The 72,089-nt window shown below is 36.5% G+C and overlaps 1 pseudogene across 1 annotated transcript; it reads left to right on the forward strand.

Annotated features, from left to right (window-relative positions):
• The first annotated feature begins 39,964 nt into the window (after positions 1-39,964).
• Positions 39,965-44,967, forward strand: LOC308422870 (trimeric intracellular cation channel type B-like; annotated as a pseudogene). Its single transcript has 2 exons — positions 39,965-39,988; positions 43,992-44,967. The product of its transcript is annotated as a trimeric intracellular cation channel type B-like (transcript).
• Positions 44,968-72,089: the final 27,122 nt, after the last annotated feature.

A 72,089-nucleotide genomic window follows, 5' to 3' on the forward strand; every position in this document is an offset into this window, starting at 1 on the left:
TCCTGAATTATAAAATATCCATACATCCTGACTATTCACTGAATATAATATTCTTCAAGAAGAATCTAGCTTACTATCTTTGTAGGCTAAACACAATTAAAAGTTTAAAATAAAGTAATCTGTAATGGCACTTACCTTGAAGGTAGAGGCAGGTCTATCAGGAAATCAGGGATATCTTAATCCACATGCCTGGCCAATATGAGACACTGTTCGAAAAATAAATACAGATATTGGGGGAAGAACCATGGACAAAAGAAGAAAATTTTATACCATAAATTTAACACATAAATACACATGTGAATAGTTTGGTAAAAGTTAAGTAAATAATAGTTATATATATAGTGAAATGGTATATGAAAATGTAGGTTCATGAAATAAATTTTTATGTCTTTTCCATTCTGATCACTATACTATAGGCAGAAACTTATGAATATGGTTATGGAAAATCATATTTTTCATGATAACTTTCATACTCCAGTGAATAATTAGAAATACTAAAGAGATATTTCAGTGTTTAATTAATAAGATAAACTTAAATGATCTTAATTAGGCATAAGAAAAAAACCTCCTTTCTAAATTTTTATGCAGAATTCAGGGGCTTAAATAAAAACCGTAATGCCATGTAACACATGTGCTCAAAGCAACCTGATTTTTCATTGCTTTAGGCTGGAAAGTATAAGCCTACCATGACTCATGGGTGGTATTATACCAGCTTTCTTCACATTTACATAAGTAAAATCCTTCTTGGCCTTAAATTGGTCACAAAAATCAAAACTTCATTCATCACTACCTTCCAAGAAACTTGTTAATAAACTACTGTCTCAGTAAATGTTTTTTTTTTTTTTGATTGTCATCTGAAAAGCAGCACAGCAAGACCCTCTCTAGCATCTTCTCATTATAGCATTAAGGATCTCATCCATGACCTTCCATATAACTCAAGTGAATTTCTCAAGAGATATATGGGATTTCAAGACCCAAAACATACTCTCAGTATCAGAAAATAAAGCTTACCTTTCCTATGGAGGAGTCAAACAAGTTTTGAGGCAATATTTCTCCCACAAAAGCACATGATGATTTAGCAGAATATAATGTGTATGTCTCTGTGTGTATCTTCATTGATTAGGCTGTTTGAAGGCAAGTTAAGAGTAGTTAAAAGTTCATGTCATTTCAAACATAGTATTAACAAATGATAAGGGTCTCCGTCACTTTCAGTAATATGAAGGTTAGTCTTACATGTCAATTTGTCTGTTTTTAAAGCATTAGTTGCAGTATTTCTTTGGTGGTGTTTTTGGATCTGAATTGCATTTGCATATGTGAACTTGAAAACGTTGCTTGCCCTTTCTACTAATGATGGGCCCCATCCAAGCTACTGACTTCCTGAATAAAGCAAATAAGCTTGTGAATCACCCCACCCCAAATACACACTGACATCAGCTTCTCACATAGGAATTAATTTTTCTCAGGACTTCACCTGACATTGTTCTTACATCCTTCTCCATTGACTTTCCTGTCTCCAGCCTGTTAACCAGCCAGAAAGATTATTTCCATGGAGAGTCTCCCCTTACCTACCTATGCTCCCTAAACTAATGTTTTGATTCTCTGATGAATCAAAAGTAATACAAAAACAGAACATAATATATTGAGCTGATGTTTGTCAAGGCATATTCTGAATAATAAATTCAGATTATGAATTAAATAATGGATATAAAGCATCCCCAAAACTAGGGTAACATTGAACCAAATCATCTATCCCAGAAAAAGCATTTGCTGCCTTTCTGTGCTTTGTTACTTAAGTCATAAGTACCTTCTATAGATGACCAAGGGCTGTGTTTCAATAATCACTTTGAATTGAGAGATCACAGAGAATGAACTTCCAGTATGGAAGTGTTCAAGTTAAGGAAAAAATTAGGAAAACCAATTTTTTTTAAAAAAAGAATGGCTCGAAAGAGAAATCAGATGAAAAGAGGGCTTCAGAGACCCTTGCTCATTACATAGCTGCAGTCTTCAAATACTTGCATACATCTATATAATAAATACATGGAGTGGGTAACTTACATTAACACTATTTTAGTGTTATGGATTCAGAGAGAGAAGATCTTACTATGAGCTTAGCTGGTTTCAGATACTTCATCTTCCTGTTCTAAACCCTGGTATTACAAATATGTGCCAATAGACTTTTCTGCAGAGTGTCTTTGGTTTACTAATGAATTTGTTATGTCAAGCAGGGCATTTATTAGTGTCCACATAGCTGCCTCAATAATGAAAATGCCATTCTAGACTTCTAGACTTCACAGCCCTTACCCAACAATGTTGCACCATGTAATCAGAACAACTGGTCCCAAGCATGTTTGTCCATGTTTATTTCATAGAGTCTGTATATTTTCCTCAAGGGTCTATTTGAAGAGTTCTATTGTCAGGGTAGTATGTCCTATGTTATCTGGACTCCTCTGAAAGTATATTTCTCAGAATTCTCTTCCTTATATTTATTGACATTGCATTGAGGGAAAAAAATTAAAAAAGAATCAGTATGAGATTTGGCAGGTATATATGAGGGTAGCATTTTGTCACAACAGTGTGTTTCTATTTGTTGCCAATATGCTAATCCTCTTGTAGAAAGAGAGCAGCCAAACCTGAGTTGGATAATATATCCTGCTTGAAACTATCCAGGTGCTGAGCCAGGTGTGTGGATAATTCTCTGAAGCAGACTCAGAGTCACCTGAAGATTGCCCACAATGTGGAAGTTAAGGAAGAAATGTGTGAATTTCAGTTTGTTCCTTGTAATTCATTATATTCTCATAAGTTCTATCTAATAAGCATTTATTCTCCAATTGATGTTCACTGTTTTTCTGTGATTTGTAGCTATAGTTAATGCAGAGACTATATCCTTCTGACTAGATGCACAGGAAGTAGCCTTCAATAAGCATTTTCAGTGGCATCCATAAACTTGTCTGCTTAGTGACATGCTTCCCTGATTGAACCTAACCAGACACAAATATTTTCTCTCCACTCACTGATGGAATCATTGATGCTTTATTCCCCTCTAAACTTAGGAGTCTCTCAAAAAATAATTAAATTCTGTGTATATCTACAGACCCAACTTTTAAAATGTGTATGTCAACACAAATAAAAGACAAACACCAGGACAACTTGTGCATTGCTTACCAATGCGGATCCATTGTGAGAATGTATGTTTTTGTGATCTCATCCTTCTGCAATCATTTCAGGGTTTGCTTTCCCACCCTTAGAAAGAATGGGTCAATCATTCCTGTAAATACAATACAAGACATCTGACCGCAAAGCAACTGTGCCAGGTTGAACTTTACACTTATAACCTGGAGCAGCATGCTCTAAAGTCATGACTAAAAACTGCGTACTTGCTTACTGTACATACTTGTTTGTCTTCTGCTTTCAGGTGACTGCAAGCTTTTAGTTTGTTTGTTTGCTTGTTTTATACCAACACCCCTGCAAATATCAAAATGAACAATGCAGGACAACTCAACAATGACTTACCCTAATATATTCTTACACAATTCTATTACATACATACTCTGTGGTTTATTGAAATATACTTCAGATTACTACGTTGGGATCAAGGAAAAGTCCATAATTTTACTTTAAGCATATCTGAATAGCAAAAAATACAGTTTTTCATGAATAATAAAACTTTGGAATGATTAGGGACCTTACGCAGCATTTAGTTGAAACCTCTTTCTTAATTGAAGCAAAGGTAAGACAACCGCCTAAGATGACACCTGAAATAGCTTTACAACTCAGAATAAGGTGCAATCCAGATTAACTTATTTTGGCTTCATATTCCTTACTCCTGGCTTATTAATATGCATGTAAATAACATGCTAGACTCAACAGATTCAAAATTTACTAAGCTTCACATAATGATGATATCTTCAAACTACTGATGATATGATATTAAACTATAAATAAGACACATTACCTAATGTAAGGAAGGTTATAAAGCCAATGGAAACTTTCAGGGTCCAACCATTTTATCTTTGAGAGAGAGAAAGAGAAACAGGTAGGTTGTTCTGGCACATGATACTATGGTTTACAATTGAGATAGTCAACAAATGCCAACTTCAAGTGTCAGCCCTTTTCCACCTTGGCTGGAAAAGGACCTCTTGTTCAGTATGTATATGGCAGTTGGTTCAGCGCCTGGGATTCTAATAATCCACCTATTTCTGCCATGGGGGAGATGGGATGTGAGCATGTGATGCAGACTCCCATGTGGGGCAGACACATCAGCTTGGGTCTTCATACTTGCAAAGCATAACACATTTTACTATGTTAGCTACCTCCTATGCTCTATTTATACATTTTAAGATATAAGGTAGATTATAAAGAATGTGACCAGAATTATATATACATGTAATGTATGACAAATAAAGGGTAAATGACTAGTGTTATTTTTACAAAAGGGGTGGCATTGGCCACTACAAATATCACCAAAGTTTGAAGAGATGCTATTTGAATGAACATTTCTTTTCTCTAGCCAGGGAAGCAGGTAGGCTGACTACAGAGTTCCACCTTCCCTCCTCTCCTTAAAGTGATATTTTTAGGTCTCACTTTTGTTGCACTTTCACCTTTCTCCCTGCCCCCATCACCAGTGGATCACACAGACCCCAAACTTCCTATCCACTCATCTTAGTATCCCCAACCCAAAGCCAGCAGTCACTAATTAGGATCCTGGCCTGCAAGGCTGCCAGAGAAGCAAATAGGCCATGAAGAAGGTAGGCTATCTGCAAATCTTTACTTTGCCTACACATCCAATCACTAAAAGACATCCCCGGATCTGCAGCAGACTTCTGGTGCCCTCCTACTCTCTGCCCCCATTTACAGTGACCTAAGCAGATCTTAGAGAAACCACCCTGCTCTCCTCCCTCCTGAAAACCGCCTCAGCCTTTCCTCAGCCCATCCTGATTTCTAAGTGACAGCTCTCAATAGCTAGCTCTGGTGTTGATGCCAAGAAGTGCTTGCTAGCAGAAAGCAGATAGAGAGGTATCCTCAGGGACTCTTCCAGAGTCATACACATACAGCTGAGCATGCTTGCAGCTAACCATGGGAGTGAACATGGAGACTTCAATGAAGGAGCTAAAGAAAGGACTGAAGGAACTGAAAGGAGGTGCAACCTCATGGGATGAACAACATTAACCCTCCACAACTCTCAAGGACTAAAACACCAACCACTGAACACACATAGAGAGACCTATGGCTCCAGCTGTGTATGTAGCTGAAGATAGCAGTGTCTGGCATCAATATGAGAAGAGGCCTTTGGTCCAGGAAGGGCTCATTTTCCTAATGTAGGGGAATGCCAAGGCACTGAGGTGGAGGGTGATTAGGAGGGAGTGCACCTTCCTGAAGATATGTGGAGGAGGAAAGACCAGCACTTCAAATGTAAATATAGAGAGCATCTAATGAAAAAAAAAAAAAAAAAAAAAGAAAAAAATCATTTTAATATGAACCTCTAGGGACCAAGATTATGAGGATTACAGAATTTCCTCTTAGGCAAGACAACCAGTAACTAAATCTAAGATTCAGAGAGGGCTACAGAATCCAAAGAATAAAACATCTACTGAACAAAGACAAGACCACAGATCACACACAATTTCTTGCTCTCTCTTTAAATCTGAAGGCCCTTTAAATATATATTAAGGTTTCTAGTTTAGTGATTTATGGAATTTCAGAGGGTGTGGTTGAGTGAGACTCTGTTTCATGTGTCTTCTTCTAGGCCCTTTTTTTTTATATTTGTGTTGGTTTGTTTTGTCCTATTCTGATGTGATCATTTTGGCTTCATTTTATATATATATGTGTGTGTGTGTGTGTGTGTATGTATGTATGTATGTATGTATGTATGTATGTATATATATATATATATATATATATATATATATATATATATATATAGTATTTTATTATTTTTTAGAAGCCTTTTGTTTTCTAATGAGATACAGAAAGAGATTGAATCCAGATAGAAGTTGGGTGAAGAGAAACTGAGAGGAATAGATGAATGGGAAGCCATAATCAGGATATATTTTGTGAAAATTATTTTTAATATAAGGAAAATATTCTTGATAATTTTCAGAGAATACATAAAATAAATTGTCAAATTTATTTAAAGGGTGAACAGTATTTAGAAATCTTAGAAAACCTAGAGAATTTTGATGTTGAGTGAGTTATCTCATTTTTGTGAGCTTACAGGGATGTCCTGTCAATAAAGCACCAGTGATTTTGGTGACAGTCGACTTTTGTCAGGAATTTCTGTGGATAATGTTAGAATTCATGACCTTCACAATTCTACTTCTCTGTATTTGAGAGGGTATTGTTTGACTGACAACATTTCAGTAGTAAAGTAGCAAACCTCAAGCACTTGAGAGTTATATTTCTCTTGGTACCCATATGGAAGCTGCATTTAGTCTTTAATGTTTAATCCTAAAATACCAACAATGTTCTTAAAAACTTCTTTTTCCTAGAATGAGCTAAATTTACTCCCTATGACTACAGTTCTAGAATAAAATTCAAGCTGTCAGAATGGAGGTCAAAAATATTGAATTTAGCCATAGAATAGGGGAAAAAATCCCCTGGACAATCCACAATAAGAATGCTGTTGTTGACTTTGCTTAAGGAAAACCTCCTGCTGGATGGATGCTGGCTATAAGTCATGAAGATTGCTCCCTGGAGAATAGCATAGCCTTTCCACTAGTATCTGAATGGAATGGCATACCAAGGTGGGGGTCTTATCAAGGACAGCCCAGTGCACTGAAAAATGAGTATGGATTGTTTCAGAGAGACAGCTACCACAATAGGAGCAGAGTAGGTTTTTTCTTTTTTTTTTTTTTTTTTTTTTTTGTAAACCAGAAGTTGACATACAGAGTGTTGCTGAACTCAAATAACTTAAAGAAGGAGATGTAGAAAAAAAAGCACTTCATGGGAATTGACGCTGATGCCTTTTAAAGAAGCAAACTAAGTAATCCTGTTTGACTTCTTTTTAATTAAAAGTTGTTCTCCTTGAGATGTACAGCAAAACTGGCAGATTCACAGGGTGATGCTGGAACAAAAGGGTTTCTTCAGCTTGGAGGAGGCTGCTCCTGGCATTAGCCCAAGGCCTCTCCAGGAGGAAAATACAGGATTAAGTTAGAGAAACTAGAGTGTTTATTTGAAAAGGGGAAAAATGCTACAAACAGATGTGGTTAAGCAATTATAAGACTTAATGTAAGCAAGGAATTTTGCTGCTATTTAGGGAAGCTTCCCAAATGCATCAGTAAAATTCAATCCCTATGGAGGTCATTAAAATATAGTTGTCAAACTCTACCCCTGACTAAGAGTGTCAGAATATGCTATGCAGATAGGTTTGGAAATCTCTGATCTACAGTGTCATTCATCTGTCACCAGACTTTCTTCCTGTGCCTATAACTTCCATGTCTGACAGGTTCAATCCTAAGACTTTCCTCAATAATAAAATAGGACAGATAATAATAAACACTAATAGTCCTAAAACTACATCTTCCCATTTAATAATCATAACAGCCATTAATTCAAGCTATTCTTTTATTTGCAAATTGGAAAACAAACAAGATCAGAAACCATAGTTGAAAGGATACCATGAGAATTTGATCAGCTATGCCTTACTACCTCATGTTCATTCATTTTAGTGTCTAACAAAGGGAGAGGTTGAACCAACTTCATGAAATAGCAAGTATTCAATTTTTAAACTTATGAAACTTATGATTTATGTCATTTAATTTAGGGAGTTCACAGTCACAGAAGAAGACAAAGTACTGTGCAGGCATCACTGTGAGGAAATAAAGCTATATGAACATTGTATTTTATACATAAATCTTTTTCTTTCAGTGCACTGAGATTTGGTAGTGCTTGAAATAAAATATCTTTTTAAATTTTCTTAAGTAAGGAAGGGATATTTCAGCTTGGGTTACTTCGGGATGTCTCAGAAACCTGGCTCTGGTAAGAATAGGATCAAGGACATGCTAGGAAATACTTAAGCAAATGGTCACTCCTGGGTGCTGACACACAGGGTGTGGCGAACATGAAATCCTACTCTTGCTCCCATTGCTGTATTTGCTCAATTTTTTTCTGACTTAATACTTAATCATTTTATAGCCCTCTTCTTTCATCCAAAATTTTTTAATCCTCTAGTCTAACTATGAAAAGGGGTTAATTATAATCATAAGAAATAAGACAAAAGAGGCATGCCTTCTTCCACGGTTCATTTTATTAAAAGTTCAGAATCAAGCTCATACTGCTTTGGGGATAAAATGCAAAGCCTGAGTAGAGCAAAGCAAAGTGTGTGTGTTTGTGTGACCTCAACCTGAGGATGAGTATAGCATGACCCTTACCACAAACTCCACTGTTTTAAAAGTTTGTAAGATGAAACATGTTTCACTATCTAAAATTATCGATGAATTAAAAGAAAGCATGAATCATTAAGGACATAAATGAACAATATATGTTTTATAAAGGAGTCAATACTAGCATCTTCTCTGTAACCTGTATTTCTGTATAGATTAACAGAGAGGAGAAAGAGAAAGTTGTCTAGATAGGCAATCTCAAGACATTTACAAAACCTTGTGTGGCTCATAAGTAAATTCAGCAAAGTTGTATTCTAGGCCATGAAACAACTAACAACAAACTTGTCAAAGAAGCATAAGGAGTAAGCAGGTGGCCATTCAGTATAAAAACCTGTTGTATAGCTACTGTGATACAAAAATGTGCACAGAAACATAGGCAAGTAGTAAAAATGAATGAACACAGAGAGACCTTCACAGCAATACACTCAAATGCTGCTTTACAAATACACAACAATTTGGGGGAAAATATATCCATTTCAACAAAAGCTAATATGACACTGTAACATCCACCAGTGAATAAAAAGGAAACATCCATACTTTATTAAAAATTTAATCTCAATTATTTAAGATATTAAGCTTCAAATATTGAAAACTAGGAAAATTAGTAAATATGGAAAGAAAAACTCTGAAATCTTATGCTATCCTAAAATTTTTATATTTGACTCCGAAAGACAAAGTTTATGAATTATTTCTTATAAAAAGTACAAACCTTTACTCTCTGAAAACTCACAAGAAAGGAGGGAAAAATCAAACTACAGACTGGGAAACGATATTTGCAGACCTCAAAAGATAGAGTAGACATCAAGACTATATAAATATGTCAAAATTCATTAGTGAAACACACAACCCATGTAAAAATGAACAAAATATCTCCCAGTGAAGATGCTATATATGAAGATGATACATAGCAAACAGGCATGTAAGAAATGTTCAATTTCACAGATATTATTATTAGCCGTTATAGAGACACCTACTAAAGCTATAAGTACTTTCAATTAATATTATTGAAATATTTTATAATAGCAACTTCCTGTGCCAACCAGTTTAGTAAAACACTCACTCATATATGAATGATGAAAATATAAAATGGGATACTTGCTCTGGGAGAGAATTAGAGAATTTAGAATTAGAGAATTTATATATGAATATAAAAATTGCCATTCTTGGTCTTGGTCATTCATCCTTGAGAATTAAATAAAACTTTTTATATTTATTTGACCACATACACACACACAAACACACACAATTTACAAACTGTAAGCAAACCAATGCTCTTCAGGAGGTAAATGTTCAAATATAGAGGTCATGTTATCTAAAATATTAATTATCAGTAAAATTAAAATTATAAATCAATAAGCCTGATGGATCTCTAGAATTTATATTAAATGCCAAGAACTAGTGTTTAATATCTGCAAATTATATGATTATATTATATAACAATGTTGAAATGACAATATCTTAGAAATGGTTGATTATTTTCAAATGTCTTGGGTTATAGAGCAGAAGATGGGGAGCAGGAGTGTCAGAACATAAACAATCACAGAAAGTCATTGTTTTTATAATGTAATCTCCCACAAAGTTCTGTCAACAATGACAAAGTTCATAAAAAATGTAAGAGAGAAAACATGAAGGAAGGTTGGGCATAAATTGACATCTTAGCACTTTGAATTAGCCATGGAACTCATAAAATCACTTCAAAGGTAGGTGGCTGCATAGGGACTACACAACTGAGTCACAAAACATTTGGTCATAGATGGGGAACGGTTCACTGGGTTCATCGTTCTTAGGTGGTTAATTGTAGTCTAGGGATGCTGGGGTACAAAAAATAATCTTTTTGAATAATGTAACTACTGATGAGTCACACCTGTTTCAGGAGAGAAGTTCACAGCCATTCCCATGCAAGGGGTCCTTGATGAGTCAAGTGGTAAGAAAGATAAGAGAGGATAGAGAAAAAAATGTGACCACAAGGTGGTAAGTGCTTTTGTAAAATTGTGAAAGAGCTTTGGTTGCCTGCACAGGACCTGAACAGGATCAACTCAGTCAACATCCTTATGTGGAGAGTGAAGTGCCTCTGCTGTTAAAAGATGACATCCTGGGTTTCAGCACCAATGTTAGGGGAAGGATAAAGAGAGTGGGGGGCATATGGCCTATGGAGGTGCGGCAAGGCCTGAGGGCAAGGGAGATGCCTCTGAGGGGCCCATGTTGGGAATCCCTTCCCCCTGAGGGACCAGCCACACAATGGTATAGTACAGAATAGAGTTTATTCAGGTCATGGGAGAGTTAAGAGGGTAGTAGAGGCGGAGAGAAGAGAAGAGAGGAATAAAGGAGTAGAGGCCAGCCATGAACATGTGGAGAGAGAGGGGGGAAGGGAAGGGAAGAGGAGCGGTAGGGGTGGGAGAGCAAGGCTGCAAGAGCAAAAGGGCAAGAGAGAGAGGAGGGGTCAAGCAGCTTCCTTTTATAGTGTCAGGTCACTGGGGCAGAGCATACCTGGCCACTGCTGGGTAATTGAGGGGTGGGGTATACCTGGATGTTGCTAGGTAACTGAGGGGTGGGGTTGACAGAATCCCAACATTCCCCCATTTTAGTTTAATTAAAAAAGAAAAAATTATAGGCATGGTGGACCAGGAATAGATTAAGTACATTTGGTTTGGAAGAAAGTTTTTTCAGGAGCAGTCCTAATGCTGCCATTCCTCCCCTTTTCTTATTATAAAAAGGAGAAAAAAAGGGGGTGGGAGGCCAATGGTGAAAGGGAAATAGGGGCATCGAGTCTCATTGGCTACTTCCTGCTGTCTTGGGGTGTCATAAGGGGGTTTAGCTGGCTTTCACCATCAGGATCCACCCGGCAAATGTTCACATCAGGCTCCTCTATGGACAGTGGCTGGTAGTCCTCTAACAGGAACTAATTAATAAGTTGGTTAGAAAGGTTCTGTGTCTATCATTGAGGTAGACAGAGGATTGAAAAGATTTGGAGCAAATTACTACAGAATGTGTCTCGATGTCTTAGAACAGTTTGCCATGCCATGAAGAGGGATAGAGGAAAGGTGTGGAGTCATGGCAAAGTCAGAGTCAGGGCAGCTGAATTTTTTTACAGTAGAGCTTACCAACAGCTTCTGTCTCCCACCTGGGATCTCATAGATCTTGTATGTGGAAAAAGAGCTGTAGGTATCTCGAGAATCACCTTAAAAGGGTCTTGGTAGGGTCTAGTAATTGGATGACAACAAAAGAATGATGTTTAGTAACAGACTCAGTGTCTACCTGAGAAGCTGGTAAAGGAAACATGTTTGTGTTAGTAGGTTTACTGGATAGAAGAAGCAGAGGGGTTGCTAGGGAGCTTGGGTTCAGGCAAATGGGGGGGGGGCAAAGGAAATAGAGGCTCCCAACTTAGCTAGAAGATATCTTTCCCAAAAAGGGGACAGGACATGTTGGCACTACCAAAAGGAATGTCTGAGGTACACCCCTAAAAATGTAAGTAAGTGCTGGAATCTGGTGAGGAAGGTAAGGTGTCCTCTTACCCAATAATAGGAAAATGCGAGGGAGAAGTAGGTTCCCAAAACTCTGTCAGGACCGAGTACGTGGCCCCATTGTCCAAGAGGAAGGAGATGGGCTGCTCACATACCATGAGAGCTACCTGTGGCTCCTTGTTCGTGATGGCAGTGGTGAGGTCAAGGGAGCCTGGGCCTCTTCAGTTGTTCATAGCCAAGCCTAGAAGGCTGGAGGGTTATTTGAGCGTGATGTCCCTCTGTCTTGTATGACAAAGGGCAATCAATAGCCCAATGTTTCTCTGGATCATACTTAGGACATGGCCCCTTGGCTTGTGAGGGCTGGAGCAAGCTTTCACCCAATGACCTATTGACCACATCTGTAGCAGGGGTCCGGTGGTGTAGCAGTGGCTGGGGCTGGACGGGAAGCCTTTGCCAGCATATGGTATTTGTGATCCATTTTACCTTTCCCATGGTACACTTAAAATAAAGGCCAGCACCAAGATTTCTGCCTGTGGAGACAGGGTTCCCCTCTCAAGCTTTTAAGCTAGTTTCTTATGCTGGGGTATCTCTGGGAAAAGAAATATGTCATTAGAAGTTGTTTACCTTCTGGGTTTTTAGGATCTAAGTCAGTATCCGTCTGTTTGATGGATCTCGTCTGCATGCATTTTTTCTGCTCCCAAACTTGCTGGCTTTCCTCAGGAAGTAAATTATTAGTGAGACTCATAGTAAAGCATGGAAGATCAGACTATAAGATTGCAGTGCAGAAGAGGACAGATAGGGAGAAAAGGGGCACCGGCAGTGGTGCTTGAGGCCGGGTGGCGTATCCATGTCCACATGTGAGTCTGGCTGTGGAGGGGAGTTTTGAAAAGTTTAGAGTAGCATGAGTAGAAGCTAAGGTAGAGGTTTGGATTTTGCAGAGGAGAGAAAATGGCTCATTGGCTGGGTCGAGAGCTGTGGTATCATCTGCCTCATTGCTAAAAGGAGGTGGGTGGGGTTACAAGAAGAACACAGAGAAGGATTAGAGTGCAGATAGATAAATACCTGTACATAGGGAACCTTTCCATTTACCAGATGGTTGGCAGTATTAGTGAAAGTCTCATAAAATTAATGAGTTTAGGGTGCCATTTTGAGTCATCTAGTGGATACTGAGTCCAAACGTTGTAGAGGTGTATCAATTTAGATGTCTTTATCTGAGGTGTCAGTGTTAGAGATTTGAAAATTTCTAGGAGACAACCCAGGGGGGAGCCTGGTGACACATTTTGAGACATTGAGTTGCCCATTGGGAAGGTATAGGGAGGGTCTATGGAGCTATCCAATCTGACATCCCAGTGGATAAAACTCGGTAGGAAAGTTTTGCCTATGTGCAGGGGTAAAGAGTCATCACTCGGACTCCTGGTGGCTTCACCAGATCCTGGATCTGGCAGAGAGTGCCCTCACCAGGCCTTGTCTTCATCTTCAGCTGAGTGAACCAGCTGCTAGAGCCCTGGGGGAAGGGATAAAGTGAAGGGCACTCCCGATGGGACCTTCTCAATGGTCAATGTCTGTCTCAAAACTGTGGCTATAGAGAATTAACCCTCTTTGCCCACAAAGGCTGGCCAGGTCTTTTTTGGGAAATCAGGGATTCTCTCTGCCAATTGGAGTGACAATCTCTACCAATTTGCCGATGTTTGTGCGGGAGCCTTAGCCATAATCTGGTATCAGGAAAAGTGAAACTGTGTGGTGTGTGGCTGATCTATCTCAGCAGCCCATGTGGCGGGAGCTATTAGCACACATGGTGGAGCAGTGGCCAGCAAGTGTCTAGAGCTTCAGTAATGGCGACAACTCACGTGTTGGAAGTCTGTGAGTTGGGCAGCTGTTGGCAAATCAGCCATGGCAGCAGACGGGAAGGCAGCTGTGGCACGAGGCAGAGGCAGTAGTAGCAGCAGCAGCAGCAGTGGCAGCAGCAACAGAGGGAGACGGTGGCAGGAGACAGCGGCAGGAGACGGTCACTGCGGCCGTCAGCTGAACAGGAGACAGTACAGGAACTTGAGGCAGTGGTGTCCGTTAAGAGGAATAGGCAACCGCAGCGCCAGCCATGTAGCCTCCTCTATGCCGAGCCTGATGGGGTGGGCTGGAGTGGCCGGCAAGGACTGGTCGTGAGAAAATCTAGGTCCCCGTGCGGGTAACTAATGCTGTTAAAAGATGACATCCTGGGTTTCAGCACCAATGTTAGGGGAAGGATGAAGAGAGTGGGGGGCTTATGGCATATGGAGGTGCGGCGAGGCCTGGGGGCAAGGGAGATGCCTCTGAGGGGCTCATGTTGGGAATCCCTTCCCCCTGAGGGACCAGCCACACAATGGTATAGTACAGAATAGAGTTTATTCAGGTCATGGGAGAGTTAAGAGGATGGTAGAGGCAGAGAGAGAGGGGGGTTTGGATGTAGAGGAGTTGAGGCCAGCCATGAGCACGTGGGAGAGAGGGGGAAGGGAAAGGGAAGAGGAGGGGTAGGGGTGGGAGAGCAAGGCTGCAAGAGCACAAGGGCAAGAGAGAGAAAAGGGGTCAACCAGGTCCTTTTATAGTGTCAGGTCACTGGGGCGGAGCATACCTGGCCACTACTGGGTAATTGAGGGGTGGGGTATACCTGGATGTTGCTAGGTAACTGAGGGGTGGGGTTTACAGAATCCCAACAGCCTCCAAATCTACAACCAAGCTCTGAGAAGTTACAGAGTTGATGGTTTCATGAGCTGGAGAGCTAGTTTTCTTTCAAACTTTGTTCCCTGAGAATCCCAAATCTAAAAGCAGGCTATGCTATGAGTATATTAAAATATTGGGCTTAATGAGTTTATTGAGACATGGGGGGGGGGAGAAAGAGAAAGAGAATGATAGAGATTTTGAGGTAAGTGAGGGAATGGGGGCATCTCAAAAGTTAGGGGAGGGGTGGTTACATAATCTGATAAGTCTGAAAGCATATACAATTCTCAAGAATTAAAAAATTTGTATTTGAAAATGAAAATAGGTGGAGTGATGTGATTCAGAAACTGTAGTACATACACAAAGAAGTACTACTCAGCTATTAATATTGAGTTCATGAAATTCCTAGGCAAATTGAAGGAACTTGAAGCTATCATCTTGAGTGAGGTAACTCAGTCACAAACAAAAACTCATGGTATGTACTCACTTCTATTTCTTTAGGTGTTATGATTGTTTAGATGGTTTACCTGGTCCTGGTTTAACTTTAGTGTCTGGGGTCTGTCTAGGAACTCATCCATTTTCTCCAGATTTTCCAGTTCTGTTGAGTATAGGCTTTTGTAGTAGGATCTGATGATTTCTTGAATTTCCTCAGTTTCAGTTGTTATGTCTCCACTTTCCTTTGTGATTTTGTTAATTTGGATAATCTCTCTTTGCCCTCACCGTCCCTGAACTCAAGTTATATTACAAGGCAATTGTGTTATAAAACTGGTACAGAGATAGGCAGTTTGATCAATGGAACACAAAAGAAGATACAGAAATGAATTCTCACATATAAGGTCACTTGATTTTGATAAAGGTGCTAAAAAAAATCAATGGAAAAAAGACAGCCTCTTCAACAAATGGTGTTAGATCAACGAGCAGTCAGCATGCAGAAGAATGAAAATATACCCTTTCTCATCTTTTTGTACAAGACTCAAGTGCAAGTCTATCAAAGATCTCAACATTAAACCATGTACACTGAAACTATTAGAAGACAAAGTAGGGAAAACCTTAGAACACCTAGGCACAGGGGAAATTTTTCTGAACAGAACAGCAATGGCTTGTTCTCTAAGACCAAGCATCAAGAAATGGGACTTAATGGGATTGCAAAGTTTCTGTAAGGCTAAGAACATTGTTTAAAAAAAACACAAAAAACAAAAAACAAAACCGCAGCCAACAGGTTGGGAAAAGATCTTGACCAACCCCATATCTGATAGAGGTCTAATATCCAATATATACAAAGAAATCAAGAAGTTAAATGCCAGAGAATCAAACACTCCTATTAAAAATGGGGTACAGAGCTAAACAAAAAAATTCTCAATTGAGGAATATGGTTGAGAAGCATATAAGGAAGTGCTCGACATCCCTAGTCATCAGGGAAATGAATATCAAAACAACCCTAAGATTCCACCTCACACCAGTCAGAATGGCTAAAATCAAAAAGTCAGAAGACAGCAGATGCTGGCGAGGATGTGGAGAAAGATGATTACTTCTCCACTGTTGGTGAAATTGTAAACTCGTACAACCACTCTGGAAATCAGTCTGGCAATTCCTTAGAAAATTGGGCATAGTACTACCTGAAGATGTAGTTATTCCACTTCTGGGCATATACCCTAGAGACGCTCAAACATACAATAAAGACACATGTACCACAATGTTCATAGCAGCCCTATTTATAATAGCCAGAAGCTGGAAAGAACCCAGATGTCCTTCAGTAGATGAATGGATACAAAAAATGTGGTATATTTACCTAATAAAGTACTACTCAGCTACTAGAAAGAATGACTTTATTAAATTCCTAGGAAAACAGATGCATCTAGAGAATATCATCCAGAGTGAGGTAACTCAGTCAGAACAAAAATAGATATAATATGCAGTCAGTGATAATTGGATACTAGCCCCAGAAAGCTCTGAACACCCCAGAAACAACTCACAGACAATATGAAGCTCAAGGGTGGGGGGGCTAAAAAGTGAAAGCCTCAGTTCTTCTTAGAAAAAAAATAAGTATATAACACCCTCTCTGAGTGTGGTACACCTTGACGTTTTATCATTAATAATTCAAGACCTAAGAATAAAGCCTTGTGGCAATTTTTGGTATTCAAAAATCATTATGTTTAATATATATACCCCAGAAAAACACTGGCTGTTTCCCTGTTACATTCTAGTCTACATGTACTTTATTCTTATGGTAACTAGTAAGATTTCAGTCCATACTATTAAACCTTTTAAAGAATCAAGTACTGACAAAAATATATTCATATAGTGTTATGCCAAAATGCTTTTAAAAATCTGTACATGTATCTCTCTTTTTTAAATAAAGTTGTAAGAAAAAAAATAAAGAGCAATAGAAAGGACTGAAATAGCTGAAAGATTCGCACCCTCATGGGAAGAACAACAACATCATCAGCCAAGGCACTGAGGTGAAACAGGCGATTGGGAGAAAGAGCACCTTTATGCAAATAAATGAAGAGGATGAGAGAGGGGAGGGGGAGGAGTATAACATTTGAAATGTAAATCCAGAGAATATTCAATAAAATTTAAAAAGAAGAAGGAAAAAATAGTATTATAAAAAAATTCAACCTTTTGAACAAATACCTTTCCCAGCTAACTTTTCCTTTCTTATTTGTAAAACTCATTCCCTTGGCAATATACTTTGTGTTCCTGTAAGTATTTTGTGATTAAAAAGCAATATAGACATGTCTCTAGCTAGCTGCATGTATTCTGAAGCAATTCAGAAATCTGAAGAAGATATTGTTGGCTCTTATGAGCTGTATAAAACTTATTATTTTGAAAATTTTTTACAACCTTTTCATTTACCTTCTGTTGGTTTTAATTCATTTCTTTCCATCCTGCTGTTCTTAGTTACATGTAATGTTTGATATCTGCTTTGCAACCTGAATATTATTTCTTTCCTTGGAGATCATCCAAAGGCAATGCTTACTCAACATAATCCTGAGGACAAAATGGAAGAGATATGGTGGTCCTTGATAGATGAGCTCTCCATTGGTAAGGCCATGATCTCCACATGCTTGAACACAGTAAGGAGCAGTGTTCCTATCTATGAAGCACTACCCTTGTTTTTCACCATTTATCCCCTAAAGTCTACTGTTAATGCTAATTCCTATTGGCTCTGTGGCTTCATCTCAAGATGGCTGTAGTTTACAAATGAATGAATTGTTCATCCATGAACTGACTTTTCTAACTGGCCCATGAAGTCTTGTTTGCTGTTGTTACAGTATATGGATGTTGTGGAGTCATTTTTCTTCAGTTGGTTCTCAGGGCACTTTATATTCAGAGCGATGTCTTTGCCAGTACACTAAATTGAAAGCTGGAGGTACTGGACATAAAGAAAACAGAAGATGCAGTCCTGTCCTTGGAGAGTTTATAAGTCATGAAAAGGGCTTGGGAAAGCTTAGAAAGCAATTTGCAAATGGACACATTAATATGATGCAAATGGAGTACTATATTAAGGCCTGTCAGAATCCACAGCCAAGGAAGGATAATAAAAATAATAACTAGAATTATACCATCTTTTCTAATTTATAAATACCTCCCTTGCTTTAGCTCATTTGTTATAACTCTGTCAAATCAATGGCTAACATTTTCTTATCCCTGTTCTACCATTGATTAAAAAGGAAGGTAGAGTTTGCCACTATTGTGACTACCTTGTGGGCCCTAAGCTTTTGCTTCCTGTGGCTCCTTCAGGATTTGAAGAGGGAAGATGAATCTTGGAGACAGTGAATTTGGAAAAAGACTTATGGGAAGTGAATTATGCACAATGGTAGATTCAAGCAGGCAGGATATTCAAGTTTACTGCTAATCCTAATTAAACCAAGCAAACAAAAACTGAATCTCTCAACATAATTTAGGAATTATTTTTAATTATTCATTTCTCAGAATTAACTTTGAGTAATGATATCCAATATTTGTTTGGAGATGGTTTCTCTCTTCTTTTGAAAACTTTGTATTCAATAGATATATAACCCTAAACAGACCACAAGATGCCCATGATGCCATTCTTGAATCAAAGAGCAGCTCTGCATGTTAGAAAAGATCCTGCACATCCTTAAACACAGCAGTAAAGGCCAAATCAATCTGTCTTTAAAAGAAATGACAATTCTTCCTCCCACGACTGGCAGTTTATTTTCATCTTTTTGAATGAAGCCAACAACTTAATATGACAACCATAGAAGAGGGATGAGAGATGCAAAATTGTCATATAATTTTCAGTGTCCATCACATATGATTAGCATGGGGATTTGCAAAATGTGCAAACTCTACTGTCAGACTTACCAGAAGAACCTGCTTCTCCATGCTCATCTTCCTTGCTCTGTTCTGCCCTGCCGCAAAGCACCATTGTTTAACAGTGTGTGGTGTGGGGGTCATTAGTCTCAGCTAGTATGAAGGAGCAACTAAGTTCTCTGGATGTCCTCATCTTAACTTATTCATTATAATGACAGGTAGAACACTTCATGGATAGAAACTATCATAAGAAGTAACCAGTAAGAAATATATGGGCACTTAGTTTGCTAAACACCAAATTAGAAAGCCAGAACATGGAAGATGAAAAAAAAAAAAAAAAAAAAAAAAAAAAAAAAAAAAAAAAAAACACTGAAAAGGGGGAAGAATTGAGCAGCAAAATGAAGCAGCGGTGCCAGAAAATCACCCAAATGAAGCCAGAGTGTGGAGAAACAGAAAGGCAGAGCATGAGAAAAGGAAGGAAGCATAAAGATGGAGAGCTGTGTAGGAGGCACATAAGGTGGTATAACAGTCTGTCAGAATGCAAGTTTCTGAAGGGTAAAGACCATCTTTAACTCCACCCACAAAACTTAAAATAGTGTGCTATGTACTGTACCCTTAGTAGACATTCAATTCCTCTGTGCTGAAATAAGAAAACTTACCACATTAGAAGATCTGGCCAAAATCATCAGAGAGATGCATTTCAATTTCTCACAAAATTACCCTATCTTTCTTTTTCCTTCAGGCTCTGTTTCTTAAGAGTAAATTGAATTCAGTTTTTGAGAAAGGCAACAAGATATAAACATACATATTGCAAAGGTTAAAAAAGTACCAGCATCAAAATAATAGGTACTAGACTTCACAGGCTGTAAAAATTAATTAAGAGTTCCAGTGTAGCAACTGTGTGTGAACACCCCCACCCAGAAGTTGAATGAACTTAGACTAACAATTATGTTCAGCAAAGTGAGTTATTCAGATACTCATTTGTGCTCTGAGTGCATATGCTACTTTTGTAATTTGTATGTCTGTTTCAAGGAGATGGCCAGATTCCCGTACCCTCCTAACAGGGGAATGATAGTGGTGCTTGAGACTGGCACAACCTGTTCAGTGTTTAATCCTAATTAACGTTATAAATAATCCAAAGCCACTTGAGGAAGACAAGTTCTCAGAAAAGGAAATGAAAGAATAGCACCTAGAGAGACTGTCTGAATCAAGGAATAAGTGGGCTTTATAAAATCTTAGGATGCTTGCCTGATCTCTTCTTGGCAGAACCTAAAAATGCAAAATATCTTGGGAGAAGAAGTTTTAGGACAGATCCCCAGAAGGTACACTAAAGGAGTGTGCATTCTAGATGCAACAAATATTCTTTCTCCAAACTGTAGCACAAAAGCAATAGAACATTGTCTGCTGGTATTGTAAACTACCACAACACTAGTGACTTAAGAAAGTTACTTATTTTGGCCTAAAAGTATAAATGTACTATTTATTGTGTGGGGAAATCATAATGACTCTCATTCCAGGCAGCTTTTCACATTGCATGTGCAAAGAGGAAACAAAACAATAAATGTTTGCTTCCTACATCATCTTTAGTCCAGTAGCACAGACTACATGAGAAACTGCCTATGTTTAATGTGGGTAATTTCACCTCATTAAAATATATCTTCAGAATCTTCAGAATCTTGTCTCTAGAGTATTTTCTTATAACCATGCTTAGACACTCTCAAGTTGACAACCCATATTAACCATCAGAACCCCAACGCTTGCCAACTCAATACCTACATACGTAATATTTAAGCTATAACCTTCCCTTCCTTAATCCCATGTTTTAATGCTATATCATAATGCAAAATATATATGTACAGTCCAAAGTGAAAATAAAAGCCCCCAAAGTCTTCCATAGTTCTAGCATTATTTAGTAGTCTGAGGTTCATATCTCTTCGGAGACACGCAAAATCTGTGAACTCATAAAACATTGAAAAAAATTGAAAATACATATTCCCCACAAACAATCTCACAGATAAATATTTCTATTTCAAAGTGGATAAATTGGGCTTATCAAAAATATTAGACCAGACGGGTGAAAAACAAAGCCAGAAGGGAGGACAACACAATCAGTAGCTCATGTTAGTATGTGGGGTTCATGAAAGAATTTTCTTCACTACACAGGACCTAGATATCCCTACAGGTTTGCTTTCTTCAGCACATATAGCATCTCTCTTGTGAGAACTTATTCCATGCTTGCAATTGTAACATTAAATACTAGAAAATGGCAAATGGTCCCAGCTACCACACCACAATAACTCCTTCTACTTTCTTTCCCTGTGGTCTCACAGCTTCCCTGGGTAGCCACACCTTGGTGCTAGCTACTTGCTGTGGTTCCCTATGTGGACATTGCTTACATTCCCAGCAAGCAGGTAAAATCAAAACTCTTGAGGCTTATAATTTATTAATCAGATTTATATCAGTAAATTCTCATCTTACAAAATATCCACACAATAAACTCAGAGCCAATTGATAATGATACAAACTACCTACAGAGATGAGTTAAATTGTCCTGTAATAACCCATATGTTACATATGTTAATTACATATGTTAATCCTCTCGTAGCTGATCCCAAAGGATATGCCACTTGAACCTGGGTCCCCCCCCCTTACAAACATGTTGTCTCAATCTTTCTTTCCCATCCTAAAGGAAAGTTTATTTTTTCCAGCCTCCCCTCTTCTTCTTTCTGACCTGGGAATTCCCACGTACTCTTCACCCAGTGATTGGTCTTCTGAAATATTGAAAAATTTTGCAACCATTTGAAGATGTAGCTTGCCTTGCATGGACAACAGCTGTGGTGGCCTCTGTATATTTCTTTGAAAAATGTATTAAAGTATTTTCCTAGACTAGTAGTGTTTTGAGCAAAGGAGTCCTTCCTTATGGAGCCATTGATGGTTAGGGTCTTTCTTTCAGGGCACCTTTCCTGATGTCCCATAAAATAAAATGGGTTCACTCTTTTACCTGGAGATGTACTTGGTTGTCTGCATTCTGATTCTGTAAGCTGGAGTTAGCTGAGAACATTGCCTCTGTAGTTTGGAAGCAAAAAGTGCTGAATACTAGTGCTAAGGACCTTTTATCATTTTCATTCTTGTCTAGGGCCTCCACCCATGGAATAGTGCTGACCATAGTTCACGCTGGCTTGCCACCTCAATTAACCCAGTCTGGATAATTCCTCACAGGACCAGCCTACGGCTAACCTAATCAACATGCACAGAAACTAGTCCTGTAGATGATTCTAGATCTTATCAAATTGGCAATTAATATTCACTATTAAAACCATCTCCCCATAGAGACTACGAAGGGCTAGAAGATGAAACTTTCATATGTATACCAAAACCCAAAAGTTCAACTTTTCATAAGTGCCCTGAAGTTCCTGCCTGTTTTTAATGGAAAGTTATTAATTAATAACAAAATAAAATCTCATTTTCATTAGGAAGAGGAGAGATTCTATATTAGATTTGATTAGATGCTAGGAAACTGTACTTCCTACATGTAAACATTTAAGAGCATACTGACACTTAAGAAACATTGAAGCAGAATATTTTCATTATAATGCAAACTGGAAATAAACATAAATATTAGCAAGGTTTCCTGGCAAATTTCTGGAGAAAACAAACAAACAAACACAAAGCAAAATAAAAGAAGTACTTTTGCCTACAACTGTCAAAAAACAACAGAAATCTTTAGCAAATTTAGCTCAAAGGTCTTGCTAGTATTTCCAGAACTGGGCAGCCTTTTAGTCTGTAACATAAAACAGGTTTCACGATGGATTGAACTATGTAGTTGATCTTCATGGACAGAAAATGTCCTGAGTAGCTCAAATAAGAAATAATTGGTCATGTTAATTTGTCATTTAAAAGTTAGTTCATTTACAGGATGAGAGTTGATGAAAAGTTTCTATTATATCAGCTAAAACTGGCTTATATGGAGATATTCCTGTTTCTCTGTTTCCTTTTCTTTTTCTCTCTCTGTCTCTTTGTCTTTCTTTCCTCATATCCCAGAGGTCAAATAAATAAACCAGAATTCAAACTTACCATGAGTGACCCCATTTTGGTTTGGTCTGTTGAGTCCATGCCAAACAATTTTTAATAATTCCTCCACTTGGATGCTCATACAATAATAGCACACATGCACACACACACACACACACACACACACACACACACGCACACACAAACACACACAAACCTACATACTTATTATTTTATTATTTTGGGCAGAGATAAAACATTTGGTGTTTGGCAAATGGTTGCACACAAGCTTTTAAATTTTCATGAGAATGCAACATGCCAGTCATGATTTTATGACCACTGAGTGTATAATGAACAACATGCAGACTATGCTTCTGAGCCAAAGTCTCCATAAAGCAAAACAAAATTATATAGATCAAAGATTAATTCTGATTAAAAAAATATCAACCCATTTAAATAAGTGCTACATACTTTAGGATTTTTTTTAAAATAAGAAAACCACTACAGACACATGGATTTATCCACATTCATTAGAAACTATAAGCAACAGTGTACAAAAATAAGAAGAAAGTGAAGTCAAGATGCTACTAGGTTTAATAATAGTAAAGAAAGGAACCTACTGGTGCATCAAAGATCAGGAAGCAAAGTCAAACCTCCTAAACATGAGCCATATTCACCTCTAATAAGTAGGTGTGTGTGGGCTTTCCTGATGGTACTGGACTTCTAAGCTTCTTAAATGAACTGACCCTTAATGAAGGAGGAAGAAAAATGCTTCGAAATTCTTGAGCTCTTGTTATCTTTAGAAACTGAGTCTGAATATAACTTGAAAAGTGCAACTGGAAATTGCCTTCCAGTTAAACCTCACTCAGCTCATATGTGGTCCTAAACATTAGAGTGGTGAATGCGACACTTTGTGTTCATTGTTTGGCCTCATTTCTCTGCTTTGCTGCCATCTTCCCATGTCCACCGCCTTTCTTCCTCACATTCTTGCTGTTCTCAGCTCTCCCCTTGCTTCCTCTCTGGCTGTGAGGCAGTTTGCTGTGTGACCTCTTTTGTGATACAATTTACAAATTCCTTACCTGTTATGGTCACTGACACTCTTTTGCCTCTATTACAGCCACCTTCATTTTTGTGTCTCAGTGCCTTCTTTCTCTGGGTTCCCAGCTCGAATCCTAATATTGAGAAGACAGAAAATAATAACTTCAAGGGAACCAAAAGTCTTTTCTTGAACCTAATATTACAACACTGAAAGAGATTGCATAGAAGAATGTCTGTGAGCTGGAGAATAGCCTTTTATTGACAGGTAAGTGTGGTCACACCTAAGCTTTGTGGTAGGAGACAATATGCCTAAGAACTTTGGGTATTGTGCAATACAAAACTAGATATTGGCATTCTTTCCTTTCCCACAACCAGTCAAGAAATGGAGCAGTAATGATTGGATCAATATTAGCCCTCCTTCAACCAGGATGTGTCAATGTCTTTTTTATTACACTTTAGCAAATTTTTGCAAGAAATATTAAAAGGTATTTACCCGCTGTCCCTTGCTAGGTATGACTCCAGTGGGGCCATGTGGCACTGCTGGGATCTCTATCTCAGAGGCTCCAGGCTGCCTCTATGAACTCAGGCACAGTTCACTGCATCTGCCCCTGCTGCTTCTGTCCCAGGTGAATACAACCGCCTTGACTTGTTGTTCTCACACAATTCCCCATGGTGTGTTGTTGCCAGACATTACACACACATATCCCAACTTCATGGTGGGCTTTATGTGTCCTGCCAGTACACCCTTTGAACTCAATTAAGTCGCCACATCAAAGAGCACACACCAGAACAGTCTGATCCAATTGGTAAAATATAATTTGCCCACCTTATAAGTAAAAGATCTTGTACAACTCCATCCCTTATAGAATACTCATTACAATCTTATTTATGAAGAGATGTGCAGAGAGAAACATATACATCTGCTTCCATCTTTGTTCCTCCACTGAATCTCCCTGGCCTACTGCCTACACTTCTGTTCCTTGAACTTTTTCTGCCACCTCTCTGAGGGCATGATGACATAATGCTACAATCCTGGATATCTATGCATTGTTTGGCTTAATTCATTGTCGTGACTATATATCTAAAGTGCTATCTTCTCCAAAATGAAGATGGGGTAAATGCCCAGAGGATCAAGCCAGACATTACCAACCTTACAATGAAGGACAGCTTAAGCTTCAATAAGCAAGCCATGCACAACCTTAAAAACAAGCCCTAGAAATGTCAGGCTACTCTACACATCATTTTACTGTAGTTTTACTTTTTCCCAAAGAGAATAAATATTCAAATTCAACAATTTATTCATTTTAGTCAATATATGCCTATTCATCCAACATACCCTCCAGTCTCATATTTTTGTTAATTGTCCCTGTTGGTTCAATTGTTTTAGATTCCACATAAACTTAAAAATATGTGGGTATTTTCTCTTTCTTCAGCTGGATTATTGTATTTACAGAAGGCTTACAGTTTTGTAAGGCTGAACATACTTGAGGGTATGTGTGTGCATGTACATATGCTTGTTTATATCCACATATGTGTATGTGTGTATCTGTGTATCAGTGTGTACAGGCATATCTGTTTGTGTATACACCACATTTCTTGATCTTGTCATCTATTGATGAACACTTTGGCAAAGCCATAATGAACAGGGAAGTAGTGAATTTGAACTCTTTGCAAGGTGATAATTGTGGAATTATTTTCATTTTTCTACATACAGACTGCTAGTTAGAGCAGAACCATTTATTGAAGATGCTTTCTTTTATCCATTATATGTTTCTGGTTTCATTGTCAAAGATCAAGTGTTCATAATTGTGTGGGTTTATTTCTGGTTCTTCAATTCTATTCTATTGATCGACCTGGCTATCTCTGTACAAATACCATGCATTTTTAAATCTCTATTTCTCACTAGTACAGCTTCAGGTCAGGGATGGTGATTCTCCCATAAGATATCTTACTATCAAGAATTTTGTTGCTATTGTTTTTTGGTTTTCCATATAAAATTGAGAATTATTTCCATGTCTATGAAGAGTTTTGTTGAAATTCTTATGGGGATTGTATTAAATATGTAGATTGCTTTTGGTAGAATGGTCATTTTAATATCTTAATCTTAGCAGTCCATTAGCACGAAAGATCTTTCCATCTTCTGAGGTCTTCTTATGTATTGTATATTAAAATATCTGACTGATATGAAGAGGTCATGCTGTGGCTGTGTTTAACATTTTCCTTGTGACTAGTACTTTCTTTTGCTGTATTACTTTTTAATATTTACATGTTTTATTTTGGAAAACATACATACACTAATTATTTGCCCATTTTCAATTAAATTATTTGTTTTCATAATGATTTGATTCCCTTATATAGTTTTGACATTAAATCCTAAGCAAGAGTATAATTTACACATATTTTCTTAGGCCCTCATATTCTCTCCACACTCTATTGTTTAATTTGTTGTAAAGCTCCTTGGTTCCTTGGTTCTGTGTTGGTGCCTAAACTTTTGGAGTCAAATTTAAAACAAACAAAAATCAGTATTAACCAGATCACTGTCATGTGGCTTTCCTTTTTTCTTCTAGATGTTTTAAAGTTTGAGGATTTATTTCAATTTTATTCAATATTATCTGGTTTCTGTACATTGGATGATATAAGACTCTTTCTTCTTTATTTTTCACCACAAGGATACCAAACTTTCCAAGAACCACTTATTATTGAGGCTTTAACAATATAATTTGCCCATGAAGAAAGTTAGCTGATTATATACCTATGTATTCATTTGGGGGTTTAATTATAGTTCTACACATCAGTGAGACTTTTGACATGTCAGTGTCATGCTATTTTAATCATTAAAGTTTTACAATGTGCTTTGAATACTCAATAAGCCTTGATAATTGAAATAATGTGTATATTCGCTACTAATTGTAGTGTTGCGTCCAAAAATACTGCAAACTGTCATCAATAAATATCCAAATTAAAAATTAAGAAATATATTGCTAAATAACCCCAGGGCCAAGAATGTAGAAGATACTGGAAAATGTTGTGAAATTAAAAATTAATGCAAAGCATAATATACGTGATTCATGGTCTGCAGATAATGCCATGCTTAGAAGGGGAGTATTAGCTTTAAATCTAGAAAAATATTATGAAAGAAGAATCATTGAAGCTGAAAACTAGGGAATGGGCTGTTCTTCCTACCCCTGATTAGGACTTGGATTTGATTCAACATATCAACAACTCTAGGCATTGTCTTGTTTTACTAATTTTTTTTCAAGGCATCTAGAACCACTCAGTGCCCAGTGAAGGCAGAGATTTCTGGAGTGAAGCTATTGAATTATTTCTTATTAAGGAACAGCAGAGAAATTCTGCCACAGTTTCACAGGCAGCATGGGGAGTCAGCAGCAGATTGATCAGCAGAAGGACTGTAGATAGAGAGAAACAAGTGCCATAAACATTGTAATCAACAGGACTTATTTATAGGTAAATAATAATGAAAATTCTACCAGAAAAGATGGAGTTGGGTAGGGTATGATGTGGGGATAAACTTATAGGAAATTAAAAACCAGTGAAACACAATTGTTGTCAAATTCTCACTGAGTGAGAAGATTACATTTCTCTATACAAAAAGAGTTATTTAGAAAAGTTTACTGGAAGGGGATTTATAAATTATTTTAAAAGTAAAAACAAAACAGAACAAAACTAAAACAGTGTATTAGTTACCTATTGCCATGTATCAGGTTATCCCTGAGATTAGTATTGTGAGACACTTAGTGTCTCCCAGAATCTTTAGACTGGAAAATTGTGTGGGCTGGGCTCTCTTGATTCAGAGCCTCTCAAAGAATGTTCTCAGGCTATCAGCTTGGTCTCCAATAACTGCACATCAGCTTGGGAACCTATGAACTCCAGGATTCTTTTCAGCATCATATTCATTGTGAGAGCTGGACTGAAAGCCTAGCTGCCTTAGCACCTTGTATCTTGCCAGCCGCACTCCTAAAAGAGCATGTAGAAAAGTCAGATGTCTGTCTCTGTGTGTGTGTGTGTGTGTGTGTGTGTGTGTGTGTGTGTGTGTGTGTGTGTATCTGAGAGACAGAAAGACAAAGAGACAGAGACAGAGAGAAAAAGAACAAGGATAAAGGTAATCTTATTTGTTGTTGACTAATTAGAAAATGCCATCCTATCACATTAGTCTGATTCCATCCATTAGAAACAAGTCAGACCTAACCTAGGTTTGCCAGATACCTATGGACACACGTTGTGTGTATCATCAAGAGCATTAGGAACTCTGACTGCTACAGGCAGATATATAAGTAAAGTCTGGAAAATATCAATGCACACTGAGACACTATTAGGATAGAAAATGCTGACCTATAACATGAACACTAAACACTAAATGCCTTAGGAACCATTGGCTTGGACAGCTCCTCTCTGGTGCCTGGATTTATCAATGACTTGGAGAACTCGACTAGCCTGTATGTCAGATTTTATGTTCTTTAAAATGAAGAAAATCTTTCAAACAAAAGATAACCTTGAGCAGGGAAGACAGAGAGAAGCTGCCAGTTCTGGAAAGACTGGTGAGCCTAAAGCAAAGAGGAAGCTGTGGTGGCTTTGTACAGACTTCTTTACAATAACAATGTTGTGGATAGTATATTTCAGAGTATTTTAATATAAGAGGATTTGTGAGCACGTGGGTAGGTTTCTCTAGTCTGTATGCCATACCTGTGTCTCTGAAGAGGAAGTGACACCCATGTCAGATACTGCATTGTTTTCTAACTTTGTTCTTTTGAATCTTTGTATATGCGTATGCATGTTTGTTTGTGTGTGCATGGGTGTGTGTATGTGTTTGTCTGTGTGCATGAATGCTCATGTATATGTGTGCAAGTGTATGACATTTTTTCAAAGTTTTATCATCACAATTATTTCAAATTTTACTATGCTAAGCATACTTATACGTAAATACACACACACACACACACACACACACACACACACACACATCCAAACAGATCTATGAATCTGAATCTACTACATTACACAGGGCAGCTTCAACCTTGTAGTTCTCCTTTCTTGGACTACTGGGTACTCTAGTTATGAATATACATTATCACATCCAGCTTTTTTTCTTATTCTTATCCAGGATATGTTCACTATTACAAAATGAAATCTGTGATAGCTGGTCCTGAGTAGTTTTCTGCTTTGCCTGAAAATTAATATAAACCTGCTAAAGCTTGTTAATGTTTGTTTACCACACATAATTTTCATGATAGTTGGTGTTAAACAGATGGAATTTATAAAAATCTGTATCAGTAAATGAACATATACTAGTGACCATGTTATATAAATTATTTAAATATAAATAATTATGAAATACTTTATTCCTACAAACCTTAGAATTATTTTGCAAATAAGATAATGATGGTCATCTTGAAATATCTGGGCTGTTTATAATGAGCTGGCAGTTTTAAAATGAATTGTATGCATATGGAGTGATAACATGTAACCACAAATAAAGCAACATTGACATCTAATGTGCACCACACAATTGCTGCTTACCAGGCATCTTGCCACTATTTTCAATATACATTGATGGGTTTGTTTTGCTTCAAAAGCAAAGTAAACTAACAGTTTAGTGGTCTTACTCATTACTGATAAACATTTTAGGCAACTCTTACATTCCAAGGGATTAAGAAAGACCAGAGGGAGCTACAGGATTAGAAAGCTCATTTCTGTTACTCCAGTGACAAACCGGGAGAGATAACTATGGCTAAATGGGAAGAAGCCTATATTGCAAACAGAAAACATAATTATTAGTCAGCTGCTCCATAATGTACTATGAATTATGTCTAATTATTCTCATACTTTGCATGCTAATGGATGGAACCCTGGCAGTTGATATACCACATTTAAAGGAAAAACATGCTTACATATGTTCTCTCCTTTATGATATTCAGCAAGGAACAGAAGGTCTGAAAAAGCTGTGCTTCATGAGTAGTTATTCCCTTTACATTTATTTACTTATTGTGTGTTTTTGCATGCAAATCATGGTACACATGGAGATAAGAGAAAAAAAATATCAGGGATTAGTCCACCTCCTCTATTATGTAGGTTCTGGGGATTAAATTTATGCCCAGAGTCATGACTGCAAGTATCTCTACCTGTTGCAATATTTCACTTGCTCAGCAGCTCCCTTTAAAAACAAAGGCAATTAAGTGAACAAGAAAATGTTTTCAACATCATGGGAATATCACAACTTTCTTTTTTATTATTGGGCATATTATATTTACATTTTAAATGTTATTCCCTTTCCTGGTATTCCCTCCATAAAGCCCTTATTCTATCACCTTCTCCTGCTTCTGTGAGGGTGCTCCCACACCCACACAGCCCCTCCTGCTTCCCTGCAATGACAATCCCCTACACTGGGGATTAAAGTCTTGAAAAGATTAAAAGCTTTTCTTTTAGATGCCCAACAAAACCATTCTCTTTTACATGAGCCATGGGTTAATCTATGTTTACTCTTTGGATAGTGGGTTAGTCCTTGGGAGCTCTGGTTGGTTGGTAGTTTTGTTCTTATAGGGCTGCAAACTCTTCATCTTCTTCAATCATTTCTATAACTCCTCCACTGAGGACACAATTCTAATTTTATTGGATCACTGTGAGCATCCACCCCTGTATTTGTAATGGTCAGGCAGAGTCTCTCAGAGGACAGCTATATCATGCTCCTATTAGCATGTACTTCTTGGCATCAACAATATTATCTGGGTTTGGTGTCTTATATGGGCTGGATCTGAAGGTAGGGCAGTCTATGGATGGCCTTTAATTCAGTCTCTGGTGCAAACATGTATCCACACTTCCTCCTGTATGTATTTTAATTTCCACCTTTGAGAAGGATTGAAGAACCTATAGTTTGGTCTTCCGTCTTCTTGAGATTCAAGTGGCCTATGAATTATATCTTGGATAATGTGAGTTTTTGGGCTAATGTCCAGTTATCAGTGACTGTGTATCATGTGTGGTTCAGTTTCATGTGTGGTTCTTTTGTGGGTCTGAGTTACTGCAGGATATTTTCTAATTTCATCCATTTGACTAATAATTTCGTGAAGTCATTGTTCTAATTAGCTAAATAGTACTCCATTGTATAAATGCACTGCATCTTCTGTAACCATTCTTCTGTTGAAGGACATCAAGGTTCATTGTAGATTCTGGATATTATAAATAAAGCTGCTATAAACATAGTGGAGCATGTGTCCTTGTTATCTGTTGATACATCTATTGGGTATATGGCCAGGAGTGGTAAACCTGGGTCCTCAGGTTTAAAGTTCGATGCTATGTTCAGTACTATGTTCAATTATCTGAGAAACCTCCGGTCAGATATACAAAGTGCTTGTACCAGCTTCCAATCCCCAAAACAATTGAGGAATATTTGACATTTTTCACATTCTCACCAGCGTCTGCTCTCAACCTGAATTTTTGATGTTAACCATTCTAACTTGTGTGAGGTAAAATCTCAAGGTTATTTTGATTTTCATTTCTCTGATGACTAAAGATGTTGATTGGTAGTTCTCAGCCATTCGATAATCCTCAATTGAGAACTCTTGGTTAACTCTGTTCCCCATTTTTAATAGGGTTATTAGATTCTCTGAAGTCTAACCTCTTGAACTGTTTATACATATTAGATATTACCATCTATCCGATGGATGTATGATTGGCAATGATCTTTTCCCATTCTGTTGTTTGCTATTTTGTTCTAATGACAGTGTCCTTTGCCTTACAGACGCTTTGAAATTTTATGAAGTATCATTTGTCTATTCTTCATCTTGGTGTTCTGTTCCAAAAAATTTCCCCAATGCCCATGTGTTTGAGGCTCTTTCCCACTTTTTCTTCTATTAGTTTGAGTCTGTCTGGTTTTATGTGGAGGTCCCTGAACTACTTGGACTTTAACTTTATACAGGGTAATAAGAATGGATTGATTTGCATTCCTCTACATGCTGACAACCATTTAGACCAAGACCATTTATAAAAATGCTGTCTTTTTTTTCACTGGATGGTTTTAGCTCCTTTGCCAAAGATCAAGTGACCATAGGTATGTGGGTTCATTCATGGGTCTTCAATTCTATTCCACTGATATAGCTTTCTGTCTAAATACCAATACCATGTGTTTTTTTTTAAAATCATTATTGCTTTGTAATTCATTTTGAGGTCAGGAATGGTGATTACATATAAAGTTATTTTATTGTTGAGAATAGTTTTTTCTATCCTGGGCTTGTTATTCCAGTTGAATTTGCAAATTGCTATAACATTATGAAGAACTGAGTTGGAATTTTGATGGGGATTATATTGAACCAATAGATTGTTTTAAAAAGATGGTAATTTTTATTAATCTTGTCAATCATGAGCATGGGAGATCTTTCCATCTTCTCAGATCTTCTTCAACTTCTTTCTTCAAAGACTTGAAGATTGCATCATAGAGATCTTTCACTTCTTTGTTAGAGTCATACCAAGGTATTTTATATTATTTGTTTCTACTGTGAAGGGTGTCATTTCCTCAGTTTCATTGTCAGAGCAAGGTTACTGATTTGTTTGAGCTAATTTTACATCCAGCAAGTTTGCTGATTTTGTTTATAAGCTGTAAAAGTTCTCTGGTAGAATTTTTTGAGTTACTTAAGTATACTATCATATCATCTGCAAATAGTGATATTTGGACTTCTTCCTTTCCAATTTGTATCTTTTTGACCTCCTTTTGCTGTCTAGCTGCTCTGTCTAGGACTTGGAGTACTATATTGAATAGGTAGGGAGAGAATGCACAACCTTATCAAGCATCAGATTTTAATGAGATTGCTTCAAGTTTCTCTCCAATTCAGTTTGATGTTGGCTAATGGTTTGCTGCCTATTGCTTTGGTTATGTTCAGGCCTTGAATTTTTGATCTTTTCAAGATTTTTATCATGGAGGGGTGTTGATTTTTTTAAATGTTTCTGTGCATCTATTGTGATAAACATGTGTTTTTTTTTCCTCTTTGAGTGCGTTTAAATAGTGGAATACATTGATGGATTTCTATTAATTGAACAATCCCTGCATCCCTGGGATGAACCTACTTGATCATCATGTATGATCGTTTTGATGTGTTCTTGGATTCAGTTTTCAAAAACTTTATTGAATATTTTTACATCAACAATTACAAGAGAAATTGCTCAAAGGTGTTTTTTCTTTGTTGTGTCTTTGTTTGGTTTAGGTATAAGTGTAATTGTGGCTTCATGTATGGAATTTGGTAGCATTCCCTCTGCTTCCATTATCTCAAATAGTTTGGAGAGTATTGGTATTAGTTCTTCTATGAAGCTCTTATAGAATTCTGCACCAAACTCATCTACTGCTGCGTGGTTTTTTTTTTTTTTTTTTTTTTTTTTTTTTTTGGTTGGGAGATTTTTGATGACTGCTATTATTTCCCTAGGGATTATGAGACTATTATAGGGTTTATCTGGTCTTGATTTAACTTTGATACCTTGTGTCTTACTCAGGGTTTCTATTTCTGCACAAAACATCATGACCTAGAAGCAAGTTGTGAAGGAAAGTGTTTATTCAGCTTATACTTTCCCATCTCTGTTCTTCACCTAAGGAAGTCAGGATCAGAACTCAAGCATGTCAAGAAGCAGCAGCTGATGCAGAGGCCATGGAGGGATGTTACATAGTGACTTGCTTCCCCTGCCTTGCTCAGCTTGCTTTTTTATAGAACCCAGGTATGCCAGACCAAAAATGGCATCACTCACAATGGGCTGTTCCCTTTTCCATAGATCAATGGTTGAGAAAATGCCCTACAGCTGTATCTCATGGAGGCATTTCCCCAACTGAGGGTTCCCTCTAGGAGATAACTCAAGCCTATGTCATGTTGACATAAAACAAGCCAGTACATCTGGTATCTGTCTAGAAAATTGTCTATTTCATCCAGATTTTTCAGTTTTGTTGACTATAGGCTTTTGTAGTAGGATCTTATGATTTTTTGAATTTCTTTAATTTCCATTGTTATGTCTCCCTTCTCACTTCTGATTTTGTTAATTTGAATACTTTTCCTGTGCCTTCTAGTTAGTCTGGCTAAGGCTTTATTTTTCTTTATTTTCACAAAGAACAAACTCTAGGTTTTGATTCTACATATAGTTCTTTTTGCTTCTACTTGGTTGGTTTCAGCCCTGAGTTTTGCTTGCAGTCTACTCCTCTTGGGTGTGTTTGCTTCTTTTTGTTCGAGAGTTTTTCAGTGTGCTGTTAAGCTACTGTTATATGCTCTCTCCAGTTTCTTTTTTGAGGGATGAGAACTATGATTTTTGCTCTTAGCAAAGCTTTCATAGTGTCCCATATATTGGGTATGTTGTGCCTCCATTTTCATTAAAATCTAAAGTCTTTAATTTCTTTATTTCTTCCTTGACCAATTTAGCATTGATAAGAGCATTGCTCAGCTTCCCTATGTATGTGGGCTTTCGGTTGTTTTTTGTTGTTATTGAAGCCCAGTCTCAGTACATGTGATATGATAGAATGCATAGGATTATTTCAATCTTCTTGTATCTCTTGAGGCCTATTTTGTCAACAATTATATAGTAAATTTTTGAGAAGGTACCTGAGGTGCTGAGAAGAAGGTATATTCTTTTGCTTTAGAATGAAATGTTTCATAAATATCTGCTAGATCCATTTGGTTCATAACTTCTTTTAGTTTCAATGTATCTCTATTCAGTTTCTATTTCCATGATTTTTCCATTGATGAGAGTGTGGAATTGAAGTCTCCCACTATTACTTACTGAGTGAGATGTAACATGTTCTTTGAACTATAGTAAGATTTCTTTTATGAATGTAGGTTCACTTACTTTTGGAGCATTTTTATTCAGATTTGACATTTCATCTTTGTGCATTTTTCCTTTGACTAGTGTGAAGTGTCCTTCCTTACCTTTTTAAAGAACTTTTGGTTGCATTTGATATTAAATTTGTTTTGATATTAATTATTTGATTGGTTGTATTTCTGATAACTTTAATTTGATATTAGAATGGCTACTTCAGCGTTTTTCTTGGGAACATTTGATTGGAAAATTGTTTTCCAGCTTTTTACTCTTAGGTAGTGCCTGTCTTTGTCACTGAGATGTATTTCCTTTATGCAGCAAGATATTGGGTCTTCTTTATGTGTTCAGTCTGTTAAACTGTGTATTTGTATTAAAGAATTGAGTTCTTTGAGGAGAGATATCAGGAACCAGTGATTATATTTGTTCTTATTTTTGATCTTAGAGGTGAAATTTTGTTTGTGTGCCTGTCTTCTTTTGGTTTACTTGAGAGAAGATTACTTTCTTGCTTTTTGTAGTTTGTAGTTTTCATTCTTGTGTTGGAGTTTTCCATCTGGAAAGATTGTGTATATTTGGATTTCTCATAAAATATCTTTGTTTCTTTATCTATGTCTATTGAGATATTTGCTGCATATAATAGCCTGGAATTTACATTCTCTTAGGATCTATATGACATCTTCCCAGAATCATAGTCTTTGCTTTCATAGTCTCTGCTGAGAAGTCTGGTGTAATTCTGACAGGTTTGATTTTATATGTAACTTGATCTTTTTTCCTTACTGCATTTAATAGTCTCTCTTTGTTTTGTACATTTGTTGTTTTGACTATTATGAGACAGGAAAATTTTTTTCTGCTTCAAAGTATTTAGAGTTCTGTAAGCTTCTTGTATGTTTAAGGGACTTTCTGCCTTTAGGTTAGGGAAGTTTTCTTCTATAATTTTGTTGACGATATTTACTAGCCCTTTAAGTTGGGAATCTTTGCTCTCTTCTATGTCTATTATCATCAGGTTTTATCTTCTCATTGTGTCCTGAATATCCTGGATTTTGGGGATTAGGAGCTTTTTGCAGTTTCTTTGACTATTGTGCCAGTCCATGTTTTCTATGGTACCTTCTGCCTTGAGGTTTTTCTCTTCTATGTCTTGTATTTTGTTGATGAAGCTTGAGTCTATGACTTCTGATCTAGTTTCTAAGTTTACTCACTTCAGGGTTGTCTCCCTTTGTGATTTCTTTATTGTTTCTATTTCTATTTTTAGTCATGGATGGTTTGTTCCATTTCTTCACCAGTTTGCTATTTTTCTGTAATTTTCTAATAGATTTTTTTGTGTTTTTTGTGTTTTTTGTTTAAGGGCTTCTACCTGTTTACCTATGTTGTCCTGTATTTCTTTAAGGGCATTATTTATGACCTTCTCAAAGTCCTCTAACATCATAATGAGTTGTGATTTTAAATCATAATCTTGCTTTTTCATTGTGTTGGGGTAACCAGGATTGCTGTGGTGGAGAAACTGGGTTCTGATGATCCCATTTGGCCTTGGTTTCTTTTGCTTAGGTTCAAGGATTTGCCTATTGTCATTGGCTTATTACTGGCATTAGCTAGTCTTGTTGATTCTGTAGGTAGCTTGACCCTCCTGTAAGTCTGTGTGTCAGCACTAATGCGGGACCAGCCTTCTCCTTTCAGAGTCTGGATACAGAAAGCTATGACACAAGATCAGCTCTAGGAACAGACAGAAAGCAGAAGGATTGTGTCCCAAACAGCTTTGTTATTTCTGTGTCCTGAAGGTTCAAGGCAGATACCTCAGAGCTGAAGTGGTGGTCTTACCTGTGCTCTCAGGTGTGTCAGCACTTATGCTGGACCAGCTCTCTCCCAACAGGGTCTGGGTATAGAAAGATGTAGCAGAGGGTCAGCTCCTGATGCAGGGGTAAACTGGAAGGATTCTATCACAGACTGCTTCTTAATTCCTGTGTCCTGAGGGCTCTGTTTGAGTTCCTCTTGGGCCAGAAATTTGAGCACAGCTGGTGGTCTCACCTGTGCTCTCTGGATACCTATCACAAATTTCTTAAATAATTGAATACAATTCCTACTTCTACTTTCATCCAATGATGTTTATTTCTATCATTTCTTTTTATTTAACTTGTAAATTATTTGTATTATACTAAATACTCTGTAACCAAGAAAGGTCCTAAACTTAATTTGTTCTTGCCTCTGACACCCTAGGAGTGACATTTACAGCCTGTTTTACAAGCCTGCCTCAAAAAAACTTTCTCAAAATTTGCATGAAGACTTTCATACCTAAGGTGACAGATTTTTGCATCAATATGTGGCCTGGCTTGAATCTAGTCTAAGATTAGAATGTCTTTTTATCTTGAAACTTTCTGGGGAGAGCCATCTACTCTGTATGGAACACAAAGAACACATTTCTTTCTTCTTATTTTTTTCATATGAACTTTAGTATATCACTTTGTGTAATATAAAACCTTTTTTCTTACAACTTTATTTTTTTTAAAAAGCAGACATACATGTACAAATTATTAAAAGAATTTTAGCATAAATATATACGAATATATTTTTATCAGTACTTGACTTTTTTAAACCTTTGAGAGTATGCATTGGAATCTAACTATTTACAAAGAATATAAAGTATATGTAAAACAAAATGTAACATGGAAATGTTCCAAGTTTTCATAGTGTGTAAAGATTAAACATAATTATTTTTAAATACCAAAAATTTTTATAAGGCTATCTTCTCAGCTCTTGAGTTATTAATGATTTCAGATCTAGGTGTACCCAACTTTGAGAGGGTGCTGTACATTTATTTATTTTTCTTAAGAAGGACTGAGGCTTCCACTTTTTGGCTTTTCTTTTCTTTTCTTTCTTTCTTTTGTTCTTCCTTTCTTTCTTTCTTCCTTTCTATCTATCTTTCTTTTATTTGTTTTTTCATTGTTCTTCAGCTTCATATGGTCTGTGAGTTGTTTCTTGGATATTCAGAGCTTTCTGAGGCTAGTATGCAATCATCAGTGACTGCATATTGCGTCTGTTCTTTTATGACTGGGTTAGCTCACTGAGGATGTTATTCTCTAGATACATCCATTTTCCTAGGAATTACATAAAGTCATTGTTTCTAATAGCTGAGCAGTACACCATTGCGTAAGTGTAAATATACCACAAGTTTTATATCCATTCATCTACGGAAGGACATTTGGGTTTTTTCCAGCTTCTGGCTATTATAAATAAGGCTGCTATGAACCTGGTGGAGCATGTGTCCTTATTGTATGTTGGAGCATCTTTGGGGTATATGCCCAGAAGTGGAATAACTGGGATTTCAGGTAGTATTATGTCCAATTTTCTGAGTAACTGCCAGACTTATTTCCAGAGTGGTTGTACTAGCTTACAACCTCACCAACAGCGGAGGAATGTTCCTCTTTTTTTGCATCCTTGCCGGCATGTACTTGGGAAAAATCTTTACTAATCCCACATCTATTAGTGGTCTAATATTCAATATATACAAAAAACTCAAGAAGTTAGATTCTAGAGAATCAAACAATCCTATTAATAATGGGGTGCAGAGCTAAACAACAAATTCTCAATTGAGGAATACTGAATGGCTGTGAAGCAGTTAAGGAAATATTCTACAGCCCTAGTCATCAGGGAAATGCAAATCAAAATATCTCTGAGATTTCACCTCACACTGGTCAGAATGGCTAATTCAAGAACTCATATGACAACACATTTCTTTCTTTTATCTAAGAAATGCAGAGAAAGACTTGGAAATGGGGTATCACAATCTTCATCCAGTACATGACCTGCAAACCTAAAACCTTCATTAGGTCTTACCTTTCACAGTCTGTACCATCTCCCAGCTGCAATACTTGTAGGACCAAGTCTTCAACACACAGTATTTCACAGGATACTAGCCACACATTTGAACCTTAGCTCTCCATCTTATTATATAGTAATTTGTCCCATCTTCAACCCACTCTCTTTCCCAGAAAATGTCATTATACATTCTAGGATGAAAGAGGAGACTGTTTCAGCTGACACATTATTAGGTTCTGCCAAAGCACACCAATGAATTGTATAGGCTTCCAGGTTACTTCCCTTAATATTGTCTCACCCAGTTTCCATGGCAAGAAAGGAACTGTGCACAGAGATTATATTGTCCAATTTTCTTTAAAGCATAGAAGCACTTATAGTCATTTTAAGTGTTAAGTAGTAATTTTCATTTCTTTATTATAATCCAATAATTACTTGTAGAAGCAGAAAGTACAGAGTTTTCCCTTTAGCCATATTTCATCAGTTTGTTCTGCCAAGGAAAGAGTTAATGTTCCCATGAACATATTTTTTATGGTCATGTATACATAGAAATAATATTAACCAGACTTTGAGATAATCAAACCTCATATCTTATTTTACACTCAAACTAAGGGCTGTAACACACCTACATTTGTGAGAGCTACTGAAAGAGAGGGCAGACAAGTGTTTTCTGATTATCACACTTTTCCACATTTGCAATGTGTCATTTAAGTATATAGAGTGAAAAGTGAGGAAGTGACAACCTGAATAAGCTCTGGCCAAGAAATGTATGAATATTCTGTGTTTGACAATTGTGACCTAGAATTCTTGTTGATTAACAAGTTAATCAAAATGCTGAGTTCCCTTTTTTTCTATTACATTGCCTGCTTTCAGCCAGCCTCAGTACTAATTCAGATACTGCCTGCCATTTCAACATACAAAGGTAATAAGAATATAGAAATTTCCAGAACCCTGAGTGGTGTATTCTCATCTTTATAGTGTTGAGATTCTCTTCTCAATCTCGGGAGCAACCTGTCACTAGAAAGCCAAATGTTCTGTTGAAAAGCCAGGAATATCAGACTAAATGTGAGTAGCAAAAATTGTCCTCTAAAAATAAAGGAGGATTGAAGGGTGACCCCATATGTGCTTGGGTGGATGTGATAAAATGCAATTTTTCAGCTTTCAGTAGGAGAGAGAATGATGATACAGGGCTAGGTCGGGAGTTTAGACTGAATGAGTATTTTTAAATATTAATTTAGCTAGGGAGGATGGCTCCAGGTTGGGAGGGGCAGCCTAGGGAGAGAACTTTGTTGGGGTGAGGATGAATACTGACACTATATGAAGCTGTTGGGTTTGGTGGGGGAGGCAAGGTTGTAGATATAGGACCTATAAGGCAGAGGGAGTACCTGATTATTATGAGCCAAGTGCACTGAACCTGGAAAGATCAGAAAGGGAAGTTTGGGAAATTACATGAAATAGAGTTCTTATATGAAGCCTGGGCAGCAGAGCTACCCTTAGGATGAGGAAAGAGCCATGCCGGGCTTCCTTGAAGTTCAAGTGAGAAAGAATAGAAAGAACACTATTGCCTCTCTTTCCAACAGTCAAATAGTCTTTTAAGTAAATACTCATGTTCCCAGAAGAATTTTGTGCAACTCAAAATATCCTGTGGGAATGACTCAGTGGTTAAAGTGCTTGTTGAATAAGCCTAAGAACTGGAATTTAGATTCCCCTAAAACTGGGGAAATGCTGTGGTGTTGGGTGATGATGGCCTATATATAATCCCAGATTCAGGAAGTGAAGACACAGCAACTTTAAGAGCAAGCTGGCTAGGAATACCAGTCAGGCCCAGGACCTCTGGGTTTGACTGAGAGATAATGTCTCTTTGAAAAAGACTGGTTCCTAATATCAACTGAGTTCTTACCATGAATGTGCATTCACATGTACTTATGGACCAGATACACAAACACATGAAACTGGATAAAAATATTAAAGTAAGGAAAGTAAGAATGAGACCCATAAGTGAATCACTAAATGTGATTTGTTTGTTTTTGTCTTGTTTTGTTTTTTTGCTTGCCCACGGTATCTTTGACTACTATTCTGTGGAAGACACAAATGGACAAGGAATTACTCTACAGCTTTCCTCTGCTTTGCGACCTCTATGTTGAATATGTTTGGATTCTTCCTCTGGCATCTCATTCCAAAGAGCCAGTAAAGAGTTTTGGGTTAGAGTAGTTTTGGGGGTTAAAAAGGCAGCTCTAGTGGGCACTTCCAGTTCACTACTTTTCTTTAGCCAACTTAATTGGCATAATATTCTTAACTGGTCCTTCCTCCCAAGTATTTCACAACCCCCGAAGCTTAGCTTACATATATAGTTTGCTGCACAATAAACTGAAACTACAGAGCCAGTTGCATGGATTACAAATGATAGTTTAACGTACTTCAGTCAGCTTAGGAGCAGTAAATCATCACATTTATCAACTATAGGCCATGAGAGTTAAATACTGCTTCATTTCCTTGGACCCTGAACTTATGCTGATCTTCAGCAATTCTCCAACTAAGCTATGCCAAGCCTTCAGCCAGTGATTGCATAAGCTTTGATTTTTCATTGCTAAGCTCTCCTCCATCCTAATTTCAGCTCCCACTGTATTAAACCTATTGCCTCCTTCGTTTTGAGTCTGTCAGCATCTTAGTGCATAGCATCAAATGCTGAGTTCTGTCCATTTTTTAATAAAATTGTGTTTTCTTACATTATCTTCTCTCAGATGGCCAATGTGCATTTATACTCAAAATCACTACTGGTGATAGATAGATAGATAAATAGATAGATAGATAAATAGATAGATAGATAGATAGATAGATAATAGATAGATAGTTATTTGATAGTTCCATCTATGATAATTTGCCTGTCTACATAGCTTTAACTACATAGTCACAAAAGAAGTATAGACTCAGACTTCCTAACAATGTTGTAGAACAACCTGCATTCGCCATTACAGCTTACCAGCATGCAGTGCAATGAGTAGGAACAACAGAAGTAGCAGGAAAGGCCATGGGTCTATCACACTGTCTTTATAGTAGAAACTCCATATCTCTTTGCAATTTTTCTTCTTTGGATGAACACAACTGGAAGCCTTCTGTTGGGAGCTACCCAGGGATCCCCATTTCAATACACATGCCTGTGTACAGCCTCTGAATCTGAACTGAGAAATGCAATACAGGCACTTTCAATTGCTCTCAACCACATCAGACTCTAACATCTCTTTGATTGCAAACTTCTAGGTGACCAGAAGTCTCCAACAAAGCACAACTTCCACCTCACAACCAATAGGGTTCATTACACGGCAGGGCGAACAAGACCTTTCAGCCATCTCCTTGTTATCTGGCTGAGATTTTAACCTTCTTTTCAATCTTCTGTATTTCTCTCATTCTAAAGTAGAGGAGAGTAGATGGAGAATACTTTAGGGCGTTTGAAAGAGGAGCTGCAGAGAGACCCTGGGGTGCTAGCCCTTGACAGCTTTATTTCAGAGAATCATTGGAAAGGCAAGTAGAAAAGGATGCTATTGTTGCCATTTCAAAACAACATACAGCATCACCTTCTGCTTTGACCTCTTCACCCTTCCCTTTCAAAAAATTATGCTTTGATTTTTGAAGCTCCCTTGTCCTAGTCAAAGAACAAAGAATCTCCCCCTCCCAGATTTAACATACAAATCACTTTAGTCATTTTCCTGTTATGAAGTGTGGGTGAATTTTCATAAAGGGAAATACTCAGGACCTTCACAGATAATTCAAATAGAGTTGAACTTTAGAACTCCAAGATGAAGAGTGGAATTCTTATGTATTCAGGAAGAAACATAACCTGAGCAATCAAACACCAGTCTTTCTATATGCACAATAAAGTCAAATTTTAAAGTGTGAAATCATACCTCCACATAACATGGCAGGATATTGTCGTTTGTTTCTTTATTGTGTTCTATTTTAACACTCATATAGCTATGCAAATGACATTAAATAGCTCAGTTAAGCCATAACTTTGTTTTTCAAAGAAAAACACACACAAAAAAATGCTACTTGCTTAAATCTAAAACCAAGAAAATTCAAAGAGAAAAGCATAAAAGGAAAATTGAAAATGTTGATTCAACTACTTTAAAACTAAAATACTTAAGGTTTTCACTAAGAAAAGGTTATTTAATATTACAAGTAGGTAATAATGGGGAAAACAGAGGATGCTCTCTGTATAAGATAAAATAGCAATAACAACAAACTGTTATGTCTATTGACTTCTGCATTGTCTTCGTGATGACTAATCTTAATTGTCAACTTTGCCTACATTTAAAACCAACTAAAAACCAAGCACCTTGGTATTCCCTGTGAGGGATTTTCTTAAGTGGATCATTTGAAGTTGGAAGACTCATGCTCACTGACCACAACATCTGGGAGCAGGTCACATAGGAAGATATGGAGGGATGAAACTTCAGCTTTTTCCTTTCTTGCTCTCACTCTTGGTTGCACATTTATTTATCCTGTTGCTGAGTCATCCTTTCACTGATATTATAATTCACTTCTTTGAGATTTCAGTATACACAAAACTCAATGTACAAGAATGCTCTAGGATACATTGAGGACTCTTTTACCAAATTTAGTGAATGGATATGTCTATATCATTTATTGAGCCAAACTTACCCTAACCTTTCAAAATGTTTTCTAATCTTTAAATATTTTCATCTGGCCTTAATTTTTTATTTTGCAATTTTTTAAATTGGATTAGAATCTCCTAACATTAGGAATTTTAACTTGCTCATTTTTGAAACCACCCTCTATAGACTTGATGAATAGAACTCTTTGGTGTATATATTTGTTTGATTTTTATTAATTATATTAATATATGAGTTATATAATAAAATGTTTCCTTTATAGACTTGATAAATAGAACTCTCTGGCGTATATATTTGTTATTAATTATATTAATATATGAATTATATAATAGAATGTTTCATCTATAGACTTGATAGATAAAACTCTTTGATATATGTTTGTTTGATGTTTCTCTGTTAACTATATAACAGAATGGGTAGCTGTTTTTTATCTAGTAGAACACTTATATAATGTAATAAAGTGTCTAAAAATAACACTCAAAAATCACTTTTAAATCCTTGAAAATATTATAGATATTTTCAGGACCTATTTTTATTACACTGGTCCTTTTAAAGCCTTTCATAACACAGCTACAGTGGTTTAGTTTGGGCCCATGAAAGCCCTGCTGTTTATGATTCATATGAAAATGCTTTATAGATACTTAAGTGTCATGAAAATATAAAATATTTGCATTATTTACTTTGTTATGAATATTTGTCCTGTCCAACTTTTTATTAACTTAAAAAAAGAAATGAAAGCAAAATTGTATACTTAGCAGATGACAGATTAGAGGATTATCTAGTAAGAAGAAAAAAAGATCTCAGAAAGTTCATAGAAATTCTTACAGATTGCAATAATGAGTGGACTTCTAAAATGATGTCTAATATGAACAGATGTATAGGAACACTTTTCTGTTAAATCATCTCAGGATAGACCTGTGACCTTTGTTTATATAAATCACTGTCAGGTCTGGGGATTAAGATTAATTCCGACCCCTGTGTGGCCAGAGGGGAACCGGGATCTGCAGCTGAGTGGAGCCAGCAGGGTCGGGAGTTGTCAGAACTTGTGGGGTGATCTGACTCTGGCCTTCTCCAGAATGTCTATATTTCATTTTTGGACATCGCCTACTACCTGAGGGCAGTGATAGGCTGAAGCAGCGGTCAGAAGTGGTGGCCACGGCATGGACTAACCCCTGTCCAGCTGGTGGAGTGCTGTGCTCCATTGTTTTGGTAGAGGAATTTTGTCCTGTCTCTTGCTTGCAGAGCCTCAACTGAAGTTTCCCACAAAGCATACTAATATTTTACTGGCATCTTCAATCTGGTATATTGTATTCTTTTGCCTATGTGACCAGGTGTCCCAAGGCTATTCATGTCAACCTATTCAGCTCCTGGCTGCGCTGATGAAGGAAGTGACCAGAACTTGGAAAATCATAGGTAGAGTCACGCATGCTAACAGCAATTACAGAAATGGCTGGATAGACATGATAGCTGTTGGGTGGGCCCGGGGTGCAGGTAGTGCTATCATCACAGCTTGTGAACAATTGTTAAAAGGAGACTGGAAACCAGAAGGTGATGGATGGCTGAAGATGTCCTTCCTATGCAAGGTAACTCTGCTGGGCTCGATTATGTTCACTTTCCAGCACACCAGGCATCTGGCAGTATTGAAACACGATCTCATGTTCCTTTATACCATCTTCCTCGTGACCATAAAGGTAACCATGATGATGGCAAAGGATGCTGCCGTGACTCTCATGCCCTTTGAGGACACCTTGACTCGGGCGCTGCTTGGCCGGCCCTAGCAGCTGCAGCAGCAGCAGCAGTAAATAGAAGGCTGAAGTCAAACCATATTCCAATGGTTCTGCCTCTAAAGCATCTAAGCCGGCACAGAGCCTCAAGTACTGCTAAGAGACATGCCAAGAGAGAAGACTGAGGATTGTCCCTGAGCTTCAAAGGCAAAAAGAAAGAATTATTTATTTTTCCGAGTGTGAAGTGGTCGTAGTTCTATGTAAATGATGTGAAATAACACTCATCTCTAGGGATGGAGGAGACAAAAGAGAAATGCTTTGTTTCAGGGACACTGCTCACTCTGAGGGTCTTGGGGTGACGAGCATATCATGTGAATTTACTTTTCTGGTGTAAAAGATTCTCATAATTATTTGAGTAGTTTTATATTGATAAAAGAATAGTTTTTTAAATGTTAGAAAAAGTTCACTCATTACTGCAAAAATTCCAAGAATTTAACACAAAAAATTCAGTATTTTTTTTACTGATTTTCTACATCAATTTATAATCATTATTTACTTTGAATGATTATAGTTGTGTTTTAATTCTGCAGAATTAAACTTTTACTTCATATTTCCAGTGTAATTCCTGTATATAGAAGACAATTCCTATCTAATTTTTAACATGGAGAACTTTTCCTAAATATTTTTGACCTAAAATAATCTAATAACGTATACTTGGTGTATACATTTATTTTATATAATCTTGCACACATTAAATTACCTGGAATTTATTTTAGTTTCAAGTATTATTCTTCATTGAGGCCACAATGTTAATATGAGTCTCAGTTTGAAGTTTGTTCATGCCCTTATTTTAACAATCTTTTCCTCAGAAAAGCAGGGTTAAAATTCATGTGTATATATATATATATATATATATATATATATATATATATATGTGTGTGTGTGTGTGTGTGTGTGTGTGTGTGTGTGTGTGTGTGTATTTAATTGAACAACTTTATTTTTTAAAAAAGATAAATGTACAAATTTTAAGCATTTTTGCATAAAAGTATACAAATACATTTTTGTCAGTACTTGGTGTTTTTAAATGTTTGATAGTGTGCATTAAGATCTTACTAGTTACAATGAGCATAAAGTACATGTAAAACAAAATATAACCTGGAATTAGCCAAAATTTTCTTGGTGTGTAAAGATTAACTATAATGGTTTTACATTTTCTTTTTTTTTCTTGAACTTCATATACTCTGTGAGTTGTTTCCGGGGTGTTCTGAGCTTTCTGGGGTTAGTATCCAATTATCAGTGACTACATATTATGTCTGATCTTTTGTGACTGGGTTACCTCACTCAGGATGATATTCTCTAGATGCATCCATTTTCTTAAGAATTTCATAAAGTCATTGTTTCTGATAGCTGAGTAGTATATCTTTTTCCTTTTGCAACAGCAGCCTCACTCTGCACCCCCTGCTAGCCTCAGAACTCCTACCTTGCTTCCCAAGTGCTGGGATTATGGGCATGGTCCAACAGGCCAGGCCAGGGGCACAAGTTTTATTGTTAATAATCCTGGGTTTGGAACCTGAGTTGTTTTGTCTCTACCCTTACCCTGTTTCAACAGCTGAAGAGATTCTTCACATGCTGTGTCTTCCTCCTGACTACTCAGTTGGCCTGAATATGCTGGTGGTACGGATCTATGACTCACCAAAAAGTGCCCTCATGGCTGAAAGTATGTCCTGTACCTCTTTTCCATTGCTTCACAAATTTATTTGGCTATCTCTTGTGAGTTTGCATCTGGGTATCTCTGCTTAATAGACATGTGTGTGTTTCTAGTTTTATCTGAAATGAAAGCTATTTGCTGTTAAAATGCTCAGATCTTGTGAGGACTGTCTTCCCACATTTGATGTGAACCACAGAACCGAACCTTACATGGTAAACTACTTTAATGAAGTAATACAACATTAAATCTGCTGTCTTGTTGACAAAATAAAAAGCAAACAAGCAAACATACTAAATGATAAATTTTATTTGTGTTATTTGGTGTATAAAAGTCATGTAACATCATTAAAACTCTGTGTTGTGCCTTTCATACCAAGAAAATGAGCTTGCCTTCTGTTTAAGGCATTTTTGGTTGGTTAGGAAACATTTAGATGATATTCAGTATGTAAAGTTTTCCTTTTTTTCTTTATTTTTCTTTTGGTTTTCAAGATGTGTTTTTTTCTGTGTAACAATATCACTGGTGTTTTCCATGCACAGTAGCTATTACTTGATTAAGAGAAGGATTTTGAGTGGGGTACTTTTGATAGCCTTGAGAAAATGTTTATATTTGATATTGTGACAAAAAGCACTAAATTGCATTCTCTATTATATATTTGTTAATCTGTAGTTTAAAACTTTGCAAAATTAATGATATTGTTAAGTTCTGAAGTTTTAACTATACTTAAAATGGAACAAATCCTGTTTTTCCTTTTTGTCAAAAACAAATTCATTAAAATAACTACTTTAGTTTAAAAAAAAAGAATAATTCTGACTTTTCCTAGTAGGGATAATGAGCTTAGAACAAAGGCAGTAATATGCTACATCTGTCAGTCTATTACTGACATAAGTAATGTTTAGACTTTGAAGTATAAGGAAATGGTATGTAAGTTTCAAATCTGGAATATGATCTGAAACCGCAGCCAGAGTTTTGAAAGGTCTAAAATAGGCTCAAGCAGTTGATAGACAGGATTGATTTGTTTAACAGAGAATATTTCTGAAGGTATTGAGGTGTCTACAAACAGTCTGAGGGCATCCAAAGATCAAAAACATAAAAATGTCTGATCACAGTATAACCAAGGCTCTAACTATGGAACTATGGCAACTATAAGCTTTTTTGTTAAGTAGCAAGCCACTCATGTTCCCTCTAATGGCAAACATCGTACATTTAAAATTTTTACAAAGTGGATTCACTGTGGCTAGGAGTACTCAAAGAAAGTGAACTTTATCAATAATAGGATGTTTCTGGATGATAAAACAATTTTGTGTATGCCAGTGTCTCCTTTAGACAGTGAGTATCCACTGGGCTGATCATACACTTCCCTCCCATCATGTCTATTACAACAGTTAAGCATATAAAAGAGTATTGCATATTCATAACAGACAAAAAGAGTAATGCCATCATCCCCTTTACAATAGGAAATCCTTAACTACAGAGTGATCATAGAAATTGAATATTCAGTAGTCCTGCCATGGATGCTCTGAGACTGATGATTTCAAGCTTCATTGTGCATCAGGATCACTGAGAAAGACTTCTGACTCACCACTGGAGTTGAAGAATGAGTAGATATGGAGCAAGGGTCCAAGAACCTGTTAGTGTCACAACTTCTCAGGTGGTACTGATAAGGAATCATCTCATTACAGATGTTTTATTTATAGGCATTGCTAAAGAAAATACACATTTTTGTAGTCAAGAAGTCATTCCTCTATTCTTGGTTTATGGTATTACTTCACATCCTCAGAAGTAAGTCGACTTCTTATGTGCTTTGACACAAAAGGTTAAGGAAAATAAAGTTTCACCATTCATGGGTCTGATTGAGCCCATATATAAGTGAGAGCTAATTCCCATAAAGAATAGAAACTGCAAGCATGCTATTATAGAGCAAACAAAACTAGAAATGAAATGTAAGCGGAGAAAAACAGGGAAAGAAATAGAATAAGCAAGGAGCTGTCATACAAGATTGAACATTAGATGAATTTCTTTATTTTCTTTGTTCTTTCTTCAGATCTTTCGTTTGCCACAATTTATGAGACTGCCTACAGCTGGTCTTTTCCTCCATTATAATGTCCTGTTAAACTGCTTTTATTTTCCTATCATTTCTTTCTATTTCTCCATTCATTGCTTGTTTTATAAAAGTCTCTAAGCTATGCCAAATATAAAATTTTCCTTCTCATAGTCACCAGTTTGCCTTGATTCTTAGAGTGAATTTGAGTTTTTAATCAATATTTTGATCCTCAAGGCTATGGGGGGGTCTTTAATTGAAACTGGATTCTTTATGTATTATGAGATGGCCATGCGCCTATGGAACCAATAAGAACAATGCTTATTGGTGAATTTGACATATCTTCGGTAGGCTTATGTATTTCATTATGGACCCGTGCTATTATCATTGCTTTCTGAAGTTTTATAACTTTTAAGGGCTTGGGTCTAGCTGAGAGAATTGGACTAGTGTAAGACAACATTTGAGGACTGTAACCTATAAAAAATTCTGCTCCTGTTCTTTGCTTGCTTCTTGATGTGAGTAAGCTGTAGCCTTATAAATTTCCCTTTATAAGTAGAGCTGCTTCAGACCCAATGTTTTCAGAATGGAGGCCCTGAAAACATTCTGAAACTGTGAGCCTAAATCAGTCCTTCCCTCTTTAGCTGTTTTCATCTCATATTTTGTCTCCAAGTAGAAAGTAATTAATACAAAAGTTACCTGATTCACTACTTTCAATTGTGTATGGGCTGTTCTTATTCCTTCATTTCTTCTTTTCATTTGTACTGTTGTCCTTATGTCTTTTTTTCTTTAATTCATTTTCTAAGACAATCTTCTCATTGTCCATCAAGATCACTCAGTGGATCGAAGGTGCTTGACACAAAGTCTGATAACCTGAGTTCAATTTCTGGATCCCACATGATACAAAGAGAAAACTTATTTCCACAGATGTGTTCTGACCTCCCCAAGCATAGATAACATATATCTGAAATTACAGACATGCACACACCAACACACAAGAAACAACTCAAAGTAAATAATAACTTCCTCCTTGTGAGTTCAATTTCTCTATTTACAACCTGATTATATACATTATAGGGCTTAATATTATGTACATTGTATGTAATATTATGTATTTCTAAAATAAGATTCAGGAAGAAGTACTTTTAAGGCATTTCTTACCTTCTATATCTCAGTATAGTAGCTTTTTAAACCACAAATTCCAATTTTGGCACTCTTCCATGCCAGAAGTTTTATAAATTTTACCGAGGCTAATTCATTTTATTATTTATTTTCAGTTTTAAATATCCTGTATTGTTTATAGTTTCATACATTAGGCCCTTATTAATTCATTATATGTAGCTTGGTTTGATGAAGCCTGACAAAGAAAATTAAGATATCATCATATATAGGAACAAGGAAGACAGAGTTAGAAAAGCTAACACTGAACTCCAGACCTAGAAGAAGGTTTTGTCCTTTTGATTAGCATATAGCTCTAAATTTAAAGAAATAATAGCCTCGGTATTGGGGAATCATTTTAAATCTATTCATGAGAGAAACAACCTTGATAAAATAATGCAATTGCTATTTAAATGTATGCAAGAAAATATTTGCTTATTTGTTTAGTAGCTATACAGCTGAGAAAGGGTTCTAAATAAATATTCCTTCTTTGGTTGCCTCTGATTACTATTTCTGTTAAAATACATTGTTATCCTTTGCTGCACACGCCAGTTTTTGTAAGATTTTAGTGTTCTTAAATAGAGAGGATGGGAAGATGTCAATATTAACCAACACTAAGTGGATCCACGGTTATCAAAAAAAGGTAGGTTGGGGAAGAGTACTGAGGTGATTTTGGGTGCTGAATATGCTAGCCTTTAAAGTCTTCTTGGAGGAAGTAGCAGTACAAATCAGGAACTACAGACTTCTGGGAACAAGCCAGGAAGTATTTGGAGGAATAGCATTCCCGGGGAGAGACAAGGGAATCCAAATGGTCTTCATAAATGCTTTTAGCAATGCTGAGAAACTCCAAAAAATCATGTGGCTGTCGCTTGATAAAATCAGGAAGAGGTACAGATATACAGTCTTCTAGTGAGGAGAACATGAGTTGTTACTGTGTAGAGCAAAGATTTTGCTTATTAGTTTCAAAGAGGCAAAATGCTATTGCAATGTGTTCTGCAGTAATTAATGAGATCTGACAGTCATTTTGATGGATACTGGCTGCTCTGCAGAAAATTAAGTGTACATAAGCAGATGAATGAATTAAAGGTGGTTATGAAGGTATGAAAATAATAAGATTGCATTGGAAATTTTAAGGCAAAAGAAAAGCTTTTTGCCAATCACCTACAGATGAAACATAAATGGGGGGAAATAGAAGCGAGGGACCTCCAGTTTTACATTGAACAATTAGAAAATAAGAAGAGTCATTAACTGATTGTTTTTTTATCTGAGGAAAAGGAGTTTTGAAAAGCTTGACACAAAATAGATGCATTTGAGGAGTTATAACCTGAGCTTTAAAGAGTAGTAATACTCCTATGGGATATTTTTTAATTGGTGATTAATGAGAAAAAACATAGTTCATTATGGGTGGCACTACCCCTAACCCAAGTGCCCTGAATGGTATAAGAAAGTACTTTAAGCAAGCCATGAGAGGAGAAAACTGGCAAACTGCACTCTTGACCATCTCTTCTGCCTCCAGGTTTCTATCTTGATCTCTTGCCCTGAGTTTCATGGATGATCATCTACAAGCTTTAAGATGAAATACACTTTATTTTTTGGTCATGGTGTTTCCTCAGAGAATAAAATCCATAACTATACATTATGCTTAACATTTTTATTAAAAATTTTATTTATTTACATTTAAAATGTTATTCACTTTCCTGGTTTCCCCTCCATAACCCCCACTATCCCATCCTTCTTCACCCTGCTTCTGTGAGGGTGTCCCCCACCCACCAACCCAACTCCTCCTGCCTCCCTGTCCTGGATTCCCCTATACTGAGGCAACAAGCCTTCATAGATATCCAAATGGAAGGGCCTCTTCTTCCATTGATGTCCAATAAGATCATCTGCTACATATGTGGCTGGATTCTTCTTTGATCTGTCTTTGGTTGATGGTATAGTCCCTGGGAACTTTGGGGGGTCTGGGTGGTTGATATTGTTGTTCTTCCCATATGGTTGGAAACTCTTTCAGCTCCTTCAGTCTTTTCTCTAAGACCTTCGAATTTAGTGGTGGGGCCCAAACAAATCAAATCATGCAGTGAGTCTCACATGGATGGTTTATTGTGAGGGGAGACAGGCAGCCTCAGGGAGGAAAAAGAAGGGGACAGGGAGAAAGAGGCTTTTATCAGGCCTGTGAAACATAAGTGAAGGGATGTGCAAAGAGACAGACAGAGGAACGATGCTGTTGCCTCTTGGCATACTACAGATGATGTGACTCATTGCCAGGTCCTCTGAGAGCTGGCTATAAATATTTCTAATTGTTTGAAAGCCACTTCTAGCTCTCCCCAGATGTGCATGATTGCCTACAACAGTTATGCAATGTTATTAAAGCTTCAACCGTTTGATGACTTTGTAGCTCATTCAGATTAAAAACTGAACCTTCAAATGCTACCTACAATTTTGCATAATCTGAACTCTGAACCTTGTAGTGTCTTCTTATCTACTTTTCTTTTCCATTCTATATCAGGTCTGCCCCTCCTAATTTCCATATTCCAAAACACCATCCCTCTATCTCATTGTCTCTGTATTTGATGTTTACTATGCAGGGATTACAAAGTTTCCCAATTCTATTATCTCCTTTATGTCTGTACTCAAAGGGAAAAGTCTTTCCTTTAAAACTATATGTAAAATAGTCTCTAAAACAGGGCCTACTATATCCACCTTATTAAATCAATATAATTTCTGACTACCTTCTAAACAGTTATCTCAATATCCAAACCTTGCTCCTCATTAAAATACCTTCTTTTTGAAACAGTTGGAGAGTTTTACAGAAAGTCACAACTAGTTTAAATGTGATGGAAAACTTGGTGTGGAGTGGTGAATCCTAAGAGAAATAGCGACACACAACTTCTGTATTGAAGGCTCAAGGCAGGAAAATTGATGGCGTGAGACAGCTTCTAGCACAGACATCCATGACACTTCAAAACATAGCGCCTAAACAGGATCAAACCAATTGCAGCAGTTGACAAATTGATGTAGGGTAGGGATGGGTTGGAAGACACTGCAGGAGCCCTCTTCAAGATGGAGAGCGGCAGAAAAGTAACAATTGTTGAGAAGAGGAATATTAATCTTCCCCTATGATAAATCCTTTGGTTAGTTATTTAATACATAGTGTGGAAAGCCTTAGAAACATATACAGGCAGGCAACACAGTAAGTACTTGGCAGGTTGTACATTTCTCTTGATTCATTGATATGCATGCATTTGTAAAAACAATGAGCACAAAAAGGAGAAAGCTGTAAATTTGGGAGTACTACTTTGACATGAGAGATAAGGAGGGAGGTCAGCTATGGGATAAAAGATGCAATTGTATTCTAATTAAAAGTAAAGTCATTAAAACAAACAAACAAACAAACCAACAAACAAAAACATATGTCCTCCCATTCTGCCCCTCCCTGAGTGTCTCATTTCTTCTAACTTTATTTATTGTACTTTATCATTTTTATATTATAGGGTCTCTTATGTGTTTGTCTATAGATTTTGCTCCTTATTAGAATGTTAGCTTTATACAAGGGTTTTATTTATTTATTTATTTATTTATTTATTTATTTATTGATTGATTTACTGGGTGGTTTTACATCAATTTGATGCAAATTAGAGACTTCAGAGAGGAGCAACTTTCAACTGAGTAAATACTTCCATAAGACTGAGCTGTAGGCAAACCTGTAGGGCATAATCTTAATAAGTAAGTAAAGGGAGAGGCCCCAGCCATCATGGCCCTAGCTTCTATAAGAAACCAGAACAAGCAAACCAGAGGGAACAGACCACTAATCAGTCTCCTCCATTTCCTCTTTGTCAGTTCTGCATTTAGGTTCATGCCCTGCTTGAGTCTGTGCCTCTATTGATGCTGGGCTGAACTGTTATATGCAAGTGCAGGTAAAAATATTCAAAGGTGCTTCTGCTCATGGTGTTTCATCACAACAATAGGCCTAACTAAGACAACTGATTTACTCATAGACCCTTGCACAATGGTTGGAACACACAAGGCATTTAATCATATGATGGTATAGAATATATCATTTCAGACAAAATGGAATCCAATTATAGATGATACCTTTTCATGTTCATAGTTAAGTGCATTATCCTTTTGCTGGCAATATTTGTATAGATTTTTTTAAGCATCCAGTGAATAAATTTAAAAGTAAAATAAAGGTAAAAGAAAAGGAGGAGAAAGAGGACTACACCAACAAGGAGGAAGCCTAAAGCAGGTTAATCATCAAACAGAAAGAGAAGGTCATGAGGAAAAAGTGGAGGCAGATGAGAAGGAGGAAGAGAAGGACAGTGATGGAGAGAAACAAAGGCAAGGAATAACGAGTGATCATGAGTGTAGTTGATTTCTCCATTGCCATTTATTATCTATCCAGACTCATCTGTGAAATTCCCCAAGAGAGTCTGTATGGCATCCATAGCCACAAACAGAGTTAAAAAAAAAATAGTGCTGAATAAACGAAGGGATAGTGAGAAGATCCCCAGAACAAAACAAATCTGATTCCTTGCCACATCTGACCACTGAACTCCTGGTTGCACACTGAAGACTGCCATTGCCTGCATATGCAAAGTAATGGCATTTTAAAGCCACTGTAATCTCCCCTGCTTTCTGTTGCTCTGGAAAAGCAGTATTTACAATGGCTCTCTCTCTGCTGCCCACAAGGGATTTAGCCACTGTTGTAACCTTGTGCTGTTCATTGTGAAGCTGCAAAGAACATCTCCCAGACATTTAAGCTGCTTTGAAAGGGGAAATGCAACTGTCAGCTCAGGTAGCTTTACACTGTCAGGGCTGGACAACTAAACCAACTCATCTGTCCTGCACAGCCCCTCATGAGGGGTGAAGCTGACAGTTTGATCTCCCTGTAATAAACACTTCCCATGCAATGCTGCATTCTTACCAAGGTGCATGCCGGAACCCTCTGTGGGACATGGGTTCTGGGTTATTCATCATAGAGCACTGTCTGCCCATTTGGATTTGTGAACACCCTCACGTGATCTAATACTAAGCCAATGTTGAGAGTTATCTCACAAGGTTTTTTTTTTTTTTTTCTTTCTTTCACTCTCTACACTTTATTTTGGTTTAACTGCCAAGAATGCTTTCTCTATTGCCTGTGACATCTAAGTCTTGATATTAAGGACATTGCTCCATTTAACATGTATTTTGCTACTCCTCCATCATTTAAAAATTCAAGGAAAGACTGTCTCCCAGTTGCAAGGAAAGACCTTCTTGCTTCAGTAATCAGACCCTTTTATTCTGCCATCCATGATCACTGGTCAGAAATGAGCAAATGTTGTAAACTGCCCACTCATCAGTGATCTCGGGACACTTGTCTAGAGTTCTGTGGTAAGAACAGTTTCTTTCCTGTTCAGAACATTGTGGTATAAAGCAAGAAAGCTGGGAACCACTGTATGATTTTCTTCATTAAAGAAGGAGGAAGGGTAAATGGCCACCTCTTATGTAGAAGAGGGCAGAGCCATAGAAACTGCAGAGTAAAAGAACAGGCAGGCACTTTCCATCATTATCACACGCTTCCTACTTCTGTAATTTAAAGTAGATGTTTGTGATGTGCTTTTGATTTAAGTCATTTTGATTTAGTGAAGACAGAATATCTTAATTTATTCCCATATGCTAGGTAGTTACTGGGTCTTTTAAGCCCAGGCCAGTTGTTAAAGAAAGCTATCAGAATCTTTATTAATATTTACATATGTCTAAATTTTACTACTCATTCCTATGACCATCTTTTAAAATAAGGAAGACCCTATGGTTAGGAAGATATCCTTGTGAGATCAATAAATGGGCTATCTTTTGGGACATGTGTAGGTTTAATTAACATGACAAATGCCAAGCATACTTGTTTTCTAGTGAATTGTTTTCTTAGTGGCCCCACAGCAGGCAAGTTGCATATTTGCCAGTAAGTCAATAGCTGTTGAGAGAATAATGATTCACAGGAATAGTGCATTAGGAATCTTGACATTGGTTTGTGGAATAGAGTAACAAAATAAAAGTGTGCTTAGGATGGCAACACATTTGGTTTCTTATTTGTTCATCATATATACATATATATATATATATATATATATATATATATATATATATATATATATATGCTGAACATATATGTGTGTGTGTGTGTGTGTGTGTGTGTGTGTTGAGGAATGTTTATGATGTACTTCTTTAAATGTATTGCAGAAAGAGTAAAAACCAAGCTATATGGAAAATCCTTAAATATACTTTAATACTTTACTATTCTCACAATGATAAATGAGATGACATAATCAGAATGTATTTAGCTTGATTTTGGATCTATCTATAATACAAACATAAACTATAATAGTTAAGGCCAAGAAAAATAAAATCAGGAGTTCAAATCAGCTGCCTTACCTAATAGTTTATTCTTTCTTTAGGTTTGTGAATGCCATGCATCAAGTTAGGTACTTTGTGGTTTCTAGATCCATGGGCCTTTCCAGATATACCCTTTCTTCTAGATTCAGTGACGCCATGCTTTCTTTACTCTGGAGTAACAATCAAAGCCAGGATTGGCTCTGGACTCTTTCTCCATATTTCTTATTATATTTTATATCCTTTGCCAGTTGTAGGAACCACAACCAAGGCAACTCTTAGAAGAACAGCATTTGATTGGGGCTGGCTTACAGGTTCAGTCCATTATCTTCAAGGCAGAAGCACAGTAACATCCAGGCAGGCCAGGTGCAAGACAAGCTGAGAATTCTACATATTTATCTGAAGGCTACTAGGAGACTTGGCTTCAAGGGAGCTAGGAAGATGGTACTAAAGCCCATACCCCACATTGACACACCTACTCCAAGAAGAACACCCATCCTAATAATGCCACTCCCTGAGCCAAGCATATACAAACCATCACACAGTGCATCCCAAATGACTAGCATGGCCCTGAAATATCAGCATGTGGGGATAACTTACTAAGCCCAACTTCAAACTGACTTCAGCAGCTAGTAATAGATCACCACTCGTGTAAGGATTCGTAATTTCTGTGATCCTGAAAAAAAAAAAAAAAGTTGACATTGTGACTATAGGCTTGAGTGAATTCTGTGAATTCCAATTAAAAAGCACCCTTCCAGTGTTTTTCTAGTTCTATGTGAAATGAAATCTACTGGATTTTATAGGTTGATTTCAGTCAAATTGACAAAAAGGCAAAAGCCTGAGAGACATATTGAGTTTTCTTGTAGGCAGCCACCCATGAAGTTAAAATTCAAGGGAAATCAAATTTCTTTAGTTCAGTCATTTGCCTCCAGTAATGACTTGCTTTCGCACTGGCCAAAACGTTTCTCTGCCATTATGAGGATGCAGACATTTTTGTGCATCAGGATATTTTCACTCCATCCCAGCTTTCCCTGCTTCACTGCCAAACCATCCAGTAGGCTGAGGTGTTGTCAGTTCACATGAAGGGGCAATTTGCAGCCTTGACTGAGTAGGTGAAGTGTTTTGTCATGACTGGTTACACTTAAGTCGTGAGTGTTTACCTTCAATTCAGAGATGGGCTGCATTTTCTGGTAAAGCAGTGCCTCTTAGTCTACAGACTTCAGCTTCCAGGTGGTTAAGATGGTGAAAGAAAGCAAAATGAATATATTTCAGCTGTTTTGGATTCATTGGTAGTGCTGAGGTTGGAGAGAGGATGTGTGTCCTGCCCCCCCTGCCCTCCAAGGTCACTTAGCTGATAGGACTCTGGTGCCTTGTGCGAGACCAATTCTGGGGCTTTGAAAATGAAACAGGTCTAGTTTAGGAAATGAGCCAAATCATCTCTCACTAGGTTTTGCAAAGACTTGAGCCCTTTGCCTTTTAGGAAACTCTATTATTCATTAGAATTTATAATAATATACAAATGTACAGGAGAGATTTGACTTCATAGAAAGCTATAAATATAACAGTAATAACTCCTAATTTTGCCTTTTCAGAAGCTACTGTATTCTTTTGCCATCCCTTTGGGTAAATAATATCCTGACACTGGTAATAAATTTCATTCGTTCTGCCTTAATAATTGTTCTGACATATGCATGACCAAGGAAAATGTTTTTCATGATGATTGTTAACACTATAAAAATAGTTCTATGTGGATGGATATTCTACAACTTGATACCACTCAGTTAATATTAAAATTATAAATTTTAGCACTATTCTGTATCTGTGACTGTTTAGTAATTGTACTTTGCTGTATAGTATTTCATACTTTCTTAATATCACAACTTATGTGTCGGTTGTCTGTTGTACTTATGGTTTCAAACTTTTAGAAAAGGATGTTTTGAATATGTTTTATTTGAATTCAACATTATGTGTGTGTGAGTACGCTTTCACACTCTGTATTTGATCTTGTATTCACAACACGGTGCATTTTGATTAATGGAGATTATTTGCCCAATATATTCCTTTTTGTAAGTCATAGTACCTTGTCATTTATGAAATCAATTTCTGAATTAATGTCTAAAAGTATTCTGCTATGTTTACCTTAAAAGCTTTCTTTAATTCTAAATCTTAACTATTAAGTATCAATGTAACCTTTCAAGAACTAATTTTTTAACATGCTACAAGTCATAAGTTTACTTAAAAAATAGTGAGGGCAGACCGCCAGCTCCTAAGGTTGAGAGACTGGTGAGTGGGAGATCTGGGCGGCTGGGGAGCAGAGAGATCTCTGCGAAGTGCACACGCGGGGCGCACCATCGGGAACTGCCTGATCCGGGGACCAGGACCAGAACTTTGGAACCTCTGTTCCCACCTGGCGACTCTGAGGCATAGAACAGGCCTGGGCCCATCTGCCACCTGGACCAGTGGAGATCCAGGGACACAGACCAGAGACAAGGGAAAGGTGAGAACATATCACTGACAACAAAATGGAAAGAGGAAAGCTAAAGAGTATATCCCAAGGAAACCAAGACAACCGGGCAACACCAGAACCCAGCTCTTCCATAACAGCAAACATCGGAATTCCAAACACTCCAGAAAAAGAAGACACAGACCTGAAATCATACCTCAAGATGCTGATAGAGATACTTAAACAAGAACGGGAGGAAAAGCAAAAAGATTCAGAAGCTTTTAAAGAGGAAACAAGAAAAACACTCAAAGAACTCAAAGAACTAGAGGAAAACAGAACCAAAGAAATAAAGGAATGGAAGAGGGAAATTAAAACGGAAATTGACACAATAAAGAAAACACTAAAGAGATAACCCTAGAGGCAGAACACCAAAAAAAAAAAATCAGGAGTCACAGAAGCAAGCATTTCCAATAGATTACAAGAGATCGAAGAGAGAATCTCAGGGGCAGAAGACATCATTGCAAACATAGACAAAACAGCCAGAGAAGATGCAAAAAACAAAAAGCTCCTAACCCAAAATGTCCAGGAAATCCAGGACACAATGAGAAGACCTAACCTAAGGATAATAGGAATAGAAGAGGGAGAAGAGTATCAACTAAGAGGCACAGTAAATATCTTCAACAAAATCGAAGAAGAAAACTTCCCTACCCTCAAGAATGAGATGATCACGAGCATAAAAGAAGCCTTCAAAACTCCAAATAGGTTGGACCAGAAAAGAAATACCTCCGGACACATAATAGTCAAAACACCAAGTGCCCAAAGCAAAGAAAGAATACTAAAAGCAGTAAGGGAAAAAAGGTCAGGTAACATATAAAGGCAGGCCAATCAGAATCACACCCGATTTTTCAAAAGAGACTATGAAAGCTAGAAGAGCCTGGACAGATATCATGCAGACCGTTAGAGAGCACAAGTGCCAGCCCAAGCTGCTATACCCAGCAAAACCATCAATCACCATCGATGGAGAGACAAAGATATTTCAAGACTAATCAAAATTTACACAATATCTGACCACAAACCCAGCACTACAACGAATTATTGGTGAAAAACCCAATACAATGAGCGAAAATACAGCCTAGTAAAAACAAGAAAACTCCTAAACAAGAAAACTAAAAGAAGAAAAAGACACAGACACAACTCAACCCACAAAAGAAATAATGGCAGGAAACAGAAACAACTATTCCTTGATATCTATTAACATGAAAGGACTCAACTACCCAATAAAGAGACATAGGCTATCAGACTGGATACATAAACAAAATCCAGCCTTTTTCTGCATACAGGAAACTCATCTCAGAGACAAAGATAGACAATATCTCAGAGTAAAAGCGTGGGAAAAAAAAAACTTCCACGCAAACAGCCCCAAGAAGCAAGCTGGAGTGGCTATTCTAATATCGAATAAAGTAAATCTCCAACCAAAAGTTATCAAAAAAAGATAAGGAAGGACACTTTTTACTCATTATCAGGGAAATCTGTCAGGAGGAACTCTCAATTCTTAAGATATATGCTCCAAATAAAAAAACACCCACATTCATAAAAGAAACCCTACTAAAGCTCAAAAAATACATTTCATCCCACACAAAAATAGTGGGAGACTTTAACACCCCACGGTCACCAATGGACAGGCCATGGAAACAGAAACTAAACAAGGACAGTGCAAAACTAGCAGAGACTTTGAACCAACTAGAATTAATAGATATATACAGAACATATCATCTTAAAGTAAAAGAATACACCTTCTTCTCATCACCCCATCCCACCTTCTCGAAAATTGACCACATAATTGGACACAGAACAAGCCTCAATCGATATAAGAATATTGAAATACTCCCATGCATCCTCTCAGATCATCATGGTCTACGGCTGGTCTTTAACAACAACAAAGACAACAAAAAGCCAACGTACACATGGAAACTAAACAACGCTCTGTTAAAGGATAGCAGGGTCAAAGAAGAAATAAAGAAATAAATAAAGGACTTTCTAGAATTCAACGAAAACGAAAACACAACATACCCAAACCTATGGGATGCAATGAAAGCAGTACTGAGAGGAAAACTCATAGCCCTAAGTGCTTCCAAAAAGAAACTGGAGAGAGCTTACATCAGCAACCTGACAGTACACCTAAAAGCCCTAGAACAAAAGGAAGCAGATATACCCAAGAAGAGTAGACGGCAATAAATAATCAAAATTAGGGCAGAAATAGATCAAATAGAAACAAAAAGAACCATTGAAAAAATCAACAAAACAAAGAGTTGGTTCTTTGAGAAAATCAAAAAGATTGATAAACCCCTAGCCAGACCAACTAGAGGGCAAAGAAAGAGTATACAAATTAACAAAATCAGAAAGGAAAGTGGAGACATAACAACTGAAACTGAGGAAATTCAAGAAATCATCAGATCCTACTACAAAAACATATACTCCACAAAATTGGAAAATCTGGAGGAAATGGACGAATTCCTAGACAGATACAAGATCCTAAAGTTTAACCAGGACGAAGTAAACCATCTAAATAACCCTATAACACCTAAAGAAATAGAAGAAGTCATCAAAAGCCTCCCAACCAAAAAAAGCCCAGTTCCAGACGGGTTCAGTGCAGAATTTTATCAGACATTTATTGCAGATATAACACCAATACTCTCCAAACTATTCCAAAAGATAGCATCAGATGGAATGCTACCCAACTCATTTCTTGAGGCTACAATAACGCTCTTACCTAAACCACACAAAGACCCTACAAGGAAAGAGAACTTCAGACCAATCTCATTTATGAACTTTGACACAAAAATAGTCAACAAAATCCTTGAAAACCGAATCCAAGAACATATCAAAACGATCATTCATCATGACCAAGTAGGCTTCATCCCAGGGATGCAGGGATGGATTAATATAGCGAAATCCATCAACGTAATCCACCATATAAACAAACTCAAAGAACAAAATCACATGGTCATCTCACTAGATGCTGAGAAAGCATTTGACAAAATTCAACACCACTTCATGTTAAAAGTCCTGGAAAGAACTGAAATCCAAGATCCATACTTAAACATAATAAAAGCAATATACAGCAAACCAATAGCCAACAGCAAACTTAACGGTGGGAAACTTGAAGCAATCCCAATAAAATCAGGGACTTGACAAGGCTGCCCACTCTCCCCCTACCTATTCAACATAGTACTGGAAGTCCTGGCTGGAGCAATTAGACAACAAAAAAAGATCAAAGGGATACAAATCGGAAAGGAAGAGATAAAAACATCACTCTTTGCTGATGACATGAGGCTAAGGACATTGTCAAGAAACCAAAACGGAAACCAACAGAATGGGAAAAAATCTTTACCAACACCACATCAGATAGAGGCCTAATATCCAAGGTGTACAAGGAACTCAAAAAGCTAGACACCAGAGAATCAAATAACCCTATTAAAAAATGGGGTACAGAGCTAAACAAAATGTTTTCAGTTGAGGAACACCGAATGGTCGAGAAACATCTGAGGAAGTGCTCCACATCCTTAGCCATCAGGGAAATGCAAATCAAAACAACCCTGAGATTCCACCTCACACCAGTCAGATTGGCCAAGATCCAAAACTCAGATGACAGCAGATGCTGGCGAGGCTGCAGAGAAAGAGGAACACTTCTCCACTGTTGGTGGGGATGCAAGCTAATACAACAACTCTGGAAATTTGTCTGGCGATACCTCAGAAAATTGGATATAGTACTATCTGAAGACCCAGCTATTCCACTTCTGGGCATATACCCCATAGACACTTTAATACACAACAAAGATATATGCACCACAATGTTCATAGCGGCTCTATTTATAATAGCCAGAAGCTGGATGGAACCCAGATGTCCTTCAGAAGATGAATGGATACAAAAATTGTGGTACATATACACAATGGAATACTACTCAGCCACCAGAAACAATGACTTAACCAAATTCTTAAGAAAATGGCTGCATCTAGAGAATATCATCCTGAGTGAGATAACCCAGTCACAAAAGAACAGACATAATATGCAGTCACTGATAGTGGGATTCTAACCTCAGAGGCTTGCATTCCCCCAGAAACAATTCAAGACTGTATGAAGTCCAAGAAATAAAGAAAACAAAAATATATATATATATATTTACAAAACAAGAAGACTTTGACTATTTCTATGTTGCATTTTGTTTTGCATGTACTTTACGCTTATTGTAACTATTAGGTTTTCAATGCATACTGTCAAACCCTTGAAAAAAATCAAGTACTGACTAAAAAATATATTCACATGGTTTTATGTAAAAATTATTTTAATGTCTGAAAGAACAGTACTGACAAAAATGTATAATTTTAAGCAAAAAAATGTTTAAAATCTTTACATTTATCTATGTTTTGTAAAATAAAGTCATTTTTAAAAAAAGAAAAAATTTAAGACAAATCTATACTAAAAAGAAAAAAATACTCTTTGCCGATGACATGATAGTGTACTTAAGTGACCCCAAAAACTCCACCAGAAAACTCCTACACTTGAAAAACAAGTTCAGCAAAGTGGCTGGATACAAAATCAACTCAAACAAATCAGTAGCCTTCCTATTCTCAAGGGACAAATATGTAGAGAAAAAATTAGGAAAAAGGTACCCTTCACAATTGTCACAAAAACTATGAAATACCTTGGTGTGACTCTAACTAAGCAAGTGAAGGACCTGTACGACAAGAACTTCAAACCTCTAAAGAAGGAAATTGAGGAGGATCTCAGAAAATGTAAAGATCTCTCATGCTTATGGATTGGAAAGATCAACATTTTAAAAATATCCATCCTACCAAAAGCAATCTACAGATTCAACGCAATCCCTATCAAAATTCCAACACAGTTCTTCATGGAATAAAAAGATCAATGTGAAATTTAATATGGAACAACAAAAGACCTAGAATAGCGAAATCCATCCTCAACAACAGGAAAACATCTGCGGGAATCACTATCCCTGACCTCTTGCTATATTACATGGAAATTGTGCTGAAAACTGCATGGTTCTGGTACAGAAATAGGCATGTGGATCAATGGAATAAAATAGAAGATCCAGAAATGAGTCCTCACATATATGGTCACCTGATTTTTGACAAAGGAGCAGTAAACATTCAATGGAAAAAGGACAGCCTATTCAACAAATGGTGCTGGTCCAACTGGCACTCAACATGCAAAAGAATTAAAATAGACCATTTTTTATCTCCTTGTACAAAGCTCAAGTGTAAGTGGATCAAGGATCTCCACATTAAACCAGATACACTGAAACTATTAGATGAGAAAGTAGGGAAAACTTTAGAACATATATGCACAGGAGAATATTTTCTGAACAAAACACCAATGGCTCAAGCTCTAAGGTCAAAGATTAACAAATGGGACTTAATGAGATTGCAGTTTCTGTAAGGCTAAGGATATTGTCAAGAAAACAAAATGGCAACCAACAGAATGGGAAAAGATTTTTACCAACTCCACATCAGATAGAGGCCTAATATATAAGGTATACAAAGAACTCTAAAAGCTGGACACCAGAGAATCAAATAACCCTATTAAAAAATGGGGTACAGAGCTAAACAAAACATTCTCAGTTGAGGAATATCGAATGGCTGAGAAATATCTGAGGAAGTGATCGACATCCTTAGCCATCAGGGAAATGCTAATCAAAACAACCCTGAGATTCCACCTCACACCAGTCAGATTGGCCAAGATCCAAAACTCAGAAGACAACAGATGCTGGCGAGTTTGCAGAGAAAGAGGAACACTTCTCCACTGTTGGTGGGGTTGCAAACTAATACAACCACTCTGGAAATCAATCTGGCGATACCTCAGAAAATTGAACATAATACTACCTGAAGACCCAGCTATTCCACTTCTGGGCATATACTCCAGAGACACCTTAGTACACAACAAAGATTTATGCACCACAATGTTCATAGCAGCTCTATTTATAATAGCCAGAACCTGGAAAGAACCCAGATGTCCTTCAGAAGACGAATGGTTACAAAAATTGTGCATTCTTTTAAGAGTTATGTCTGATGAGTTGATAGCTCATAAATTTTGTTGTTAGAAACTATTTTCTTGTTTAAATACTATTTTATTATAGGAAAAGTTACCTATATAAAATGTTACATATTAAACTGCTCTAATCACTTGATATGTGAGTACTTTATGAATATGTATTTTTTATTTTTTTAGAACAGATATTTGTAAGGACAAAATTAGGCCAAATATAGATGTCTTTTCACTCTTCAATTTGTTTGAATTTCTTGCTGGTATAGTGTACTTCTTTTGAGCATAAACAAAAGCTTTTTGGTTTGTTTTGTTTTTCTCCCATTTCCTTATATTCGCATGCAGCAGAAGGCATGACCCAGATTAGATTTGAATAAAAACCTGGACTAAAGTTCTCTCTTGCTTCCTCAGAATTATGGCCTAGAAGTCTTCCCAGTTCAAAACACAGAAATCCTTCTCAGGTTCTCTCTCCATTTTTAACTTTCAGTCAATCCCAGATAAAGTCAAGTAGATGCCAAGAATAGCCATTACACATACTGAATGATGTGAGTGGCATGAATTGAATACAGTGAATACAAATTAATATTTGGCAACCTTCTTGCCATATCCACACTATCTTGCTTTCAATAGTTTCACATTAAATCGTATCTGATAGTATAAATCCTCCAAATTTATTTTTTATTTTTAATATTTTTTTTAATTTTTTTTTACTGCTTTCTTTCTTCCTCAGTGTTCTGAGAATTTATCTCACTAGGCAGTATGAGATGACTTTGAACTCATGGTGATGTTGCTTCAGCGCCACAGAAGCTGGGATTATAGGAGTGAGTCGCCACTCCTGATATAATTCAGAGGCTTCGTATGTAGTCATTTTCAATTATAAAGTCAAACTGTCAAAAATAATCAGCCTGCATAAATTCTCTCCCGTTGGGATTAGCACTAATGTATCTATGAATCTATGGACCAGTTTTGAGCTAATTGAGATATTAGTGCTGCCACGGAGTCAATGAGCAGCAGTACCTCCATTTGCAGGACTTCAACCTCTCTCTGCAGTGCATTTTCCTAGTGTATATATACTTTGTACAACATCTGTCATATTTACAATTATATAGCATGTTTACATTTTATTATAGCATTTTTAATTTTTCAATTTACTATGACTATTTGCTACTTACAAAAATCCAATTGATTTTCTGTGCTGATCTCCTAAAATCATGATAAACTCCATTTTGAGCCAATATAGCTTGCTATCTTTTTAAATACCATGATGTTTTACGAAACAATTTTTCAAAAATTAAAAACCTTTTTTTCTTTCTAATAATGTGCTAATTAATCATTTCCTTATCTTTTGAATTGATTGGAACCTATATTGTAACGTCATAATAGTTATGAAAATAAATGTCTATGATTTGTTATTTTAGATGAAACTGTCTACTCTTTACCCAGTAACATGATACTACCTGAAAGGTTTCACAGTTAATATTTATTGGATAAAGGCTTCCAACATGTCATAATTCTCTACACTATTCTCTTTCTCGTATTAGTATTTTTGGAATAAACAAACTTTCCTATTGCAAAAAAAAAAAGATTATATCTTCATTTACTTTTAATTCAGAAATTTTATTAGTAATTCATAGTGTCTCTGTCCGACATTATTTCTTAATCTGTTTAGGTTTCTGCATTGTTTTGAGGGTTGTATGGTTCACTATCTTTAGTAGGACAGTAAGATACGTTTTATACATAAATATTCAGATGCTAAGCACAACTGGCATTATATACATTGTCTGATATTAGTTGCAATATATGATGTTATGTGTGTATATATGTATTTGGTGTGTGTGTTTGATCATGTATATTTGCTGAATTTTGGCTGAAATTACTTTCTTGTATGCTTAGAAGCAATATAATTAGATTTTGTCTTCATGTAATAGATTGGTTTCTCAGCTTTCTATCAGACTGAAGCAGTTCTCAAAGAATTTTTAAAAAGTGATCTAATTCATTTTCTGGAAGAGTTTTCATTTTGACATATTTTACAACCTGTACTTGTTAAATATTTATAAATAATCTTACATGCTAGAAATTAATGTATATTCTGTAGGATATGAGTCAATTGTGGTAATTATGTTTCTCAAATATTTTATATGCTGGCTGTGTTTTGAATACTTAAATATCAATTTCTGAGAAAATGGTGTTTTTTTTTCCTTTTAACTTTGGAATTTTATCAAGTTTTCTTTGAGTTTTTATCAATTTCTTTGTATGATTAAAGGATTTCCTGACACATGCACAGGTTTTAAAATTGCCACATTATTTTGTTCATTCAGTGTTTTATTATACTAAGATGATTCCTTTTACTTCTTTTACACTAGACCTAAAACTTAAGAAAAATGTAGCATCTTAATAATTAAGGGTATTAATATCATGCATATCAATTTTATGGCCTTTTACAAGTATATCTATTTCTTATATATTTACCCTAATCGGTATTATACTCTCACTTAATACACTTAGTATTTGTTTATTTTTAATATCTGGATACATACTAATTTATTTATTTTTAATTAATTAGTTGCCTCTTTCATGGATATGGGTACATGCGAGCAGGTCCCAGGGGAGGCAGAAATATCGGATATTATACAGTTGTCTGTGAGCCACCTGGCATAGGTTCTAGGCACAAACCTCACAGCCTTTGGAGAAAGAGTGTGTGCTGGTAACCTCTGAACCAGCTAGTCCTGTCCTTGCCAATTCTCTATTCACCCATTCATTTATTACACATTTCACAGGTCATTCAAAGATCACTTTATTAAGATCCAAAATTTATTCTTGTGACATTTGGTAAGATTCTTCTGCTATTTATATTTTCCTGTTTCCTACTTTTATTAGATATTTTATGTGTTTACATTTCAAATGTTATCCCCTATCCTTATTTTCTAATATTAATTTTAGTAAAATATCACTTCACCTTTTTAAGTGAAAAAATACTTTACTACTTGTAGAATTTTAGCCTTACAGCTGTCTTAAGTATGTTATTTTTCACAATATATAAATTTTGTAATTACTTTACGTATTTATTTTTGCTTGATAATATGATTCGTGCAAATTTAATGACCCAGAGCTTCCTTATATGTCTTCATAAATTCTCTCATAAGACACCAAATGTTTCAGTGAAATGCATTGCAAATAAACTCAGAGTCACCAATTTAAGTCCAGGCAGCATGAAGACAAGAAATCAAATCATTTCCTATGATCCAAGATTTGAAATTTCTACTCTTTCCTTGTATCTCTGTGGATACTATTTCTGATCTGTTTGTAAGCAGTCTGTTGTATAAGTCAAACTCTCTCCTTTGTCCCTGTTTCTGTGTGTTCTCAACAAAGGGCTTTGGCTCTATATTTATTGAACAACACAGAAGGCATCACATAGGCAAGGTATGCAGGGTATTTTAAAATTCTCTACTAGGATTTTAGATGAAATTAAGTCACTGATTTCAATGGATCCCATCTAACACTGACAGCAAACAAATGTTATCAAGCAATATCCATGTGTCGCTTCAACATATGGCAGATATTTATTTTATATGACTATGTTCATCTTATTTGCTGTTTCCTGTATACACACACACACACACACACACACACACACACACACACACACAAACACACATTGCTCTCTTGGTCAGGGGTCAGGTGTGTGAGAAATATATATCTTAGGACTGGAGCTATGTGTGAAGTTTACACTGTAAAAGCTGACTACAAGGCAAATTCAAGAAATTTTAGGTTGGTTGTTACAATTTTCTCTTAAAGCAGATTAAATAAATGGTCTTAGCATACAGTAGAATAGCAATTTTAAGTCTTAAATGACTAAAGAGTATGTTGTCAACTTTGGTCCTAAGGTCTAGCAAAAATCTAGTCCATTAGGGTATGAGACATTTTCATACCAAAGTATTGTCAAATCATTGCCAACTGTGTTGTTGAATTGTAAGTTATACACTGACAGAGATTATTGTGGTCATTAAGGAGTATCAAATACTCAAAATATGGAAGACAAAATAAATGTGCATGAGAAGAGAAAAAGTAAATATTATTCCTATAGGATAAAAGTCCTGGCTATCTTTGTTTAGGTTAACTTTGGCTTTTCTAAACATTCAATATATTCACTGTGGTGTTGAACATCAAAAGTGACATTTATATTACTCTTTACTGTCCCACGAGCTGACCTGTATATATACTCCCGGAATTCCAAATATTGTAAGGCAAAAGTGCCAATACTAGTTTGAAAAAGAAAACGTCCAATGACCAGTTGATGAGTAATTATATCTGAATTGTGGGCAGATGTCTTCTCTGTAGGAAATGTAAGAAAAATTGTGAAAAAATCCACCCATTATTAGCTTGTTGTGGATTATTAAGGATTTTATATCAAGAGGTATGCTTTTCTGAAATTGGGTGTGCTGTGCTTTGTGTGTAGGGGTGTGTGTGCAGGTGTCTGTATGTGGGTGTGTATATATGTATGTATAGAATTGTAATACTCTTTCAGGATATTTGATTTTCTATCAATGAGTATAACATTCCCTCCTTACTTCTTAATACTAGTTTCTTTAATGTATTTCTTGACAGATATTTGAGTATTTTTATTTGGTTGACTCTTAGTTACATTTACTTATAACACATTCTTTTGCTCTTTTCCCTTAAGATGATGACTAATGTAGATGATGAAATCTATGTCTTTAAGCGGATAGGGATGTATCTTGTTTTCTAATACAATCAGTTACTCTGTCTATTAATAATTGAAATAATAGTAAGTGTTATTATTTGTGAGTATATTGATGAATATTTAGAATGCTGTTAGAGATTATACTTGTTTAGAAAAGTGTTAGTAGGAGTTTCAACTTTACTGTCCATGGTTTCATCAGCCATGGTTAACTAGGTTTAATAAAGCTGGCATGAAGTTTCTCCTATTGTACAAACTTTAAATACAATATATGTCTATTGGTTACCCACTTGATATAAATGCCAGCATTGCACCTTTCAGAATATCTTGCTGCTTTGGTCACTGTAGTAGTTTATAGACATAATAGCTGGATAGGACTGTTGTTTGCTTTTATTCCTTGGCAACGTGCACAGAGAGTGGCTGCACTATGAACTGCAGTCGTTGGAATGGAGGATACAACATCAGCTGTCTGATTTCTCCCAGTTCTGTGACTTAAGGATGTGGTGCTTATAGCATTAAAGTATCTAATGGCCACTGGAAAAGAGACAACTGATCTTCTCTAGAGGTGACTCCCTGATAAGTTATTCAGTCCCCAATACTCAACCCAGAAAATGTATTCACAACAGCAGCACTAAAAGGAATTAAGCAATCAGTTAGTTATAGATAGATATGTGATAATATGTAATAATTATTATAATTACTATAATTAATGAGTAAGAGTCTATGAATTTGCAGGGAGTGAGAGGTAATAAAAAAGGTTGGATGGAGCAGGGGAAGAGTGAAAAATGATCTAAACACAACACTCATACACAAAACTTTTAAAGAAGAAAAATTTTAAAACCTTATTAGTGAATTATCGGTATTATTACTGTCATTTTTCTAAATTATGGTATTTACCTTCCTTCAGTAGAAAGTTCATCTAAAAGAAAATTAAACAGAAATTCTCTAGTTAAATGACAGAATAAATCTAACATACCTAGCAGATATCTTCTAAACTTTCCACTTTCCACTCAGACACTAAAGATTATACCATGTTCTTAGAAGCCCATAGACATTTTTCCAAAATGGACATATAGTTTCAATATCTATAAAAAGTTCATATTACTGACTTAAAATTAGAACAAAGAAGAAACTGACTTAGAATAAAAGAATAACATTTAGGAGATGTTTCATTGAAGTATAGGCCTATGTCAAACATTTGAAAGAAGAATGAAAAAAATGCAAACACAAAACAAAAGTATAATTAAATATACAAATTGCATTACAAAAATATGAATGAAATTAATGAGTGAGAACAAAAAGTAAAACAAAACTAGAAATCAACAAAATGAATAATTATTTTTTAGTAAGATTAGGCAGACAAACTTAAGCAAATTAATTAAAAGAGACATTATTCAAATTAATATATTATAAAAAGAAAGGGGAGATATTACAACAGACACTGTAAAAATCCATATGCCCTCAGACATATTTTTAAAATCAATTATTTTACAAAACTGAAAAAAATCCAAAATCAATGTATATATATATATATATATATACTAGCTATCACATATTTATAAAGAAGTGATTATCACTTTATAAGTTCATAGAGATATTATAGCATTCAATAAAATAGAAGTGAACTGTATCACAGTTACCTCTTAGTACTTTTATAAAGGCCAAAAACCTAAAGTAGACAGGGCCTAGGTTAAGACCTACTTTTACTGTTACTCGGATAATAGAGCATAGTATTAAACAAATTGTTAATATCTTACCATTATTCCAATAGATTCATAATCACCCAAACCTCATTAGAGAAGCTTCTTTTACACAATAGGTTGTTACTAACAGAGACACACAACTCATTGAGATGCAGAGAATACATGATTAAAACATGTCAGCTGTAATTGGGATATCTGTAACACAACATTTTTCCTGAGTAATCACAGGGCTCAGAGAACTTTATAGAAAAGATTTTAAGGTATAGAAGTAAGAGAATAGAACATAAAAAGAGTGTTTCCCAGATACAACTGGGCAGTCTCACATATGACAATTCAGGATGGGAAAACATGCCCAAGAGCTGTGTAACCTCATGCAAGAAAAACCCTGGAAATGAAAGGGAGGAAGGTCACAAAGTCCGACCCCTAGCTGAGTAACTACTTGTAGCTGATAGTGTTCATGAATAGAAGAGTTAGTTTTCTTTAAACATGTAGTCTACTGGCCAGTAGATAATAACACATCCTAAAGTATGTAGTAAGCACTTATTAGACTGAAAGAGTTTAAACACAGAGAAAACAACATTGTAACAGTGTGGAATGGGAAGTGGGAGGACTTGGGGGCATGGATGAATATGACCAAATATGTGTATAAAATTTGCTAAAATTTAGTAAAAATTATGTATTAGTAAAGAAATAATATTCTAATTTTTGGGATACTGGTGCTATACTAATATGAGATTATTAGATGGCATACAAAACATGAAGACATAATCTGGTGTTAGACCACAGAGATATGGTTACCAAGGAGCTAAGTTTCAGTGGTGGTAGATAAAATATATTGGGGATAGTTATGAGGTTTTATTTATGTTAATGAATGCTCTGAATTAACCTCATTAGATGAAGAGAAATAGAAAGAGTCACAGAAGGTAGAATCTCTGAATTTAATAATGGTTCTGACAGAGATCCTATATAAGGCAGCTGGAAACCATGTCTCGGAAGCAGAAGTCCTTCCTAAGCTTTGCTTCAATGATCTGTTTATCCTGCTAAATGTATTTTCTTTAGAAAAAAGCTCTTGCCCACCTTCTCAAAATGTTTTTCCTAAACAATGTATATGT

Source organism: Micromys minutus (assembly GCF_963924665.1).
Source record: "Micromys minutus genome assembly, chromosome: 7".
In the NCBI taxonomy this organism is placed as follows: Eukaryota; Metazoa; Chordata; class Mammalia; order Rodentia; family Muridae; genus Micromys; species Micromys minutus.